Genomic DNA, 72,089 nt, shown 5'->3' on the forward strand with positions numbered 1-72,089 from the left:
AGAGAGTGCCTTACGGTTTTCACTCAAAGACCTATCTTTTTGATTTTGTACTTTTTCTTTTCTTTTTTCATTTTGATGACTGGAAGATGGAGTTGACTCCCCAAAATATGTTGTGGAATCCAGATCAATAGCAAATCCTACCTTATGATCACTTTGTGGTATGCCTTCCCGTAGTCCAAGGAATTCTGCAATTGCTTCGTCATTTTGAAAACAATCCAATGTGAGTGGTTCTTGTTGGTCATGTTGGATAAGCTGGGGATAGACGAGGGGCATGTCATCATCGGTTTTAAGGAGGGAGAGGACTAAGATGGTAAAGATGTAAACATCTATGGTATCACTATCTGAACTGCTTGTATCTGATGGGGAGCTTGGGTCCCAGAATGACTCTATCCAAGCATTAGGACATGTTTTAGGAGGGGGAGTTATTTCATGTTTTTCTTCCATAGGCAAATCATTAGGGTCAAGGAAAACATTGTCAAGGGCATAGGAGCTAGAAGAAAAAGAACTCCACTCCCATTCATTGGAATCAGTTTTGGGTCGGGTATCCTCAGGTGTTATTTCATCATCAGAGTCACACCCCTTTCCACACATGGTCACTTTGGTAGATGAGGATCCAATTCGCAATGGTACAAAACCTAACCCTAAAGTTGGAGGTCACATCTCAGGTATAATAGGTTCTAGCCTTCCATTCTTGTTTGGGCCTAAGCCACTGCAGCCATCATATCCTTTCTTTTGCAGCATAGTAAATCCTTTGCCATACCGTTCCACTGGCAACTTGACAGGTGGGGTCTCAGTTGGATCCTTATAAAGCCAATCTATGACATCATCATCTAAAGTTTCTTTGTCAAGTTCACCCCATCTTGTAAATGTAGTGGGAGGCTGATATTGAATAACTACCCTAGGTTCCTTTTGCAACAAATGTGGTTTGCCATACGATTTTAGAGATATTGGTAAATTCCCAATGAGGAATGTTTGATCCATTGAATATTCTCCACATCATTGGTCCTGTATCTTCAATTTTCCTTTGACAGCATCTAACAATTCATTAGGATCCACATAACTATGTGAGTGGGCCTCTCTATTGACTGGGACTTTCTACTGAGGGGAATCCTTTAGAGTAGCACAAAATTGAAATGGATTAGGATCTCCTGGAATTGTTATCTCAGTTCCATTGTAAGGATATTTTAAACATTGATGATAGGTGGATGGAATTGCTTTCATTGCATGGATCCATGGACGGCCAAGAATCATATTGTAAGGGAGATCGAGGTCTAAGACCTGCAAGAAAGTGTTTTCTGTCACTGGACCGACTCTAATAGGTAATGTAATTATCCCTTTAGATGGGCACTCAACATCATCATATGCTTTGATTGTTATTCTTCTGGAAGCATCATGTCATTTTCTATATAACCAAGGCCAATGACCACTCTCAAGGTACAAATATTAAGACCTGCTCCGCCATCTATCAAGACTCATCGGATTTTGCAATTATGGACAAAGACTTCAAGGTGTAAAGGATCATTATGAGGGAGCTTATCAGGTGAGATATCATTATCAGAAAATGCGACATTTTGGGCAATAGCTAGATGTCCAATTCGGGCTTGAAACTAGTCAACATCAATGTCTGTCGGGACAGTGGACTCAATTAAAGCTTTATCTAGGACTGCACGATGCATGGGGGACATTTTCAACAACTCAAGGATTGATATTTGTGCAGGTGTCTTTCCTAGATGATCCAAGAGATTATACTGACTTGCAGGAGTTGGTTTGGGAGGAACTACAGGAGCTCCTTTCTGGACTATTTTGGATCGACGAGTGGTGATTGCGCAAGAAGGATCTTGTCCCTTTATTCTTAGGGTGGAAACATACTCATTTGATGCTCGAAAATAATTGATGACATTGTTATAACCAGTATTTACATAATTTTCTATTTGGGTAGAGTTTGAAGAAGATGCTTTACCCTTGTCATGATCAAGCAAAGGAGTTTTGAAAATTGTATGATCAGTGTTAGAGGTCGCATTGGGCGGATCTACCTCAATTACTCCTTTCTCTAACAAGTCTTGAATCATATGTTTCAATTGAAAACATGACACAGTTTTATGTCCTTTTGACCGATGGTACTCACAATATGCATTATAATTCCACCAATGCGGTTTTACCACTGGTTCTGCCTTGATATCTGGTAACTTGATAAATTTGGCTTGTATTAATTGTTTCATTACTAACTCAATAGGCTCTCCCAATGGCATAAATTGTCGAGGAGGCCCATCCCTTGATCGGAAAGGTCTTCATTGCTGGTTTTGTTGCTGACCTTGTTGTTGATTATATTGTTGAGGATGCTGTTGGTATTGCGGCTGTTGAGTAACATTGCTCACTGGTGTTTGATTTTGTTCCATAGTTGACATATTAGGAGCACTCAATTTTTTTATTGTGAACGGGGGTTGATTTGCATTCACTGCTCTTGCATCAACAACTCCATCATTAGTGACATTCTTGTTTTTGTACCAAAATCTATTTCGGTCCCCAGAATTGTTTGTGTTGTCATTGTCTTTGTTGAGCTTAATGATTCCTTTAGCTACAAGGGCAATTTCAATGTTCATCCCTTTCTTAATGAGTTTCTCAATAGTACTGGGACTTTTCAATTTGAGTTCATACATCATTTCTGGGACCAAATTTTGGATAAACAAATTCACTTGTTGTTCTTCAGGTATATCTAGGGAAGAACGACTATACAAGCTTCGCCATCGTTGCAAGAAAGTCACTAATGGCTCACCTTGCTTTTGCTTGGTGTTGCATAAATCTGACATGGTCACATCACTGTCAATGTTGAATGTGAAGTGAGATATAAACTTTTGAGCCAATTCCGACCAAGTCTTTATATTCCCTGGCAGATGTGAGTACCAATCCATGGCTTGTCCCGTGAGACTTCATGCAAATAAGTGCATTAAATATGTTTCCTCATAACTCACTTCAGTACATGCCATGAAAAATGCTCGAATGTGATCTTTTGGATTGCCATTCCCTTTATATTTCTCAAAATTAGGTGCCTCAAAATGTTTAGGGAATGGAGGCATGTATAAGCTCTTGTCAAATGGATTAGGACATAAATCTTGATCTGTGTACAACTTCTTTGTTCCTTTAGTTTCTAATGCGTCAACTTGTCATTGCAACTTCTCAAGCTATTGCGCAATTGTATCAGATTTTGGAGGTCCATCATTAATCCTGGTGGGTACTCTTTGACGATACATCGTGTTTCTGATCAGTTGTTGATGCTCTGAAATTTCTGTCTTTGGTGTCTCCGGCATATAATGTTCTTCGTACACCTCTTGTTGTTGCGGTTGTGCCATGCCTTGATATTGACCTTGTTGCTATGCTTCTTGTGGTGGCATCATCGTATGTAGTCTAGGTTGATATTGCAATTGAGTGTGTTGTTGATATTGCACAGGCATGAATTGTGGTTGTGAAGTATGATGGCTTGTTTGTCTTGGCACATATTGAGACACATGTTGTTGTTGGTGCTGACAAATCGGAATTTGCTGACTTTGTGCCAATTGTTGTTGCGGTGTAAATCCCATCATTTGCAAAAAACTTCGTTTGGGTGGTTTTTGTTGTTTATCCTTAAGATGGGGTATGGCACTTGCATTAACTTGCTGTGTTGTTTGTCCAATCCATTGTGGTGGTTGCAAGTTTGCATTAACTTGTAATGGGGCAGAAGGCACTGCAACTTGTTGTCGAATGCGACATTGTTGTTGTTGTACATTGTTTGTTTGCGCATTCGATTGTACCTTTTGTGTATTACTCAATTGTTACAACATTTGTTGTTGGTGCAAACCACTATCTGTAGCTCTTTGTGTCACCATTATCGAAGGATCTGTCACAATAGTTTGCATAACAGGTACTTGAGTGTTTGGCAAATATATTGAGCTTAATGGGACATAGGAACTTTGCTGCATTGTGGAATTGTTTTGGACATTGGTGAGATCAGGCATTCCAGTCGTGAAGCTTTCTTGCATCTTAGATTTTGATCTAGTTTTATGCATGTGAGGAAACACTTCTTGTTGAGGGACAACTGTCAATATTTGTGTGGTCCTCATTTGATCTTGCGTTACAGGTGTTGTGTTAAATAATGGATTATTTATTGTCTCAAATGGAGACTTTTGAGGAATAGTCACTGTCAAAGCCTTTGAAGCACGTTTACTCATCAAGGTAGATTGAGTTTTTTGTTGCACATGTTCTTCATTTGGATGCGGAGAGAAACTTAACAGCTCACCGCCTTGTTGTTTTTGCACATTGATTTGCTCACTTGAGGAGGTCACATTACTCATCATGTCAAGATATTTTTGTGGGAACATCTTGAAGACTTTGTTCAAGAATTTATCCATCTTTTTTGTCAACTTTGGATCTTGAAGGAACATGTCAACATCATTAGAAGCATTGGAATCTGATGAAGAATCTGGTTGGACATTTGGATTTGCCTCCTATTGAATGCCTTGATTTGAACAAAATCCTTGTGAAAGAGTTTGTTCCTCATATAATGTTTGAATTTCATGTTGCAGGTTTGGTTGATTCCAATCGAAAGGTGCATTTCCTCTTGGTGTTGGTGGAACACTCCCATGTCTTAGTTTCATGGGTACAAATACTGGTTCATATAATGGAGGTGGTCCAAGTTTAACCATTCCATATGGTGGTAATGATGTGCTTGATAAACCTTCAATTTGTACTATTTGACTAGTTTGAAATTGTGAATTTGATACGTTGTCAATGGGTTGATACGTTGGTTCACCCATCTTTTTAGATTTTGGCCTTGTTTCAACAGGCATGTCACTTATGCAAATGCAATATGTTTGGAAATTTTCAAGGATAATATATGATATGCAACTAAATGCAAACTAAATAGATGTGTGAGATTTTGCCAAGATCAAGAGCTCAATGAAATGTACAAAATAGAGACACAATATAGGACAAGAATAAACTGTATTCTCATCAATAGAAAATGATCAATAATCATGATTACATACAATGTAGATGAGCTTGCTTATATAGGCAAGGCTAGGGATATGTGAGCACACAAACATGACATGTGGCTCAATAAGAAACAAGGGTAGGTAGGAAATAGGTGTGGGTAGGTAGGAGAAATAATATAATAGTCCACATGAGGTGGATCACCCACTGAATGTGGAGTGTAACAACAAGATCAACACCATAAAAGGTGGAATTTCTCCTACACACACTATCCCAATATGGCACAAACACCCAAGTGTCTCATACCCAAACTACTATGAAAATGCATTTCCTAAGTAAACTTAAGTAAAGTGTAATAATATCCAAGATGAATAATTATTTACACCAACACCCCCCCTTAAGTGCAACTTAGGGGAATGCACTTAAGTCTACAATGCAACTAAGCAATGCAAGATGGGTCCCGGCTACGAGGCCATGTTAGGTACCCATGTACAAATGCAAATGCATGCAAACCAATGCAATAAAAAACTCTCACAAAGTGGGGAAAGAGAGAAAAACCCAATGGGAAAAAACCCTCCCCCAAAAGAGAGATGAAGTCTATACAAGAGAACTCTCATAGAAGAATGTGAGGAACAAAACCCCATGTGAGGAAAAAGTCCCCCTCATATGAGAGAAGAAGAGAAGCTAGGAAGACCCCCCTCAATGTGGAATCTGCACCAATGATAGAAGCTCGATGTATGAAGAAACTGCTCCATGAACATCGGGCAACATTCCTCCCCTTAGGAAGAAACAAAACCAAAGGTGTATCCATGAAGTCTCCCCAATCATGAAGGGAAGATGTATGAAGAAAACTCATGATGAAAGGAATCTCTGAAAACTGCTCAAGTGTCCCCATGTCGATGCTAAAAGATACCCCCTCCAAAGGTGGTAAACTGTGCCACACTGCTAAAAAAGGCACTCCAAGATCTAGTGGAGATGGATGTAGAACATGTCCCAAAGACTCACATGTCTCCTCAAAACATAAAGAGACCTCCTCCAACTGCTGTACATAAGTATCCACAATCATGTCAACCTCGAAAGAATAATCATGTAGAGAATGAACAAAAGGGTCAGAGTGTTCCCTCGCAACAATCGAAGAAGGATCACCTTCATCAAAGAGAAGATGAATGTCATCAATGATGTCTCCCAAATCTGCAATGTAGGATTCCATAAACAAACCTGCAACGTCTATGAAGTAATCATCCCATGAATCTGAAGCTGGAAGACAATGAATATCCTGCTGCACTGAATCACATGAAGGCAAAACTGTTGCACTATCCGCATCATCAGGTGCAATAGGTGATGTGATATCAATATGGGGAGATGAAATACAAGACTCAAGAATGGGTTCACATGTGAGAATCCCCATGTTCAAGTGTCCAAAGTTCTCCTAAAAAACTGAACCATCACAAGAAGTGTGATCATCATGTGTAGAATCATCAAATGTGAAATCATCATCATCAACAAAATCTGAAAATGAGTATAACCAAGATGCATGATCAACCACCCCAGTCGCAATGATAGCTCTAGTCTCCAAGTCTCTAATGAAAACTAAGTCAGGTGTGAACTCCACAACTCTCTTAGTTGCGCCATGTGTGATTTGATAGATAGAAAGGAGATTGTTTGTCAAGTGGGGTACACACAAACCATCATTGAAGGAGTTATCCCCAATGTCAATAGATCATTTCCCAATCACATCCATGTATGTATCATTGCCCATCAAAATCTGTGGCATGGTGCAAGGCTCAAATGTAGAGAACATAGACTGTGAAGATGCCATATGACGAGAAGCCCCTGAATCTAGAAGCCATCTCTCTGAATCATGACTGATAGGAGCACATAGAGCTTTTCCTTTTCTTGTTCCAAAAGAGTGAGTCTTCCCACATGTAGAAGCCATGAATGCTTGCCCTTTTCCTTTTGAATGTGAGGAAGTGGAAGTTCATGAATCATCCTTCTTGTAGACTTTAGGCAAATCAATGTTATGCTTTTTGATGATATGTGTGAGCTCATCAATCTTCTTAGAATGGCAACGATGCTCCTCATGACCAATCTTGTTACAATAAGCACAAGTAGGTCTCTTCCTCTCTGGTGAATTATCTCTCTTGGAAGAGGATGAATCTCCTTGTTTTGGAGAAGATGGTGCTTTTTCTTTAGGCTTTGATTTCCATTTCTTCTTGTTTGAGTTGTCCTTTCCTTGATTTCCTTTGTTCCCTTGATTTGCCACTAATGCTTGAGACTTAGAAGGCTTAAGAATGCCCATGCTTATCAGCTTAGTTTGTTCCATCATCAACATTTCATTGAAAGCATCAAATGTAGGCATTTTGTAGCTTGAACCCATTGTCATCCTATGGGTTTGGAAACTAGAAACAAATGCTGCATATTCTTGTGGAAGCTTGCCTATCAAGTTGAATATCAATTGAGTATCCTTTTTATCAATGCCACAATCTTTGAGTTGTGCCCTCAACTCATTTGCCTTAGTGACATAATCTTGTATAGTATCAAAGTTCTTGGGATCTAACATGGTGAGATCACTATCAATTTGATATCCCCTAATCTAATCAACTTGACCATATAAGTCTTGAAACTTTTGCCAAGCATCCTTGATTAGAGTACATTTCTCAATATGAAAAATGAGATCCTTTGATACATACTTTCTTAAGGTACCAATTGCCATGATATTTTTAGTGAGCCAATCTAAGTGACCAACTGGATCAACCTTAGGATCAGTGGGAGCAACAATAGTTCCATCAATGTAATGAGTGAGTCCTTTTTCCATAAGTTTAATCCATGCATCAATTTTCCAAGTAGCAAAAAAGGAAGGAACACAAGAGCACAAAAGCACAAGAGACACCCCCCAAATTCAATCAATCAAAGTACCCCCCCAAAGTGATGATTTTGGCACTTTATACTTAGTGCGATTACAATGAGCCACTTGCAAAACAAGGCAAGGTGGACTTATGATGCAAATTTTACAACTTCTCAAATGAGATACAAGAGACTTCAATCAATAGTGCAATGAATCTAACTGAGATTCAGGCATATATAGAAGTACCAAGAGAGCCAAAAATGGTCAAAATCTGAAAGTACAATTTCTACTTACAATGGCATCAATCTGATAGCATCATGTGAAAGTAGATGAAAAAATACGCACTTTCAAAAAAAATGGCACCTGAAAAGGAGGTTGTATGACCCCAAACGAAGCCTCTGAAGTTGCAAAAACTGGGATTACCCAGGTACAGTCACCAAAAACTGCATTTTTTGAAAAATCCGTATATCAAAATCAAAAAATTTCTTCACCACTATGGAGAACATGAAATTCTAGCCCATTTAAAAAAAAATTGCATCCAAAAAGGAGCAAAAATGAGTAAGTTATGGCCATTTGAAGTTGAACTGCAAAATCAAAAATGCAAATGAGAGGGGCCTGCAAAATTTTTGAAAAATGCTGACGTGGCGCTGACATCAACAAGTCACTGTGTTAAATTTGAAGGTCGTATGATCATCGCAAAAACTTCGCCCCTGCTGACTAGGCGTCCATACTGTACAGACTGCTGATTGGGCAGATGACTGTGCAGGTCGTACCGTACGGATTGCTGACTGGGCAGCTCTATGTGGTAGATGACGTGGCAGATGACTATGTGTACGGGTTGTACAGTTTAGCCCGCAGGCCAGTGGCCGCCTGCCATGTGGCAGACACGGGTTCGCCTGTCTAGGTGGTCGCCGGCGAAGGATGGTGTAACCGGCGGCGTGGACAGGATGATCGCCGGAGAGGAGAAGACCGGCGGCTGGGTGCCGAGGGGGCCGGCAATGGACAGAGCTGCCGGCAGGAGATGCAGAGCGGCCGGCAGGGACCTGCAGGCGCACGGCACGGACGGCGGCGAGGAGATCAGCAAGTACGGGCGACGTCAGGGAGATCGGCGGGGACCTGTGGGAGTTCAGTGGCAGGTACAGGCATGTCGTCCAGAGCAGGAACAGAGCTGCAAGCGGCGCTATCAGGTGTTGCAGACCTGCAGACGTGGTACGGGGGTCATGAGGGGGTCTGCGGACCCCCCAAAAAATTGCTTTTGTGATTTTTTTATATTTTTTGATTTTTCGAAAAGTTTTTTTTTAATTTTTTTTATTTTTGATTTTTCAAAAAAAATTTCAAAAAATAATTTATTTTTTTTTCGAAAAATATAATAAAAAAATTTGGAAATCCGTACGATTATAGCAAAATTGGCGAAAAAAATTTTCTCACCAAAATAGGCCGACTTTATAACCAAAATTCATGGAAACGGCCTTCTGGACGCAATGGCGGGGTCGGATCTGGTCTAGGACGCCTCCAAAAGATGCTGCTCCTCAAATCTACCTCTTGACGTCGCAATAATGCCTCTTCAAGATGAATCAATGAAGCCCCAATGGCTCTGATACCATGTGAGATTTTGCCAAGATCAAGAGCTCAATGAAATGTACAAAATAGAGACACAATATAGGACAAGAATAAACTATATTCTCATCAATAGAAAATGATCAATAATCATGATTACATACAATGTAGATGAGCTTTCTTATATAGGCAAGGCTAGGGATATGTGAGCACACAAACATGACATGTGGCTCAATAAGAAACAAGGGTAGGTAGGAAATAGGTGTGGGTAGGTAGGAGAAATAATATAATAGTCCACATGAGGTGGATCACCCACTGAATATGGAGTGTAACAACAAGATCAACACCATAAAAGGTGGAATTTCTCCTACACACACTATCCCAATATGGCACAAACACCCAAGTGTCTCATACCCAAACTACTATGAAAATGCATTTCCTAAGTAAACTTAAGTAAAGTGTAATAATATCCAAGATGAATAATTATTTACACCAACAAGATGAAAATGCAATCTATGGCAAGAGTGCAACCTATGTTTTTGGTTATTTTTCAAGATTTTGACAAACTTTTGAAATGCAAATCTAAAAAGAGACCCTTAGGAAATTGAAATGATATCTAGACCTCAAAGGACAAAAGGACCAAGTGACAAAAGGACAAAATGACAATGTCTCCCCTATATGCTTGGATAGTAAGCTAGGTTTGACCAAATGACATTGATGACAAGAAGAGAAAAGGTTTGATAAGGTCTAGACCTCCTTACAATGACTTAGGGTTGATCAAAGATTTGGATTACTCAAGCATGACAAAAACCTAGTTTTGACACTATATGCAAAGGGACAATTACTATGCAAATGACCCTAATATGATATGATAATGACCTAAGCTTAATGAAGAAACCTAGAGTATGCAAATGCAAATGTATGACAATGTCAACCTAAGTTTGAATTATGAAATGGTATTACTCTAATGCAAGAGGACACATGCAACTGGATGACCCTTATTGATATGCAAAGGAGTATGATCTAGGTGAAACTTAACCTTGGTAGTTGACAATGACTTTTGCAAAATGCAAACCTAGGATGAACCTAAATCTAAGTGACATGAATGTTGAGACAAGATTTTGAAAAATGTTTGACAACCATGTTTGAAGGTGTTTTGAACTTTGTTGGATGAAATACTCTTGTGTTTAACCTTGTTTTGAATCCATTTGTCTTGTTTTTTGAAATGAGACACAATTCAACTTTTGACAAGCAAAGAAGACAAGATATTCAACTTAGACTCAAAACAATCATGCTCATTCACACATTTCTTATGTTAGGCAAGGGCAGTAGGTACTTGACAGGTAGACTCATTATGAGATTCAAGGAGAATACATAGATGCTTGACCCCACGGGCTCCCCTCCACGACACTCACTTCTCAGGGCAGCCAAGCATCAGTCCCCATGGAAATCTCCCCATGGTGAACTTAGTATCTCTTCCAAGTATCCGAACTTGTCCTTCTCAAGTAACTAGAAGGATTTTTGGCCTCTAAATACAAGGTGTTTAGTCAGGATTTCTGTTAAGCATTACTCCTTGGTGTCACGCAAGCATGATTGAGACATTAAGCCCACCAAGATACCAAACAAATGTAGTCGCGCAAGCATGATTTAGACCGTGAGGTCCTACTTAGATGTTGATATGAGAAAGAGTTCAAGCGTCATCACTTCCCAAGTAACTACAATTCCCACGTAACCCTTCCTTCAAAGCTTTCGCCCATCAGGTATTTATTTATAGTGAGTTAGAATGCCAAGGTATTCTAGCCGTACTCACTTTGGGTCGTTCCCTTCTCACGATTGTCACTTGCTTGCAAAAGCAAATGGTCGGGAAGGCAGGCCCTCTAAAGGTGACACACAATCAAAAACATGAGCATGGTATCGAAGATCTGGATTTCTGATCACCCTAAGAAGGATGAGAGCATACTCTCCTACTCCAATGTCAAACTCAACAATCAAAGAAAACATATGTTCATTCCATCCTATTTAGAAATCATACTAGGTGCCTAAATATTAATTACAAACACAAAGTTTAGTTGTAGTCCAAGGCAACCTACAAAACCACCAAGTTAGAAGTTTGATATGTTTGATCTTTGACTATCAAACCTGCATAAAATTCGTTAGTAGTTTCATCTTTGTCTTTGCCATGCGTAATGCCAGGATGTTGCACAAAGAATCAGTACCAAAAAACCAAAGAGCAGAAACAGAATGCAAAACAAAACAATTTGCAAGTAAGAAACACTGCTTTTTACCTCTGTTTCTGGCCTTACACAGGCGCAGAATGTCTCACACAGGCACAAAATGATGCAACATAGGCGCAGAATGATGCAACACAGGCATAGATCCCTTTGACACAGGCACATAAGTCTTTGACACAGGCGCATAAGTTCTTAGAAAGCCCTGCATTACCCTGTTTCTTAGGTTTTTGACCTCCAAATCATCTCAAAAGCACTCAAAACCATGGTTAGGGGGTAAGTTCACGTCGGGTTCACCAATTATGGTAGATAGGAAATCTAGAATCATCAAAGCAAATAGGAATTAGCCTAGCTCAATCACGAAAGCTCAAATGCAATGATCAATCCTAAAAACACTCAATAAAGACATGAAAATAAGACATCAATTCAAATGCAAACCATTGCAAACTTGGATGTCTCCTTCATGTGGCTCCATTGTCCTTCTTTCTCCTTCAAATAGATTTGTTTGTGGATCTCACCTACTAGTGCATAAGCATGATGTGAAAGCAAGTAGACAAGATTGTAGTGCAAGGATACTTGAAGCATGATTGATTCGACCAGGTAGGGGCCTTGATTGAAGAAATTCATCCAATTTATAGACAAATTGGAGAAAAGACAGGATTAGCATGAAGAGAATCGAATGGAAATTGCAAATCAAGAATGACAAACATGACAAATTATGACAAATTTGCACTTTCTATGCAAAATTGATTGATTGTCAATTATGACAAAATTATGACAAATTTCTATGTCAAAATTGATTGATTGTCAATTATGACAAATTATGACAAATTGAAATGTCATTCCCATGAAATTACTAGAAAAATAGGATAAATTTGGATTAGAAATTAGGAAAATTAGAAAATGAGGAAAATAGGAATTAAGTGAATTAATTAAAAAAATTTCATTTATTAATTAATTCACAAAGAGGGAAGAATTAATTAGCTAATTAAATAAACATTTAATTGTGACAAGAAGACTTAGGATAAATAAATAAATTATTTAACCTAGAGGGAGAAATGACAAACAAGGTTAAATGAATAAATCATGAAACCCTAGAAGATGAATTAGAAAATGCAAGAATGACAATTAGGTCTTGACAAAGGATAATTGATATCGATTCGATTTGATCATGATTCTGACTTGATAAAGGACCAATGCTGACAAATGATTTGATTGATAAATGTGCCAATTGACGAGGAACAATGACAAATTGATCCAAATAGACATGATTGAGAAGGACGACGATCGATGACAAATTGATCACAAAATGACAAAATTGACAAGAAGACAAGGATCGATGACAAAATAGATTCCAAAACGAAAAGATTGAAAATGACCACGATCGATGATAAATCGATCGCAAGACGACAAAATTGAAAATAACAACGATCGATGACAAATCGATCACAAGATGACAAGATTGAAAATGACAACAATCGATCTCAAATCAATCGCAAGATGACAACATTGAAAATGACAACGATCGATGTCAAATCGATCGCAAGATGACAAGATTGATAACAACAACGATCGGTGACAAATCGATCGCAAGATGACAAGATTGATAATAGGACAAAACCCTAATTAGGATTGACGATGTCCAAATGAAATCGAATTAACGATGTCAAAATTTGACAAACGAGCACGCACATTGATGCAACAAGATAAGATCGACCAAAATCATAACAAATATTGCTATCGACAAGACCAAATTCGAAAGTGAGACAAATGAAGAATGCAGAAGAATGACTCGATGCTCGCAAATGATAAAGACCAAGTGCGAATCATAGGAGAAATGTTAATGCGACACAAAAACCCTAAAATAAGGCAATGCGCAAATGTTAAAGTATGACTCCACAAGCGTTGACCTTTTTTAGACGTCTACATTTTGCCCCTCTTTGAGACAATGCGATTTGAAGCGTTGTTTCAAAGAATGATAATGAAAATGCCCCAGACAACTGACAATGACATACGCATGCCCCCTCGAGGAATTGGCTAGAAACATGCAGAAAAGAGGCCAATTGATTGATAAAAATGATAGGATCAAACGAACCGACAATCGGAGATTGGATACACAAAGGACAAGCAATTGATGATGCAAAAGACCATGACTAGCATAAGATGGAGAGGGTGCATGTCCATCTATGCACTGACAAAGATCTATAAATGAGACAAAGAGAGTGAAAATTGCTCATTTGCACTAGCCAAAGAGGAGAATTTGTTCTTCTGGAAAAGGACACTTGCAGAGAGATGGCGAACATTCCAATGGAAGATCACCTTGGAGAATGTGTACACACCTATAGATGACCGAATGACGTGGGAGTAGCGGTATGTATCTCAAAAATCCATATTGTCAATTTGAGGAATTTGACTTGCTTACGGGACATTACGAGGCCCACAGGGAATGCAAAAACTAACTTTTGCGCCTGTGTGAGTGCATCCTGTGCTTGTGTAGGGTCTTCTGTGCTTGTGTAGGGTACACAGGTGCAGTTTGTTGCTACACAGGTGCAGGAGTTAGCACACAGGCGCAGTTGTGCTTTGGCAACCCTAATTTGGTCAAAAATGGCATGTGAATGATCCGAAAAGGGGGGATAAGAATAGGATAGGCCAAAAGAGATTAGAAACACCCTGATTTGGACATGAAACAAGGAAATGCAGCCCGTAGGAGCAAACCCTAAAATTGACAAAATGTGCCCCAATTGTGATGCAGAGTCGACAGTATCCTTTGATCACACGGGAGAACCGACCTGACTGCTTCATGTTACGACATAGACTCAGAAGCACGGACAGAGATACATTAGCAGGACTTGGGATATACTATATCACATTCATGCCTGAGATTAGGGCAAACATAAGACTGCTTATCACATTGGCAGAGCGATGGCATTCGGAGACCTCCTCTTTCCATCTGGCGACTGGAGAGGCGACTGTGACACTAGAGGATGTATGGCATATCCTCCACATTCCAATTCATGGAGAGATGGTAGAGTATGACCTAGTGATAGGGAGAGACACTTTGTGCAGATTATTTGAGTGCGATGTAGATGATCTAGATATCATAGAGAGGGAGATTGGCTAGGAGACCATGGCATTAGAGTATGATCAGCGATATGTGGTGATAGCAGTGGTGATAGCATGCCTACTAGCAGGGGACAGACAAGGACATGGATTCCCTATTGGATGGGGAAGAGTGCTAGAGTAGATGGCGAGGGGATGGTGTACGCATGGGGACCTTGTGTACTAGCTATGCTATATTTTCAGTTGCATCAGATAGCATATCAGGGAGTTCAGACCTTGAGTTGTGGAGTCACATTGTTACAGGTATGGGCATTTGAGCACATAGCCATATGTCGACTGATTGCAGAGAGACAAGTATTACCACACCGACCATATGTGTATTGCTATGGAGGAACACTTAGATAGGGTCCTTTTTGATACATATTGTATTGGCGACATGAGCTAGATAGATTGAGAGAGTTCACATGGAGGCCATATCTTGATTGCCCTAGATGGTCATATGATAGGGATGAGCTACCGTATTGTAGACAGGAGAGGTACCTGATTGGGCAACCAGTGAATTGCCAGAGAGTGATTGAGATGTACCTGCCAAAGGAGTCAGACGACAGTTTGGAGAGAGGCAGGAGGTACCGAGAGGGACTGCACACTTTGCCCGATCTCACAGAGAGACGAGTCAGTGGGGGAGGATGATTCAGCCACACATTGCATATGCTAACTTCACATAGCTACAACAGAGATAGTGGGATAGGAGATCAGATGTGGTGGACGCTGGGATGATAGAGGAGTATGAGAGATGGTTTGCACGACGACGGCCAGTGCCATTGACAGATCCTGATATTCTGGTACCTAGGAGACAGGAGAAATTCCCACTCACAAGAGAGGAGGAGGGAGATGGTGAGGATGAGGAGGATGAGGGCGGTGATGAGGATGAGGAGGATGATGAGGACAGAGATGATGAGGGGGATGATGATTATGAGCCAGATTCAGCCGATCAGGAGTCATTGCAGGATATACCCATAGAGCCGGAGACAGCTAGGATAGAGGAGATGGAGATGTGCAGGGCTACCATAGCAAGTCAGCATGATCACATAGTGACAGTAGAGAGACAGAATGCCATCTTGAGGATAGAGCAGGATCAGTTCAGAGCGGAGATAGCTAGATTGACAGCGGCTCGAGATACAACAATAGCGCAGGCACAGCGAGAAGAACAAAGAGTCACTGAGTATATTGGGTTGATTAGGGATGCCAGTGCATAGGAGATGGCACAGATGTTGGTAGAGACCGGAGAGGAGATACACCATTGGAAGACACTATATGAGAGTTTAGTTCCACCAGAGCAGAGAGCATCGTCATATCGGGCATGATCGAGGACAGAGAGCAGGGCATGCTCTCGGAGGTTAGTGAGCAACATGGGGGTGAGTGGACCTATGAGACCACCACAGCCAGGACCAGGAGGGACATCATCCATGAGACATGGTAGGGATGAGGAGGGTAGAGGGAGCACCCAGTGACAGAGGCACGTACTCCTTATGACAGACAATTGACATTATGTAGTGTGACGTTATGCAGTCAGCCTGTGGGCCATACTTAGGACAGACAGTCCAATTTTGTACTCTGATATTATGTGGATATATGATATGATATGCATCGATATGATGGGATGCAATGTGTTATGACTTATGTTATTTTCCATGTATGGATGGCGTATGCACTATTTATGTATTATTGTGGAACATGTATGGATATATTTTTTTATGTGTTTTTGATGCATTTATAATATGAAATGGATAAAATGCTTGATGTGATGTTTGATATAATGCAAATGTACTAACCGCATGGATGCAGGATGCAGCATATGTGTTTTGGGAATTTGAGATGTCACTAATTGATGAGATAAAGTATTTTATAGGTTTACAAATATTGCAAATGAAAAATGAGATTTTAATTACTCAATCCAAGTACATAAAGGAAATCTTGAAGAAATTTGGAATGGAGGATTCAAAACCGGTAAGTACTCCTATGACTACCAACTGTAAATTATCTAAGAATGATGAATCTGCATCTGTTGATGAGACACTTTACCAATCCATGATTTTAAAACTACAATATGTTGTTCACAGCAGACCAGACATAACGCATGCAGTAGGTATAGTTGCAAGATTCTCTGCAGATCCTAAGGAAACACACATGATAGCAATCAAAAGAATTTTTAGATACTTGAAAGGCACTAAGGATTATGGTTTAGTATATCAAAAAGGACATGATTTTGATTTAAAAGTTTATACTGATGCTGATTGGGCAAGCAACATTGATGATAGAAAAAGCACAAGTGGAGGAGCTTTCTTTTTAGGAGAAAGACTAGTGAGTTGGCTTAGCAAGAAACAAGGATGTGTTTCATAGTCAACAACAAAAGCTGAATACGTTGTTGCAGCACTGAATTGTACCAACATTGCATGGATCAAACAATTGTTGGAAGGTATAAATGAGAAAGTTACCAAGCCAGTAACTATATTCTGTGACAATACTAGTGCATTAATATTTCAAAGAATCCTGTTATGCACTCTAAGACAAAGCACATATCTATCAAATATCATTATCTTAGAGAAGAAGCTCAAGAGAAGAAAGTGGTGTTGGAGTATTTTAGCACAAAGGAGCAAATAGTAGATATCTTCACCAAACCACTACCAAAGGACACTTTTGAATATCTCAGAAGTAAGGCTGGGGTCCTACACCTATCTTTTACTCACTGACCGAGTTCGGTAAAAGCATCAATCTGATGACTCTATTAAATATCTTTTGGGAGTTGATGTTGATTTATACACTTTAGGATGTTTTCTAAAGTTGTACAGGAATTATATAGGGAACGAGAATTGAAGACAAATGCTCTGACCGAGACTCAGTTAATACACAACAATAGAGAATCACTTCTTACAGAAAGAAATTATGTTTTAGTTCTTTACTTTTTGGCATTGTTGTCAAAGGGGGAGAAGACCTACAAAGGGGGAGAAGACTACTATAAAGGAGAGAAGACTAAGAGAAGACCTATCAGGGGAGAAGATTGAAGAAAAGAGGAGAAGTCTAATGTATGGGGGAGAGCATTTCAGCATTTCAGAATCATAGCAATCCAAATATTTTAAGGTCAAATCAATTGGTTTTGCCATCAATGCCAAAGGGGGAGATTGTTGGCAATATTGCATTATAACAGACAATGAAAGATTGTTGGCATTTCATAAGGATATTGAGAAGGTTTTTGATGATTATGGATATAACTGATTAAAGATGTTTTACTATCTTGATATTATTATTTTGTCATTGATGTCAAGAAATTAATTTTCTAATTCAGTATGATGTTGCCATATCTTGAGAAGTATGATATGAAGATTATAAAGATGTCGGTAAAAGAGACAAGAAAGAATATGATGAATAAGGGGAAGAATAAGGTATTCAATGGGAAACTAATACCAAGTCAGACAATGATGAGATCATGATGTTTTAGATTGTTTTAACATCATACATATGTTGTAAAATGTAAAGTTAATACTATACTATGTTATCAAGCAAAGAGCCTAGTCGGTAAACCCTAAGGTTATCGCTATCGGTTAATGAAGGCGGAATGTCTACCGAGTGAGGTTTAGTATTCACCGAGTTGTAACTGAGCTATAACAGAATGCATTAAATGTTTACATGCGGTATTTAATGAAGGAAGCTGATGAGCTGGAATGGATTAAATGATTGGTGAGCCATGGAAGAAGTTTGTTAATGAATCTAAGGCAATGAAAAGTTGGCATGAAGATCTACAGCTCAAATTGAACCGCAATACCCTGGCACAAGTTCCAAGACTATTTTGCAAGTTCCAAGGCGGGGTAAAACATTTTTAGATCGAAAGATGCATTGAACCTGGACAAGATTGAAGATCTGATGGCTATGTTGATCATGGGAAATGTGATCAAGGAGATTAAGCAGTTATCTAGTTGTTTATAAATAGGAAACTATTGATAAACAATGTATGCAGGCAAGTGTATGCACAGGGATGCTATATAGTGATTACCAAGCACAGAAGCTTGAAGACCTGTTAGAATAACAAAGTATAGAAGCCCAGCAGATAGACAAGATTAGTTCTATGTCTAGATTGTATTGAACAAATAGGAATCTAATTTAGCATTTTAGATGTGAAGTAGCAGATAGATTTTTATTATTGTTATTTTGTGAAAGTGATAGAAAATCTCTTAACCGAGTGGACTTAACAGTCTTATATGTAAACCCTCTAGCAAGGTAACATTCTGATTGAGTGTTTGAAATCCTTTAACAAGGTCACTTCTAACAAGTTGAAGATCCTAATAGATCTGAGGGAAATCTCTTAACCGGGTCACATCTAACAATGTGTTTGTAATCTTTAACAGGATTTGCTTTTAACCAAGCATACTCTAGAAGAGTATATTTCTTAGTGGCTCTGAAATCCCACAGTGGTTTTTCCCTATTTGGGTTTCCACGTTAAATCTGGTGTTATGAGGTTTATGTTGTTCATATGCTTTTGAGTTTGCATGTTTAACAGTTTTGGTTATATTACTAATATATATGTTACCGAGGTTGAATCTAATGTTTTTATGGATGATTAAGTTTGTATGATTCACCCCCCCCCCCTCATCTTGTTGGCTATTGGATCTATACTTATATTAAGTATTAGAACTATCACTAATCACATGCATATGTAGATGCAAAATTCTCAGTTCATTTCCTTTTTTTTAGTATTGAGCCTTCTTGACAATGAGTCGTTGTAATCTGGGCAATTTGCCCTCTAGCAGTGAGCCTCTTTATGTAATTCCATATAACTAGTTATATTATTTTGAGTGTTAACCCTCAGTGTGGTTTTTCCAATTTGGGTTTTCCACATATAAAAATATGGTACATTCCTCTTATGGTTGTGCATGTTGTGGATTTTAGTTCTATTGCATATTTCATCTTTTTCTAAGGACGTCTAAGATTAAGATAAGTTTTAGATTTTATCAGAGAATGTTCTGAATTAGAGAATATTGATTCACCCCCCCTCTCAGTATTCTAGTTTCTTAAACAATTGGTATCAGAGCCTAGTCCCTAGTTGTTAGCTTAACCGATTGAGGGAGATCTTGATTTAAACAAATGGCTCCTATGGACATGGATGGAGAATAATACTTGGATGAAGAATTGAAGATAGACCTTGAAGATCTAAAGAGTTTGGAATTTTAGAATGAATACTTAAAGGAAAATGTTAAGGTATCAATTGAATGTATGAAGAAGTTAAGAGATTAGATCTGGAAGTTCAAAGCAAGGCATCAAGATTTTAGTAAGGAATTGAAGCATGCAAATGAGACTATTGTGAATCTGAAGTTTTTGCAAGGTGTGTTCCATTTGTCTTTTTGTGTTGTGCAACACAACACTTGGGTTTGCAACATGGCTTAACCGCCTCTTGTGGATTGTATAAGTCTAGTGGTTGTATCAGGCATTAACAGGTCGATCTTTTGGTGCAATGACAACCACACTTGTAACAAGTGGTATCAGAGCTTGGTCACGGGTTCAAACTCCTCACTTACACTGGGGGGGATTTTTGCAAGGTGTGTTCCCTTGGTCTCCTTGTGTTATGTAGCGTAGCGCTTGGGTTTGTGACATGGCTTAACCGCCTCCTATAGATTCTATAACTCTAGTGGTTGTATCGAGCATTAACAGGTTGATCTTTTGGTGAAATGACAACCACACTTGTAATATAAGTTGTGGGTTGAAGAAAGTAGAAAGGTGGAAGAAATCTTGAAGGATATAATCAATCTAAAGATAGAAGAGAATGGGAAGCTAGAACAAGAGTTATTAAAGCTAAAAGCTAAAGCAAAAGTTAATGAATGTAGCACATTGTTGGACAAGTTATTATCCATGCAGAAATCCCACAAGGACAAGGAAAGATTAGGATTTTTTGATGAGTGCTCAAGTGACAAAATTAATGGAAAAGGAAAGATGAAAGATCGAAAGAAACCTCAAGATTGAAACAAAGTCCAGAATCCTGGACCTGCTATAAATAGACCCTGTTGGAAATTGACACTCATCCAATGATTTCTGATGCTTGATCTATGGTTTAGGGTTGTCATTGATGGCAACTCTTCTTGGAGATTTGATCTGGTGGTCATAATTCTTCTTATCCATAACCAAGTGTTAACCAGTAGCCAATTGACCGGTAAATCAGGATTATTTTAGTACAGTTTTGGTTCGGAAAGATTTCCAGTGATTGCGGAGATTTTGGTGACTAAGTCTGAGGTGAAAATATTGAGACTGACATTGGTGAAGCATTTTGGAAAATTGTTTTGGTCCAGTGATATGTTTTTTTAGAGATTGAAGTCGACTTGAACCTACCTATTACATTTTTTATAGCCGAATTGGACCTCGAGATTATTTTTTATATGACCGAATATATAAGATTGAATTGGTGATTGGTTTTTTGTATATTATTGTTGTGGTGATCCATTTTGGTGTGATTGAGAATAGTTTCACGTACGCATTTGATTCCCAGGTGATCTGATAACTGACTAAGACAGAAATAGAGCATATTGAAGAGTGAGTACAATCAAAGATCTTGTTCACACTAGAACTCATTCTTTCCTTATTAGATGATATTATAGAGTTCTTTAATTGTATTTCCTCATTGTAATTAAATTGTGAGTCAGTGAGACTTCCCTGAAGGTTGTAGCCTTCTGTTTCATTGTAATTGAGTAGTGAGCTCTAGGCAGTTAACCTGAATGCAAGTGCATTCCCCATCTATGAATATTTATGTACTCCTGGCCATAGTATATGATTATTGTGGGTTCCAGACCCACTATTGTTTTTCCCTTTCCGGTTTTCCATGTAAAAATTCTTGTGTTGTGGATCTCTAGTTTATTTATTGCTTGCTTATTTTCTTTACTATTATACATTGCTAACCGGTGGATAAAGAATAAGTTTTTGAGTGTAATCTCCAATAAAACACTAATTCACCCCCCCTCTCTCAGTGTTCCTTGATTCTATCAAATGGTATCAGAGCCTAGTTCCTCTGAGGAAGCTTAACTTCTTGAGGAAGGTCCAAGAGATTGGTTCAATGGATTCCTATTTTTAGAGACAACTCAGTATGGCACTTTAAGATCTTGATGCAGCTAGAAATGAGATCTGTACCTTTAAGAAGAACTTGGATTTTGTTGATGATTTCATTAATGACCTGAAGGATCAAGGTAACATCTCTAGAGAGAAGATGAAGGAATTGATGGACAAACTAAAGGAGAAAGAAGATCAGATCATGGAATACTAGGATAAAGTTGATGAAGTTAACAAGCTTGAGAGAGAATGTTGCTTTGAAGAATGAGATGCAATCCATTGTGATAAGGTTGACTAAGGAGATTGAGGACCGAAAGAAAAATGAAGAAAATTTGGCACAATCATTGAAGGAAAGATTTTATGAATGCTTCAAGCTTACCTATGAGAATGATCAGTTGAATCATGAGTTGACACAATCAAGGAATTGTTGGTCTTAAATTCTGATTGCTTTGTTTTCCTTACTCGAATCTTAAATATCTATCGCTTATGGAGAGAAACAATAGGAAATAGAAACAAAAGATAGCATATAACAAGGTTTATACCAAAACCTTCTACACTTCAAGCTTTCACTTAGCTTAGGTGGGTTTACCCTTTGTGATTACTTTTCACAACTATGATTGAAGACTTGCAGAAAAACAGAGTCAACTTCTACAAACCTTATCACCTTGAACATAATCTGAACATAAAAGAAAGGCTTGTAATCACTTTTATTGATCTCCAAGAAGGTTATAGAACCTAGCAAACTATACCACTACCTTATCCTAGGCTTCGGAGTCACCTAAGACTAAATAAGAATTATAAATAGGAAATCCAAATACATTTCATCATTCTGACTTCACCAAATTTATATATGCCTGACATATATAAATTTTACCTTTAGGCTAAACCCAGTTATCAGATTCAAGCAGAATTACTGATTTACTACCAGAAAGATCTTAAGTATATTTAATCCCCCTCCTTGAGAGAAAACCTAAAACATCTCTGTTAAATTGCCTTGCAACTCATTCAATCAAGCAATCCTAGATTATCTAACTGAACTAGTAAATCAATCATACATACAAGAAGACAACAGGAATCTAGCCTCAAAATGTTGTGATTAGTGTATTGATATCTTTCTTCAAAATCTTTACATAACTCAGAATGATCCTTCAAAACCAGAAAAAGGCCCTAAATATATTTTTCCAGAGTTTTCTTACAAAAATTTGTGATCTCTTCAAAATGAGAAGAATAGAGACTAAGAAGAAGAGGGAAAAGATTAGGTCTGCAACCAAAATTGCCAAGTGTCTTTTCTTCTAACTAAATTTCATTTTCCTTTCTCTTTCCCATGGAAACTACTCTCAAAATTAATCCCAAATATGTTAAAATTAATTGTATTATTTGATTCCTTATCCTGAGAGCTTTCCAGTGATATATAGTACTTGTCATTTCGGGCAAACATAACCCTCTAAGTGAATTAATTCTTCATGTGCACCACCATTTAAATTTTTTGAATTTCTTATATAGTCTCAACTATATATTAAATTTGATTTTAAGCTTGATTTTTCCCTGATTTTGGCCTGACGCCCTGCCACATGGCAGCTTGTGATTCGCTAATAGGTCTTCTAGGTGCCACCTGGGATGAAACCTCATCAATCCGCCACTTGTCAGCCACGTCGCTACCACTGGACTACCTGCTTGTATGCCACCTTGTTGCCACCTCAGCGCCACGTCATTGCCATGTCAGCGAGACTCGCGGGCTGGACCTCCACTTGGATGCCTCATCATCTTTCACTGCTTTGCAATGGGTAACGTGCATGAATGTTTCCTTCGCGAATTCGCGTGCACCGTCGGATCTTGCTGAACATGATCGATCTTTAACCTTCATTTTTCCGCCTGAGCTTTTTGTCATTTTGCAAACGGTAAGTTTTGATCATCTTCCCTTTGCAAATCAACGCACACCATCAATCTTCTCTGAACTTGCTCACCGGTTAAGTCTCCCTTTCTCTGCAAAACTCACCTCAGGATCCGTGCCTGCATGGGGTCCACCTGGTCACCTCGAGAAGTGTGCCCATGTGCATGGGGTCCACCTTGGGCCCAGCCAACACCATTCATATGCAAAGGAAAATGTGGGCATATGTTGTGGAATTGCACTGCATTTGCTTTAAATTTAATGATGCTCCTATACCTTATGAGCCACGCAGAGGGAGGAGAGCCACACATAGTTTGCTTGAAATTTTATAGAGGCTTTGTCTATAGACTTTAACGCCTCTATTCCAGCCACAATCTACTATTCTCATTTCTTCTTTTCACGGCAGGGAGGACTAGCTTGGCTGCCCATTTCATTTTCTAAAACTCTTTTTTGAATCTCTCCTCATCCACATAGGGAGGAGCTGGGCTCATGGCATGGAGTTTGGCATGCATCTGTTGTTGCATTTTCTTAAAATATTCTAATTGCCTTTTCATCGTTTCCCCCAGGAGGACTTTGGTTTCAATCTACAATTTGTATTTGTTTTAAGAGTTTTTAAATAGCCTTATCCACACCATACTCCACCTTCCAGCTTGCATGCAAGGAGGATGTTGTCGTTGCATTTTGATTTGGTTAAATTTCTGCATGCTACTCAAAAACCACGCAGAGGAGAGGATTTGCCAATAGCACCATTTTAACGTGGATTCTCATGCTCTGTTGCGTTAGATTTGGGGGGAGGAGTGACTGGCAGAGAGGAAAACACCTGCCATGAGACTTGCTTGGAGTTTCTACAGCCTCCCAAACATTATGCGTAGAGGAGAGGATTTGCCATTTGTTTCTTATTTACTTGAGGTTTCAATGCCCGAGTCAACCACATGAGAAGGGAAGCCTGCCAATGCACCTCACATAGGGGAGAGACCCTGGCTTTACAACTACAAATTGCTTCACTTGGAAGGAAGCATTAGCCTTTGATTTTCAATGTAGAGAGGATAATAGGGAACCATTTTCCAATAGCACTTGCTTCTTGTCTAGCACGCAGGGGAGGGTTTTGGCTTTTAGCCTGCCCACGATATTTGCTAGAAGGTATTTTGTTGCCTCTTCAATCACCACTCCACCATGCAGGACATTGGCCTCATGCCTAGGAGATTTCACATGGAGGGAGATAGAATTTTATATGGATAAAAGCTTAAAAGCTTCTACATCTCCTAAACTCCACTCCACGTAGGGGGTTGTTGGACAATGCGATTTGAATAAAAGTTTATGCACAATCTTATAACAGCCATCACGTGGAGGGGAAGGTACGTGAGAATGGCCCTTTTTCTCTTCCCTTTACTTTGAATTTTCTCAGGTTCCTCACCTCTTGCTTCCTTAGGTGCTTCTTTCTTCTTTCCTTGACTTGGTGTTTTCTCAGCCACATCAGGTTTTGCAATCTTGGTGACATTTTCTTTAAGCATCCTTTGCTAATTGAACAGAATGCATGTTAGATTTCATCTTTTTCTTGTTGTTAAATATTTGTACAAGACTAGTGACTGAAATCCACCTGATGTTAGGAGCACAAACATACTCATTTTATGATTTCTCTAAAGTGTCTGTAATCATCCCCTCCTGTAGTGCATGAGATGAAACTGTCATCCTATCAATACCAAAAATCTCAAATATTTCCTGCAATAAAATTACTGCAGAGTAAACTTTAATCATATCACTATTACTGTGATGAAAGGTACAAGAATTTGAAGAATGATGATGGCGATGTGAAGACCAAGGTATGGAAAGTTGCATTATCATGAAGTAAGAATAGTTCACCATAAAATTTAATGCACAAGCATGAGCCAGGTCGGGCCCCAAAGTGGGTCCGGCTAAAAAAAAAATTGTTTTCATGCAACTAACCTTTGAAATGCCTCATGAAACTTACACATACCTCTGGAATCGATTGGCACCATTTTCGGATCATCAAACTAAGTTTTGCAACTTTCAGGCACTTGTGCCACATTTTCGCATTTAATCGTGAAGACGTAATTTTCAAAATAATCAAAACACCTTTCTGAACCTTGCAAACTGACAGGTGTATACTCTGATATACAAACATGAACTCTCCCAAGCAGTTTCTCAAGATGAATCCTGAGTGAAGAGATATTAATGGTCAAAGATGACCAACTGGCTTTGTCGGCATAGTGGACCTAATGAAGTCAATGCTCAAGCAACTCATGATGCCTTTCTTTAAAATATCAAACGATCTCCATAGACCCTCAAATTTGAGGCATAGGTACCTTGAAGTACATATCAAATCTTTGAATGCTTAGTTCAACCAAAAGGTTGACTAGGTGCAAATGGTGTGCTCATGAAAATAGCCACTTTAACTAATGTAGCAATGAAAGTACGGATCACTAAAATAGATGGCTCAAGAAACCCTTTTGAAAACCGTCAAACAGATTGGCAGGAGCTTGAAATTTGAAACATAGCTCATCATTTATACCAAAAATAGCTCGGAACAAACATTCTAACATGACACTCACTGAGGCAACTTTTACACTTATGCAAAAAAGGGCTCTGACTAGCAGCTGAAACAAGGACTTGTCAAACAGCACAAACTGCAAACAAATTGAGCTTTGAAAACTGAGCAAATGAATTCATGAAGACTTGAAATTTTGCATGAATTCTCACATTTATGCATAGAATTCAGTGCACTTTGAAATTCTTCATGAAGATCAACAGAGAAAAAGATATAAGCGTTCAAAGTAGGCTACTTAATAAAATCTGCATTTACACATAAAATGAACTTTCAGTTCACCCCTTGAAATGGGTGAAGAGGGAAAAATAGATTTGAAGGTAAAATGATCAAAACATAACGAAATAAACATGCAGAATGCTAAAATATCATTAAAAGACCATTTCACCTTGCTATTTTACCTTCTCCTTCGGATTGAGCTTGATGAAGTGAAGGCGCCCCTTGGTAATGCTCAACTTGATGTGCTCCTTTGATTGATGGATGTGGATGGCTCTCCAATGTTGTGCACAAATGGAATGGATTTGAAAAATGATAAGGATGAGATGATCAAGTTGCCAAGATAATTTTCTCGGCTCAAAAGGGCAGCATAAACTTACTAGATTTCAAGATGTTTAGAATGAAGGGATGGAACCCTATTTTATAGGAAGAGGAGAGGAAAATGGATGGCTAGGATGAATTCGAGATGAAGGGCTAAGATTTACTTGTGAGCTCACACAAGCTCTAAGAGAGGGTGTGGAGACCAAGAAATATGCCTTAAAGGCATTTCGTATCTCCACACTCCACAAGATGCATTGGAGGAATTAAAAATTCTCCAAAAAAGGATATCATGGGGATTGGAGGAATAAAAAGGAATTAAAAATTCCTTGGGAGAGGGGATGCCTAGAGGAATGTGTGATTTCAAAAATCTTACATTCACCTAGGAAAAGAGCATTTAAAGCTAGTGGCTGGATGAAAAGGACAAAGAGTTGACTTCGTGACTAATCATAATGATTAACCATTAACGAGTCATTAGGAGGGGGATTAGAGGAAATGTTAGGTGGGATTAATATTTGTGGGAAAATTTGACTAGGAGAGAGAATGAGTGGAGGAAATAAAAAATTAGAAGAATAATGTTAAGTGAGTTTAGGGAGTTTCTAGAAGAATGAATTAAGAAGATGATTTGTAGGAATCATGTAGGTTAACTAATTAATTGAAATTAATTAGCTAAGAGGAAGATTTGTGAGGATTTTATTTTTTTAGAAGAATAAAGAAAGGGATTGATTTATTAAATAAATCAATCATATGCTATAGTGACAATATTAATTATATTTAATTAATATTGAGAGGAATTTGAATTAACATAATTAATTAATTAATTATGCGAGGAATTAAAAATAATTAAAATAATTATTTTTTAAGTGTCTACATTTTGCCCCTCTTTGAAGTGAGGTGTGATGACACATTGATTCAAAGAATAGTCTTGTTTTGATGTTGATATTGGTTTGATAGGATGCCCTGGCTGTTGATTGATAGATTATGGTATGGTAATGCCCCCTCGGGAGATCAATTGAGGTATTTGATCTTTGGAGTTTTGCAAAATTGATATCCTGATAGATTTGATTTGATTCGATTGATAAGATCTAGATTCAGTCTGGTTTCAAGAAGAATTCATCCTGTATAAGACAAAGATGATCAAAGTGTCTGGTTTCAGGAAGGATTCATCCTGTATAAGACATGATTGATCACAATATCTAGTTGTAGGAAGGATTCATCTTGTATAAGACATGATCAGAGTGTCTCGTTTCAGGAAGGATACATCCCGTATAAGACATGACTAATCACAACGTCTGGTTTCAAGAAGGATTCATCCTGTATAAGACATGATCAGAGTGTCTGGTTTCAGGAAGGATACATCCTGTATAAGACATGACTGATCACAACATCTGGTTTCAGGAAGGATTCATCCTATATAAGACATGGTTAGATCATAATGTCTGGTTTCAGGAAGGATTCATCCTGTATAAGACATGATTGATCACAATGTCTGGTTTCAGGAAGGATACATCCTGTATAAGACATGACTGATCACAATGTCTAGTTTCAGGAAGGATTCATCCTGTATAAGACATGATCAGATCACAACGTCTGGTTTCAAAAAGGATTCATCCTATATAAGACGTGATCAGAGCATCTAGTTTTGGGAAGGATACATCCTATATATGACATGAATCAGAATCAGAATTGATTATGTGAGGAAAAAAAAATAGAGGAAGAAAAATTAGGGTGGAAAGGATAAATGAGGAAGATATATGAAGTAGTCATGAGGTATTTGGAAAGAAGAATAAGAGATGCAAGACCACGGAGGAAAATGGGGGCAATTGAGAACTCCATGGGATTATTGAGTTTAGGATTTGATGGAATGATGGTGAGATTTTGTGCACAACAAATGTGGAGAGCCAACCTAGTTTGATGTTGCCCTGAGTGACTTGCACCATTGATTATAGAAATCAGGATGCGATGAGAAACGCAGGGCGTGGACTGACTCTGTAGATAAACAGGAATTTCTTGCACACAACAATGCAAGTGTTAAGAAACACTAATACAAAATTGTGGGTTCATGCAAGGAAACCCTCAAACACACCGATACCTCTTGTACACGAGAAGGTAAGTGTTGATAAACACTAGTACCAAGTCACCGATTTATACAAGAAGGATCCAAATCATGCCATACTATGAAATATGCCCCAGTATGCACCTATCATAATGTACCTAGATATGGAAGAACCCAGGAAGTCGTAGGGCAAAAGATGCAAGCCTATATGAAAAGATCTAACAAAATCTAACAAGTCTCTTCCTTGCGACCACATGATACCTCTTGCCAAGAGTAGAACTAGGATGGACTTGGGATTGTTTCTCAAGACTTCTTGAAGCTTATACACAGAGGCATAAAATCTCAGTTTCAATGGGACATTCCTTGTTCATGACTAGGGTGAAGACTCATCATCATTCACATGTTTTATTGGGAGGCGGAAAAGAAGGAATGTTGCGCATGGGTGGGCTAGATGGCAGATGATTTGTAGTATCGACATGATAGACAGTGGATCCAGTTATTTACCTTGGCATCTGCATAGAGGTTTTCACCAAGGTACTTGTCCATGGCGCCACCAAGTGGTTTTCACTAATGGACGAATTATTTTTCTTTCTTTTTCTAATTTTTTTTTTAATTTTTTTTGTATCATAAGGTGCCTGTTTGCCAGGTTTGCACCAAAGTGACAATTTTTTCAAGATCTTTTTTCTCATTTTTTTTATTTTTTTTGACAATTTAAGACTTTCTGAGGACTAAGCATAAAACCTTTTGAGGTGCATGATATTCATTGGACCATCCAAAGGATCTCCTTCAGGAGTAGCCAACTGATAAGCTCCTGATCCATATTTCACTGTGATTACATATGGTCCAAGCCAATTAGGCTCGAACTTGTCTTTCTTTTCTCCTTCTTGTAGATTTTTCTAATTCTCCATGAGGACAAGATCACCAACTTGGAATTCTCAGGTTCTGACTTTTTTATGATAACTCATGTGCAGATGGTTTTGATATACCCGGAGATGATTCAAGGCCTTGAGGTGCCTTTCATCTAACAATTCTAGCTCTTGTAAGTGGACAATTCTGTATTCTTCCTCTGGTAGGATGTTTTGCAGCGATACCCTTAGAGAGGGGATCTCGATCTCAAGGGGAAGGATAGCTTCGGAACCAAATACTAGGGAATAAGGAGTGGCACCTGTGGGGATGCAGATGGAGGTATGGTAGGCCCACAATGCAGGATGGATTTGGAGGTGCCAATCACGGCCCGCTTCATTGACTGTCTTTTTGAGGATTTTTATTAGGGTTTTATTAGAAGCCTCAGCTTGGCCATTGCCTTGGGGATAATATGGAGTGGAGAAGCGGTGTTGGATGTTGAATTTTTGGTCGAGTTCTTTGACATCCTGGTTTTTAAATTGTTTACCATTATCTGTGATGATAACTTTTGGGATGCCATATCGGCAGATCAGGTAGTTCAAGATGAATTTGGATATTTGTTTGCCGGTGGTGAAAGTAAGAGGGATAGCCTCTACCCACTTGGTGAAGTATTCGGTGGTGGTGATAATGAATTTACGTCCGTTGGAAGATGAAGGGTGGATTTTCCCAATGAGATCGATCCCCCACTGCGAGAAGGGCCATGGTGTAATGAATGGCTGCAATTCTTGTGATGGTGAATGAATCTTGTCGCCATGCTGCTGGCAAGGGATGCATTTATTCACATAGTTGTATGCATCTTCTTCCATTTTAGGCCAATAGTATCATGTTCTCAAAAAAATTTTAGCCAATGTGAGTCCACTTGAGTGTGCCCCACAGATGCCCTCGTGTACTTCACGTAATGCCCATTCGGCTTCTTGTTTATCTAAACACCTCAGGAGGGAACCATCAAAATGCCTTCTGAACAAGGTGTTTGCAAGGATGGTGTAACGAGCACAACGGCGGATGAAAGTTTGTTGTTGGGTTTTGGTGAGATGTGGGGGAATGGTGTTGTCTTTGAGGAAAGTGAAGGTTTCTTGGTACCAAGGAGACTCTGGACCAACGAGAACACACACCATTTTAGATTTTGGTAGGTCGTATGCTGGTATAAACAATTGCTCGACCAAGAACTCACACTTCTGACTGTGTGCTGGCATTTGAAGGAGGGAGCCAATGGTGGCCATTGCATCTGCAGCCCTGTTGTTTGTTCGTGGGATTTGATCAAACTTGATTGCCATGAAATGTTGTTTAAGATCTTCAACCATGGTACAGTAGGGAAGGAGTTTATCATCTTTTGTCTGGTATTCATCATTGACTTGTTTTATAATGAGCTGAGAATCACCATAAACTTGTAATTCCTTTATTTTTGAGTGGATAGCCAAGCATAAACCTATGATGAGGGCCTTGTATTCTGCTATGTTGTTGGTACATGCAAAGGCTATCTTGTATGATTTGGGGATTCCATCTCCTTGAGGTGTGACCAATAATATTCCTATCCCCGATCCATTTTGAGTGTAGGAGCCATCAAAATACAATTGCCATGTGAAGGATGTGGTAACAGTCATAATGAACTCATCTGGTAATTCTGTGAGAAGAGGGTGACCACCTAGAAGTGGAGCTTCAGCTAACTGATCTACAATAACTTTTCCCTTGATTGCCTTTCTGTCCACATATTCGATGTCAAAATCACTTAGGAGCAAGACCCATTTAGCCATTCTGCTAGTGAGAGTAGCTTTTGACATGAGATATTTAAGTGGATCAATTTTCGCAATTAATTTTGTCTTGTTGTTTAGCATATAGTGTCATAGTTTCTGTGTGCTGAACACTAATGCCAAACATGCTCTTTCAATGGGGGTTTAGTTGAGTTCATATCCTACCAACGTCCGACTAATGTAGTAAATGGCGTGTTCCTTCCCTTGATCATCTGTTTGCGCCAGTAATGCCCCCAATGCCACTGTAGTAGCACATATGTACAAAATGAGGGGTTTTCCAAGGGTAGGTGGCATCAAAACTAGAGGTGATGCTAGATATTCTTTTAATTTTTCAAAGGCCTTTTGACAGAGGCAATCCCATTTGAATTTTGTGTCTTTACGTAATAGGTGTGCAAATGGATGGCACTTGTCAGCTAGCTGTGAAATGAAACGCCTGATAGACTGGAGTTTTCCCTGGAGACTACGTAGTTTTCTGAGAGTTTTTGGCAGAGGCATTTCCATAATAGCTTTTACCTTTGTGGGATCAACCTCGATGTCTCTGCGGGAAACAATGAATCCTAGTAGTTTTCCCGATGTGACACCAAACACACACTTTTTGGGATTCAGGCGCAGCTTGTATTTTTCCAATCTTTCGAAGATCTATTTTAGAATAGGGATGTGCTCTTGCCTTGTCTTGGATTTCCCTAGCAGATCATCCATGTAGTCCTCCATAATTTTGTGCAAGAGGTCATGAAAAATTGTTATCATTGCCCGTTGATATGTAGCTCCAGCATTTTTAAGGCCAAAAGGCATGACCCGGTAACAGAAAGTACCCCATGGTGTTGTGAATGTGGTTTTATGCTGATCCTCATTTGCTATCCTAATTTGGTTGTATCCAGAAAACCCATCCATTAGCAATAGCATTTCATGTCCTTCTGTAAGATCCACAATCATATCTATGTTTGGGAGTGGGAAATCGTCTTTAGGACAAGCTATATTTAGATCTCAAAAATTTGTGCAGATGCGAATGCCCCAAGTAGGTTTTCCGATAGGTACAATGTTGGAGACCCATTCAGCGTAGTCTATGGGTTTGATAAATTCTATGTCTAACAACTTTTGAAGTTTTGCCTTGACCAAGAGAGTAATATGCGGGTGCATTTTGCAGAGTTTTTGTTTTACAGGTTTTGCATCTGGGCGGACGGCGAGATTGTGAACCACCAAGGCAGGATCCAACCCTAGCATATCGGAATAGGACCATGCAAAATTGATTTTAACCTCTATAAGGAAGTTGATGAAGTCTTGTTTTTCAATTTCGGTAAGGGATTTGGCAATGAGCACATTTTTCGGAATGACTTCAGTGCCCATGTTGATGCTGTCTGTTTCTTCTATCAACAAATTTGATTTGTCCTGTGGAAGGTAACCAATGGTAGGGAGGTCAAATCCCTCATCGTCAAGTGTCTTTTCTAGGTTTTCACTTTCAAATACGCCCTTTGTTTTTATTTCTTGTTCATCCAAAGGTGCCTCAGGGAGGTTTTCACCTAGGAAATCATATCTTTTTCTTTTATTATCTTTTTTGTGGATAAGGGCATTAACTTGACTACCAAAGTATCCCTTTTCATGTAGTTGAATACCCTCAATTCTATTACAATCTTCCATATTTTGCACTGTTAGGAGAGCAATGAGAGCATTATCGTCGGTGTAGATATCTAAAGTGGGTTTGTCTCATTGGACCCAGTCAATGAGTTCAGGATGGACAAGATGTAGCTCATGTGAAGTGGGAGGGGTTACGAGGGTGATGGTATTGATGTAAGCATCGAAGAAGGTATCTTTCTCATATTCATAAGGCATTTCATGGAATTCCTCTTTGTCAGCGCTTTTGATATCCGAAGAAGGACTAGAAGGGGCACCGGCAATAGTAATCTTAGGCACCGGGGTGTACCCCAAGCCTCTATTGTATCTGTAGGAGATAGGATTTATGGGTGATTTTCTTCCTTTCTCCTCTAGTCCCAGACCGTGTCCTTTGTAACCCATTTTTTCAACTATGGCAAATGCTTTTGGGTACATTTCTTTGGATATTCTTGTTGGATCATCATCCTCTTCCCGGTACAGCCATGAAGAGATATCTGCTTCGAGGCTCTCATTATCAAGTGGGTCCCATTGCTGGAAGGTGGTATTTTGGCATTGCATGATTGGTTTTGGGTCCTTTTTTAGCTCTTTTGGTTTGCCAAATGACTTAGGAGAGGGAGGGAGGTTGCCTATTAATATGACGTCCTCCAATTTGTATTCTCCACAGCCATTGTCCAAGATCTTGATTTGATTATTTGGTTGGGATGATGTGGAGGCAACATTTGATGTGTCAGATGGAGACGTTGGTGAGGGTCTATTTAGTGGGCAATGATATGGATGCTTCCCTTCTAATAGTTTGCAATATTGAAAAGGTTGGGGATCACCTTTGACAGTGATCACTCTTCCATTATAGAGGAATTTGATGCATTGGTGATAGGTGGAGGGTACGGCCAGCAAAGAATGAATCCATGGCCTCCCGAGGAGAATGTTGTAGGGGAAATCAAGATCGAGTACTTGGCAAGGGGTTTCAATTGTAATGGGGCCCACTTGAAGAGGTAATGTGATTACACCCTTTGAAATTCTTTCTGCATCATCATATGCCTTTATTGTGATCCTTCCTGATGTGTCTATCAGATCCTTAGAAAGTCCCAATTGTTTTATTAATTTGTATTTACATAGATTAAGCCTAGATCCACCATCTATCAGGATACATTTGACCTTGTTCTTGTGGATGAGAGCTTCGATGTGCAAAGGTTTGTTATGGTCTTCATCTGCAGGAGCATCTTTCTAGTTAAATACAATATGTTGTTGGGCGGCAAGGTTTCCAATGAGGGCTTGGAATTGGGTGGCATTGATGTTATCAGGAATGCGTGATTGGAGAAGGGCTTGTTCCAAAATTTCTTTATGGACTGGGGAAGTCTTGAGAAGTTCCAAAATGGAGATCTGTGCGGGTGTCTTCCCAAGTTGATCAAGGAGGTCATATTGACGGGTGGAAGACATGGGTGGGTTTGGTGGGGAGAAACTCCTTGGATGGTGACTCTTCCTCAACGTGTAGTTGCATTGCAGTCATTCTGGAAATGGGAGTTTGAAGGCGTGGCGCCTTGAATGACTATCCTAGCAAGATTTGGTCTACTTTGGGAAGAAGGAGGATTAACTCCTTGGATGGTTGTGACATTGACATGATTGTCTGCAGGTTCAATGCGACCTACTAAAAAATCAAAACCGGTTACGTGATTAGCGTAGTCATAACCCATTGCATTAGATGATGAGCCTTTGCCTTTATCATGCTTTGGGAAGGGTTCCTAGTACATTTTGAGTTTGTCATTATTATTACCAGGTTTTGCATTTGCCACTTCAATCTCACCTCTATCAATGAGATCTTGTATGTAGATCTTTAGTTTCATACACTTTCGTGTATCATGTCCCTTGATACGATGATATTCACAATACTCATTTTCATTATACCATCTTGGTTTAGGTTGATTGGGGTCAAACGGGCGAGTGATTGGAAAAACCACTACACCTGCTTGGACAAGTTTTTGAAACACCACTTCAATAAGTTCAGCAAGAGGAGTGAAGTCTCTTGGAGTCTTGTTATTCAATCGAGGTGGTCATCCCTAGATTGAAACATTGTTGTGAGGTTTTTGAGATTGATTTTGGTTGTTGAATTGATGACTATTGGTGGTGGACTTTGGGAGAGCGGCCACAATTTGGGCCCACTTTGCATCAGTTACACCATCATTGACCACATTTTTATTCTTAGCCCAGAATTTTGGCTTGTCGTTATGATAAGAGGAAGAACTTTGTGATGACTTCTGGTAATGTTTCAAGGTTCCTTCCTCCAACAAGACACGTTCGAGGGCGAGGCCCTTATCGATCAATTTTTGGAAGGATTTGATACATTGAGAGATATTAAAGGTCTTGAAAGTTCAGGCACCAAGTTCTTTTGAAATAGTTCAATTTGATGTTGTTCTGCCATGTCCCACTGAAATTTCTTGATAAGATGTCGCCATCTTTGTAGGAAATTGGTGAAGGTTTCTCCGGTCCTTTGTTTGTATTACATAGGTCCATCATAGAAACGTCATTACCCATGTTGTATGCATAGTGGGCCACAAATTGTTCTGCCAAGTCTGGAAAGGAGGCAATGGAACCTCGCGGTAGAGATGAGAACCATGCCAGGGCATCTCCCATGAGACTCTTGGGAAAGAGTCTACAAAGATAAAGGTCACTATAGGATACTTCTTGGCATAAGATGTGGAATTCTCGGACATGGTCGTGGGGGTCTCCTTTTCCTTCATACTTGGTGAATTTGGGGATCTCAAATCCTGGGGGATAAGGTGCAACGGATATAGACAGGTCGTAAGGACAAGGGAAAAACTCTTCGAATGAGTAAGCTTTTCTTTTATTAGTCTTTCCTTTCATGTCCTTGATGATATTCTTCATGTCTTGAATTTCCTTGATGAGGTCTTGTTGTGGACTTTGATATTGATGAATTGTATTCGCCCCAAGAATTGGATGAACCAAAGAAGGTGCACCACCACCAATATATTGATATGATGAGGAGGTGGGAACATGGGATGTGATGACCGATGTCGTTGGGATTTGAGTGATAGTTGGTTGTGGTCCGCAAGCTGTTGTGACGGGATTGAATACGGCCCAGATAAAATTTGCAACATTGTTGGGAGGAAGGGAAGTTTGTGGAATAGAAATGTGTGGTTGAATGGAAGGAGGTGGTATAGAAGTTTGTTGGAGAATAGATCAGATCGGATTTGATAGTGGTATGGATGGTAAGGAGAAAGAAGGTGGGATGGAGACCACGGTGGGAGGTACCGTGGGTGGCATTGATTGAGCTTGGATGATTGATGGGGCTGCAATTGATTGAGTTTGAATGGTAGGTGCAGCACTTTGTGTGGGAGCGAGGTCTCCTTGTGATTGTTAGGTGAGAGCGGATCTATTAAATTCAGGCGGAAGTTGAGCTCCATGTTCAATAAGAGTTTTTAAAAGTGCAGTAGGATTATGTTTAATAAACTTTTCCATCATCTGTTGGTTATAAGAATCCGCTAGAAAAGTTTGCACTTCCGGACAAAGTTCATCTTGGTTAACCATGTCAAGATTTTGGCTTTGATCTTGATCGCTTGGTTGCCCACTTTGTATATGATCTTGTGTGGGATCTTCATATAGGAAACCAATGTCTGGCATGCCATATTATTGATCAGTCATCTTTTTTTTGGGATTGAGTTGTGACCATACACGATATTTGTGATGAAAAGACTTAGAAATTTGTGATGAAAGGATTTAAGAAATTTGAGGATGAAAGGACTTAAGAAATTTGAGGATGAAAAGACTTAAAAGAAATTTGTGATGAAAGGACTTAAGAAATTTGAGGATGAAAAGATTTAAGAAATTTGAGGATGAAAAGACTTAAGAAATTTGTGATAAAGGGACTTGAGAAATTTGTGATGAAAGGACTTAAGAAATTTGAGGATGAAAGGATTTAAGAAATTTGTGTGATGAAAGTATTTAAGAAATTTGAGGATGAAAGGACTTGAGAAATTTGTGATGAAAGAAAGGATTTAAGAAATTTGTGATGAAAGGATTTAAGAAATTTGAGGATGAAAGGACTTAAGAAATTTGAGGATGATTGATGAAGAAGGTATGGTAGTGATGGTTTAGAAGAAGACTTGATGACTAGGTTGTCTTTGGCATGAATATGAAGGATCTATTTAAATGGCAAGTTGTATGAAGGGATATGACCACCTTGATTTGGACAATAGTAGGTGTTTCAAAGGACAAACTTGAAAGTTGACGTAGAGGATAAACTCTTAGCTTCTCTCTTAGGCTTATGAAAAATGGGACGGATGGAGTTTTGACGCAATTTTGGACTTGGTGTGGGTAATGACTTGGACAATTTGTTTGTGTCTTGACAAATATTTTTGCAAAGTGTTTGGGGATAGTGATATGTTTTTAGTCTACTCTTGGCAAGTATGTATCAAACAAAGAAAACACAATGATAAAATGCATATTATCTCAAAGACACTCATGCTCATATACAACATTCTTAAGGCTGGCAAGGACAATAGTCATTGGATCCCAATTGGTTTCCCATCTACGCTTACCCAGAGTAGACACTTAGATGCTTGACCCCACTAGCTCCCCTCCACGGCACTCACTTCTTGGGGAAACCAAGTATCAATTCCCATGAAAACTCCTCATGGAGAACTTTGTGTCTCTACTAAGGGCCGTAAGAATATGGGCCGCTTCAGAGGTCCAACCTCTTGCACCAATGACTAGAAGATTTTTGGCCACTATGAACAAGGTGTTTAGTAAGTCTTCCCGTTAGGAGCTACCCTTCGAAGTTTTGCAAGCGCAATTGAGGCCTATAGCCCAGCAAAGCACCAAGAACTTAGTAGTCACACAAGCATGATTGAGATCTCTAGGATCCTACAAAGCACCCAATGTGAGAGTGAACTCTCATATAGCCCCAACCATTAACCCTTTCGTAGTCAATGGCCTATTTATTATAGTGAGTTGGGAACCCCAGGTCTGGGTGTACTCACTTGGGTCGTTCCCCTCTTACCTTCTCAAAGATCAAGTTGGGAGGGCAGGCCCGCTAGAAGTAAACACACAATCAAACAAGAAAAGGTTGGAGGGTCTAGATTTCTGATTGTCTAGTAAGATGAGAGCATACTTTCCTACCTTTATGCTTTTCTTAAAGACACATAAGACAATGATTCATTCCATTTTAATTAATATCTAGGTGCCTAATTTAAATAAATGCACAATATTTGGTTGAATCAGCTAGGCAACCTGCAAAACCACTTGATTAGTAGTTTGAAAAATAGAGTCTTCAAAAAATGTCCTCCAAAACAACTTGATTAGTAGTTTGAAAAATAGAGTCTTCAAAAAGCATCCTACAAAACAACTTGATTAGTAGTTTGAAAAATAGAGTCTTCAACAAGCGTCCTGCAAAAAGGCAACAAAATGACAAAAATATTAATTTTTTTAATTTTTTGGGAATGAATAGAAAAACATGAATAAAAACTTTTTTACTAATGATAAATGTGGATTTGAAGGAAGTTTTGATGGGTAAATGGAGTTTGACTAGGTTTTTGTCACTTTCCAAGGGATAGGCAAGCGTAAAATGAGGATTTTGAAGGAAAGATGAAGGAATGGGAAAATTTGTCCAAGAGGGACAAAGAAGCAAAAGTTGGAGATGGATAATATGGAAAAAATTTGGAGGTGATTGGATAAAAGGGGAAAAAGTTATGGCAAACCCTAAAAATAGAGGAATATGGGATTTTGGGCTTCAAAAAGTGGATTTTTGAGATAAGGCCCCCAAGGAAGAAAATGTGGAAAATAGCAATGCGGAGAATCTGGTGAAGTTTGGAGGAAAATGGAGTCAAGACAAAGAAGATATGGCGAAAAAAAAGAAAAAAAATTACTTAGATTTAACGGAAAAGAAACCCTAAATTTAACAGAACAGAAACCCTAAATTTAACAAAACAGAAACCCTAGATTTAACAGAGCAAACAGTCGCACTAAACATAATAAAATAAAAATGTCAAAGGTTTGGATTTATGATTGTCTAGATACATAAGAGCATACTCTCCTACTTTCACACTTTCCTGCAAGCAGACAAATTATATTTAAACAGAGCAGATAACAAGAAATAAATAAATTAAATGCAGACTACAGTTAGCACCTAAAATTTTCAGACAGATTAACAGAGCAGACAATAGCACTACATAGATAGAAAAGTGTCAAAGGTCTGGATTTCTAATTGTCTAGATAGACAAAAGCATACTCTCCTATTTTCACACTTTCCTACGGTCAGAGCATACAGTCGTGCTAAACAGAATAGAAAAGTGAAAGGTCTGGATTTCTGATTGTCTATATAGACAAGAGCATACTCTCCTACTTTTACACAGATTATACTAAAACAGAGCAGACAACAAATCAAATAACAAATCAGATAACAGAGCTGTCGTGCTGCAATAGAAATAGAAACATAAAAAAAAAATAGAAATAGAACAGAATAAGGAGTAGCTGTCGCGCAGAAATGCAGAGCCACGATTCTAGAACCTGCAAAAAAGATATATATATATATATATTTTTCTGTAGTCACACTATTTTGGAACCTGCGTCTCACAACTCACAAAAACCTAAAAACACAACAACATTAGTTCCTAGGGACGTGGGTCCCATCGGGCGTGCCAAAATGAAGAGGGGAAAACAGATTTGAAAGGTAAACTGATCAAAACATAACGAAATAAACATGCAGAATGCTAAAATATCATTAAAAGACCATTTCACCTTGCTATTTTACCTTCTCCTTCGGATTGAGCTTGATGAAGTGAAGGTGCCCCTTGATAATGCTCCACTTGATGTGCTCCTTTGATTGCTGGATGTGGATGGCTCTCCAATGTTGTGCAAAAATGGAATGGATTTGAAAAATGATAAGGATGAGATGATCAAGTTGCCAAGATGATTTTCTGGGCTCAAAAGGACAACATAAACTTACTGGATTTCAAGATGTCTAGAATGAAGGGATGGAGCCCTATTTTATAGGAAGAGGAGAGGAAAATGAATGGCTAGGATGAATTCGAGATGAAGGGCTAAGATTTACTTGTAAGCTCACACAAGCTCCAAGAGAGGGTGTGGAGACCAAGAAATATGCCTTAAAGGCATTTCGTATCTCCACACTCCACAAGATGCATTGGAGGAATTAAAAATTTTCCAAAAAAGGATATCATGGAGATTGGAGGAATAAAAAGGAATTAAAAATTCCTTGGGAGAGGGGATGCCTAGAGGAATGTGTGATTTCAAAAATCTTACATTCACCTAGGAAAAGAGCATTTAAAGCTAGTGGCTGGATGAAAAGGACAAAGAGTTGACTTCGTGACTAATCATAATGATTAACCATTAACGAGTCATTAGGAGGGGGATTAGAGGAAATGTTAGGTGGGATTAATATTTGTGAGAGAATTTGACTAGGAGAGAGAATGAGTGGAGGAAATAAAAAATTAGAAGAATAATGTTAAGTGAGTTTAGGGAGTTTCTAGAAGAATGAATTAAGAAGATGATTTGTAGGAATCATATAGGTTAACTAATTAATTGAAATTAATTAGCTTAGAGGAAGATTTGTGAGGATTTTATTTTTTTAGAAGAATAAAGAAAGGGATTGATTTATTATATGCTATAGTGACAATATTAATTATATTTAATTAATATTGAGAGGAATTTGAATTAACATAATTAATTAATTAATTATGCGAGGAATTAAAAATAATTAAAATAATTATTTTTAAGTGTCTACAATGGGTACTTGATAATCTGATCCAAACTAAAATATGAAAGTTGCAGAACACTTCATTAGCTAAATGAAAGGTGTAGGACACACTTCCCAAGTCTTACCCTTTGAAAATCAACTTGCTCCATTTTACCCCCTATCTAACTAGGCCATCTGAATGAGATTAGGTGCCTTTCTAAAAGTGCAATAGAAATTTTTTGAAATGGGGCTCAAAACTTGACTCAAATTTAATGAGTCCCAAAAGGAATAACAATCAAGAACTTGAAAGATAGGTTGCTACTTTAAAGGATGAACTTGCTACTGCCAATGAATACAAAGACAAATTCAAAGCTATCTTAGCAAGACTTGATGAGATGCTGGAAAGTTAGAGACATGGAAAGGACATGTGAGGTCTAGGATATGAGAAAGGTGAATCTGGACAAGGCAATGAAAAACTTTATCAAAAGAAGAGAAAGAATCCTCTATTAAGACAACCTAATGATCACAAATTCAATGGTAGATTCTTTACTTGCAATAAATTTGGTCATATGGTGAATCAATGCAAAAGTAGGATGAATAATTTAATCAACAACATGAATAATGTTCCTACCTTTACCGGTCAGTGTTTCATATCCAATAATTTTGGACACAAGTCAAATATGTGTAGAGCAGTAATGAATAATATCCAAAATAAAAGATGTTATGCTTGTGGGATGTTTGGACATGTCTCTAATCAGTGCAGGACAAGACAAAAACAAATGAACTTCAGACCTATGCAGAATAATGGTGTTTGTTGTGCATGTAACTAAACTGATCATATTGTAAAGTATTGCAGAAGAAAGAACAATTCTTTGGTCGACAAGAACAAATCAGATGAAAAAGGAAAGGCTAAAATGGAAGAGATCAGAGCCAAACATGAGAAGATGTGAGTGAGAAAAGATGAATCTAAAGCAGATGGTGGATCTGTACTTGTATCCGGTGCAAAACTCTTATTCGGTAACTAGGGATTTTAGCCTTAGGGGGAGGCAAATTCATGAAAATTTTGCAGTATCCCCAGGAAAGATCTGTAGTCGATGGATTACAGATGGCAGAAATTGAATTTCACTTGACACCCAGAACTCTAATGGCAAATTTTGGACTTCGGTAGCTAAAAAAGGCATCTAGTTGGATATCTGATGTGCATTTAATTCAAAATAAAATTAGGGTTTGTGAGGTTAAAAGGGCAAATACGAGAGTCATTTTTCACTTTGTGAATAGTGTTTTTGAGCTGAAGAGCAAGGAGATCAATATTTTCAAGTGATCAGAGAGCTAGAAGCATTTCAAAAAGAAAGTTAGGGCATCCAACAGAAAGTTAAGGTATTTCTTGAGTGCATATCTAAGTTTAAATTTCAAAAAATTTGAAATAGAATACTCTTCTTCTATTGCTACGCCGTTAGTTGTTGAATTAAAAGATAGGACTCGTCTTGTATTAAAAAAAAATCCATATAAATCTATGGTGGACAACCCCATTGGTGCATTTTCTTCCATTCCACATGGAGTTCTGCATATTGATGATGTACGACCATATATCCATTGTGAAATCAAGGAAACTGGCATAGAAGAAATTTTGGATCTATATATCGATAGTATTTGAATGAAATCGGTAACCCGAAGCCCGAATTCATGCATCTACAGAGAAAGGTTTTCACCTAGTTCATGAATTTTGCATCATTCGAAGAGAAGGAATTGATGAGATATGTGTTGAGCAGAATTCATCTTGAGTTTATCTAGTTGGATCAACCTTACAAGATCACACTTGGGGTGATTAAGGTAGTTACATTCTTGAATCAAACCGATGTGAAGCCAAGACTGAAAGGTTACAAACCCTATAGTTAATGAGTAAAACGGTGCAGAATTTGATGGGAGATCTATGAAGATTAACACAATTAAAGATGATGATTCGAAGTTTGTTGCAATGGTCATTGGGTATAAAGTATATCAATCTAACCAACTAAATGCAGTGTCAAGGATAGCCATTCATGCAACTTACCAAATGATAAAGGATGGTGCACACTATGATCTCTGCAATGTTCTTTTCGAGGAGCTCATGATTAATCTGAAGAAAATCAAGCATGACAAAAGAGCATTTTCAAATATGGCTCTTTGGTTATCTATTTGGCTCTTTACTTTTTGAATCAAATTCCTGGAACCGGTAAAGTGCAGTGGGCATTTGACAGACCGATAGCCCAGTAGATCAAACAAGGTCTTGATTGACTTGGAAACAGAGATAATTAGAATGCTTCTTTATGGGCATTTTTCAAAACATTCCAAGATAAGATGAAGTAGAGGGTAAGAATCCCTAAGGAGATTGTCAGCAAATATGAAGGGACAATCATTTTATGGTTAACAAGGATGAATGCCTTATGGAGGCAATTGAAACCCAAATGGTATAGATTTTGCCAATGGTTTATGAGGTTGATGCAAGAACACTTGATGCAGATGCACAACACCTAATGAATGTTGTGGTTGATACAAAGGAAGAGAGGTTCGGTACATGCAAAGAGAAGTCTATGGAACTTCACACCAATTTCACCAAACTTGAGAGAAAAAGGAAAGTTACTAAGATGGTGGAAGAAATCCTTGTGGATGAAGGTCACCCGAGAGAAATAATTAGGGATCCAAGAGATCCAAGGGATTCTAAGGAGAAATCAAAGAAGTAGAGGAAAGATCCAAAACCTTCATAGGCTAAATCCAAGGTGATAAGGTCTTCTCTCGTTCCAGTGAAGACACCTCTAGCTCATCAACTAAGGGAAAATGTTTTTTGAGGCAGAGGTAGAAACCTCAAAGGGAGTATGTAGCAGTATCTCTGGTGGCATCTAAAAAAGAATCAGATGCAAAAATCCAAAAGTCCCCCAAGAAACAAGAATCTGCAAGGGTAATCTGGAAGCCTCAATCTGGTGAAGAAAAGAAAGGGCAGAAAGAGAAGAATGTGAAATATGAACCTGTTCCATCCAATAGACCTAAGAGAGGACGAAGACTTAAATCTGACTTGGATGAAGTGATTGAATCCGATAAGATGGAAATTTCTCAAACCAAGTATCATATTATTCCTCCTTTATCTGATCAAGAATTAATTGATGAAATTATCAAGGATGGAGACTTGAAGAATGTTAGAGTATTCGGGTATTTAGTTGATTAATTAAACATTCTTTGTTTAATTATTTAAGTTCCCTTTATCTCTTTTACACTTAAGCTAACTTTAGGTGCATATAATTAATTATTATGTGCAAACCTAGGTTTTCCCTTTTTAGGGTTTCTTGACCTATTAAAGGTTGAGTTCTTTCTTTTCATTGTAAGAATCACATTACATATTTTTGTGAATATTGAGCTCTCTCTTTTTGAGCATATTCACTGTGTTTTGTATGTTCTTCAGATTTTGCTTCATTGCTTCTCCTTGTAACAGGTTATTCGGCTTGCAAAAGATCTTCAGGCTCCTGTGGTGTTGTATTTTCTCAACTCCTATATGGTATCAGAGCTTGGATCTGCAACTACCTGTTCTTGTTTTGAGAATTTTTTGCTTTGGAAACAGATCTGGGGTTTCAGGAATTTTTTATGTACCTAGGGTTTGAGATTTTTTTTTCTAAGAACTTTGGGCCTAAACAGACCTCACCATCATGCTTAGAAGGCCCAAAAACCCCTATGGTCATATAAAATTTGACCTATTTTGGTTCCTGAGCCTCTGGGTGAAATTTTTTCTCAAATCCAAGTCGTATGACACTGGCACGCAGATTGAGAAAAAAAAAAATTTTAAATATTTTTTGCCTTTTTACGGCATGCAGGCCGAAATTTGCTTTTAAAATTTTTTTTGAAAAAAAAGTGAAAAAAAAAAGGAGGTTTGTTTCTTTTTAAGAAAAAAAAAATTTGGGGAAAATTTTTTTTGGGGTTTGGGGGTACTGCAGGGTACCAGACTGACAGGCCTGTCAGACCTGTCAGTCCAACCTCTGCGGCCCCCGCTAGCAGCCCCTCCGGCCCCCACCGGCTATCCTTTCCGGCCCCCACAACAGGTTCTTCCCGGCCTCCTGCCGGCTCCCGGGCCCCGCCTGCTCTTCCTTGCGGCTGCCGCTTCCCCGCTGCCCCTCCGCCCGCCGCCGCGCTCAGCCGCTGGCTTCCCTGGCCACCACTTCCCGACAGCACCGCCTCCTCGGGTGCAACTACTCCCTGCGCCCGCCGCCTTTCGCCACCGCCTACCTGTTGCCCCCAGCTCGCCGCTCAGTCTGCGGCCTCCGCCTTGGCCCCCGCCGCTCCGTCCCCGGTCGCCGCTCAGTTCCCGGCCGCCGCTCCGTCTCCCCGGCCCTTTTTTCCGGCCGGCCACTGCTCCGCCACTAGGCCACCACCCATCCGCTGCTCAGCCACCGGATCTCCACTAGGCCGCCACCGGTGTGCCACCCACTGGCCACCGGACCACCAACAAGCAACCCGACCCCCTTTTTTGGCTTTTTCAGGGGGGGGTTTGGTTTTTTGGCCCTATCTTGGGCATATGGAGTCATTTTTTTGAGAACGAATAGGCGTCGGAAAGCTGGTTCCGAGGCCGACCTCATGGTATTGGTAATTTTTTCCAATTTTTCTATTTGACTATATTTTTTTACAGTCAAAGTGAGGTCTCTTTTTTGCACTCCGGGAGACGTAGAATGAGCATCTGACCTCCGTTTTTCGAAAACTTTATATTTTTGGAAAGCGTGTTCTATGTACTTTCCAGAAATATGAGTTTTTTTTTCATATTGTTCTTCCTACATATTTTATTCAGTTTTTTGCTTTTCAGCACTCTGGTGGATATCGTGGTTGTTTCAGATCCTGGGATCTCTTTTCTGAGTAGTTTTTTTTTTTTTTTTTGAAATTTTAGCACTCTGGTGGATATCGTGGTTGTTTCAAGTCCTGGGATCTCTTTTCTGAGTAGGGTGTCTCTGTTTTGATTCTCATTTCTATTTCTAGTCTTCTTATCATTGTAGCTTGTCATTATGCAAACGCACTGAGATAAAGTGCCATCATGCATTGTTTACTTGGAATCTTGCATATCTTGTGTCTTGTTGTACATGCACTGTTGATCAGGTGCCATGAGGGGGTTGATGTTTGCCTTTGTTTGCCATCTTCCTTTGTCAAGTGAGTGTTCCTTCCACGACATTCACCTCATGATGATGTGTCTCAGCACCTTTAATGTTCTTGGTTCTTCGTCATGCAGTTGTTTTTGGCTGTCCTTTTTAGTGTTCCTATCCCTCTCCCACTTCTGCATTATGGGGAGGTTTATCATGTTGGTTCTAATGCTTCCGTGGTTCGATTGATCAGCTCTTCAGGCTTTGGTTTCTCATGCCATCTGTATCTTTGATTTCAGTTGTTTTGCCTTGTTTGCCTCCTGATTCGAGTAGTGTCATTTGAGGGCACTCATGCAGATTACAGTCTTCTCTACCTGGTCATGTTCTAGTTCAGTGGATGTTCTTCAGATCAGCAGTTATTCTTCGACAGAGTTTGCATGTTCTTCATGCTTTAGTGGTGTTCTTTTATCTTTTTTTGGAGAGGAGTTTTTTCCCACTGGGTTTTCTCCTTTGTCTCCGTTTCATAGAGATTTCATTGTATTTGGGTACCTGATCAGGCCTTGTTGTCGGGACCCATCTTTATTGCTTTCAATAGCTATTCTAGGTTTTAGCTTCTCCCTAAGTCTAGCTTAAGGGGGGGTGTTAGAGTATTCGGGTATTTACTTGATTAATTAAACATTCTTTGTTTAATTATTTAAGTTCCCTTTATCTCTTTTACACTTAAGCTAACTTTAGGTGCATATAATTTATTATTTGTATTAATTATTATGTGCAAACCTAGGTTTTCCCTTTTTAGGGTTTCTTGACCTATTAAAGGTTGAGTTCTTTCTTTTCATTGTAAGAATCACATTACATATTTTTGTGAATATTGAGCTCTCTCTTTTTGAGCATATTCTCTATGTTTTGTATGTTCTTTAGATTTTGCTTCATTGCTTCTCCTTGGAATAGGTTATTCGGCTTGCAGAAGATCTTCAGGCTCCTATGGTGTTGTATTTCTCAACTCCTATAAAGAATATTTCTATATATTATGAAAACCTAGATGATAGCAATAAAAGACAGATTCAGGAAGCTATAGTGTTACATTTGTATGTATTTAGCAAAACCTTAATTGAATTAGAATGTTATCTTCCAAAATATCTGTATAGTCTTCTTGATGCAAGAAGAAAATCATCAAGTCAGATGGACAAGGAAATGAAGGAAAGTGAACTAGTCAATCAATGCACTAGTATCACTATTGAATAAATTGACAAGCTGATTTTGCAAGCAAACAAAAAGGAATTTAAGAGAAAACATAGAGTAAATAGCCTTATGGTGGGGAGAGTGGAGGAAATCATAAAAGAAACAATTGAGATATGGAATAAATTTTGCACTGAGAACCGGCTACAAATGACTTCCCCTCCGAAAGTAGATTCATAAGATACAGTCACTCAGATAGAAATCCCTCTGGTGCTAGATGAAGAAAAGATGGAGGATACACAGGATGTTGCAGAGCAACAAGTTTTGGATAAAAAAAAGGCTGAGCCTTATAAGGCAAAAGATAGATCAGTTGAGATAGAGGTTGGTGCACCAAGTGGTGACACTGGTGCACATAACGCACCCATAGAGGATAAAGGCAAAGTAGAGCAAGATGAGGCAGAGAAAAAGGAAGAGGAGAAGCAAGAAAAATTGGACAAGGGGAAAAGAAAAGCGTCAAAAACTCCAATCCTTATGGCAATTAAAACTTCCAAAATTCAAAGCCAAGGAACTTTTCCTCAATTGACCATTAGTTTTGACAAGCCATTTGATTAAATGTCTCCAGCTGAAAGAATGATTGCAGCTGTTTCTCTTCAAGCTCAAGCTAGTCAGGAGTTGGCTCAATCTGAGTCAGAAGAAAAGAAGCTTATTGAGAAAACAGTTAAAGTCTTAGAGCAGGTGGTATCAAAATTGCAACTTGATGTTGATGCTAGTTCATCCAGTAAGCTCTAGCACTTGGTAGATCATATATCAATGCAGTTTGATTCTTTAACCAAGGCATCAACCCGACAGGCTATAGATAAATTCAAAGATGCCAAAATACAAACATTTTTGTAAATGATTAAAAGTGATAAGGTCCAGCTAGACGAAGAATTGAAATTAATTGATCAGGCCTTACAAGAAGGTGGTAAGATCTATAAGTCTTGTCTAATTTTAAAAAATTTTACTGCTGAATTAGGAAAGTAGATAGATACTTGCATAATTCAATTAATCTAGATCTTGCAGGCATATGATCCCACAGTAAACTTAACCAGAAATATTGAAGGTCAAATTTTGACTCTTATGGGACAGATTGGTAATCTGGAGAAGGAGAAGGACAAGATGCAGAGAAGGGAAGGTGAAATCTAAAACCTAGTGTGTCCCCAGTTAGACACCTTGGTGTGCCATAAGATGGAATGTCTTCAGAATATGACTCAGGAGACACCAATTGAGTTGCATGCAATAGAATTCTATGCTTATGTTATGAACTGTTTTGTCTCAATTTTGGAAAAATTGCAGGCAGGTTGGAATACCTATTTTGGATTTCTTAAGTCTACACAGATGTACTCAAGTATGTACAGATTTATTCATTCAGTGTGTATATATATGTATAGGGAATTTTGCTTCACACCCTATCTTTGACATTGCTATCAAAGGGGGAGAGATAAGGTAAAAAATGTACAATGTGAATGGAGAGTACAAATTTCTATAGATTTTTTGTTTTTTGATCTAAGGAGTAGCCTTAGATTCTTTCATTCTTCATATAGTGTATAGGGTTCACAGGTTTCAACACTTAGCCATTTTTCACAGGTGTTGCAATCAATGCAAAAGGGGGAGATTGTGCTGGCATATGGACACTCCAATGAGACATTGTGTGTGATTGAAGGTTTTGTCATTGATGGCAACGTTGCAATCCTATGGCACCGGCAAAGCATTACTCAGGCAACCTTGCAATCCTATGGCACCGGCACCGGCAAAGCATTACTCAGGCAACCTTGCAATCCTATGGCACCGGCAAAGCATTACTCAGGCAACCTTGCAATCCTATGGCACTGGCAAGACATTATACCGGCAAAGAATTACTCAAACAAAACAGTGCTCCGACATCAACAAAATCAATCTACATCGGCATCGGCACAGAAGATGTACACTGGCACAGAAGGAAATATGTATACCGGCACAGAGGCCGACAGGATTTTTGATATGTAATATTTTGTTTATCATTGTAAGCTGACTTGGCAAATTGTAAAATGACTCTTGTATATAAAAGAGATCATTGTAGGCATTTGTAGGATATGGATAGAAAGCAATAAATAAATTATAAGGCAGACCTAATGTGCGAATTGTAGGTCAAGGGTATATGTAAAGAATAGAGCAAGAACCAGTACTGAATCTAGCATTGAAGATGCTATTGTAGAGCAGTACAGAATATTGGATTTGTGTAAATCCTCATTGTAAGTCAATGTGACTTCTTATTGAGCAGTGAGCTCTAGGCAGTTGGCCTTCCTGCATGTGCAGGCCCCTATTGTAAGTAATATTCTCTTATTGGCCAGTAAGTGAATATTGTGGGTCACAAATCCCACCGAGGTTTTTCCCACACCGGGTTTCCTCATTAAACATCTTGTGTTATGGTGTTCTTTTCATGTGGATGCTTTTGATTCTGTTATTTGCATTAATTCTTGCATACCGGTATACTGTTACTTTATATTCTACATATTCAGTTTTAAGAAAATTTCATTACCGGTCAGATATTGATTCACCCCCCCCCCTCTCAGTATCTGTGGGAACCCTAACAATTGGTATCAGAGCCTGGTCCTCTATTTTTAGAAGCCTAACAACTTGAAGAAGATCTTGACATCGGTAAAGATGAAAATCTAATGAAGCAACTTGAAGGAGCTCTTACTAACTATGATGCAGAGAAGTTGAAAAATATCAAACTAGAAGATGATTTAAAAGTACCTCAGGACATTATTCAGGCACTTCAAGAAAATCTTACTGTTACAAGAAACAAGAGAAGAGAACTTTGTGAAAAATTGCAAAATGAAAATGATGAAAAGGAATCACTAAATAATATGATAAGCAAATTGAAACAAGAGATCCTGACAACAAAAAATGAAATGCAGGATATGACTATGAGATTCTGCAAAGAGATTGAGGATAGAAAGAAGAATGAAGAAGAATTGACCAGAAGACTAAGTGATGCAGCAAATGAGAACACAAGACTTAGCTATGAAAATGACATGTTGAAGACAGATCTGATGCATACTCAAAATGACTCAAATGAACTAATGAGACAAAAAGAGATCTTGGAAAGGGAATTGGAAACTACAAATCAACACAAAGAAAAATTCAAGAAAAGCTCAGAAGAATTTGGTACCTTATTGAAGAATCAAAAACCCAAAGGTGACACTTCTGGAGTTGGATTTGAAGTTGGAGAAAGCTTCGATACTGCAAATACCCAGGATCAAAGCAAACCGGTAAGACCCTCTAATACTTACAAATTCAATGGAAAATGCTTTAACTATAATAAATATGGTCATAGGGCAAATGAATGTAGATCTAGGAATTATCAGAACATCAATCCTCCCACCGGTCAATGCACCAAATGTAACAAAATTGGTCATAACTCTGAAAATTGCAGAATGAATGTAAGATGTTATGTTTGTGGAAGATTTGGTCATTTATCAAATAAATGCAGAACACAAACCGGCATAGGTTATGGGAAAGCTATTCAGAAAAATAATGTAACTTGTTATGCATGTAAAAAGATTGGTCATATTGCTAAATTATGTAGAAGTAAAGGTACACTGGTAGATAACAAAAGTACTAGCTTGAAAGGTAAAGAAAAGGTTGAAGAGGTTAAGCAAGAATTTTCAAAGCAATGGATTAGAAAAGGTGATCTAAATATTGGGGTTACTCCTCCACCGGTAGAACCAACAAATGCTTCACCGGCAGGACAATATGATGCTCCACTGGCAGGACAGAGCAATGCTCCACTGGCAGGATGTTCTTCATCAAATTGAAGAAAATTATCTTGAGGGTTTGGCAATTTAATGACACATGTGCTATTATTCCCTCGCTTAGAGAAAAGAAGTTGAAAATCCTTCATTATCGGCAAATAAAGTTGAGTTAATACATTGCCGGCAAACAATTAATGTGGTAGGTAGCAAAAAAGACTTTATAAAATAAGGTTTTTGGCTCCATTTCATTTCACCGTGAATTCAAACTTTCAGAGAGCGCAAATATTTCTGAGCTAAGGCATTCCAAGCAAAGAGGCAAAGCACTTCAGCAATCAATCCATCCAAAGGCAGAAAAAGGTATTTATCATCATGGCATCCTCCTCTGCACTTGAATTCATAGCAAACCCTATAGTAGTCGAGGTTATAAAATGACCTAGGCCCAAGTTTCAACTAGTTCCCGAGGTAGCTAAGAAAGATGACAACACGGGTGCTTTTTCCCAAGTTCCAAAGGGTGTTGTTTATGCAGAAGACCCTAGAATGTATATTCATTGCAACATAGAGGAATTAGGTGATGAAGAAATAAAAAACATGTATAAATCTGTTATATGTGACAATGCTGGAAATGCGAAACCTGAACATAAAATTGTTGAAACCCTAGGATTCACTAAAATCCTCTGCATTCCTAAATTTCCCAAGGAAGTGGTTAGGATAGTTCTTAGCAGGGTACATGGCTCACTCTTTTGGCTTGACTCAATGCATAAAATTACAAAGGTAGCTATGAAAGCAGTAACAGGGTTACCTTCCATCGGTACCAGACCCGACAAAACCAAGAAGGTCTCCAATGACTTAGTAATGAAATTAACTGGTGCAACATCCGACAAAAGATCATTGAGGGTTAATGATGTGACCGATACAAATGTGAGATTCATTAGCATTTTTCTAGGTTACAAAGCAACTCATGCAAATAGGCTTAACTCTGTTTCCAGTTTATGCATAAAAAGTGCTTATGACATGGTTAAAGATAATGTAAAAATTGATATCTGTGAATGGTTAAAAGATGAGTTAATTGACAATTTGGCAAAAATCAAGAAGGATAAGAAAGGAACCTTTAGATTTGGAAATTTGCTTGTATGCTTAATGTTACATATAACCAAACAGGCTCCCGATATAGGCTATTAGGATTTAGGATTCGACATACCGGTAGGAAAACAATTGTCTAACTTACTCAACAACATGGGTGAAAACAGAGAAAAGAATATCAATGAGTATTTTCAAGCACTAAAGGTCAGAATGAACAAAAGAATCAGACTATCACAAGAAATTGTCAACAAATACAAGGATGATATATGCTTTGTAATAAAAAAGGATGAGATCTGGATGGTAGCAGTCATCCCAAGAACAATCTGGGTTACAGAGATGGGGTATGAAACAGATGACCACATAGTGGAAACTTATGCCAAAGCACTTCTGGAAGCCCCCAATGAACCAAAGGAAGAAGTATTTGGTAGTGCTGAAACCATCAAAAGTCAAATTCAATCTAAAAAGAGAGTAAAGAAAGTTGAGGCATCTGTGAGGAAAGGAACCAGGCAAGCAAAAGCCATAAAAGATGTTGTATTAAAGAAAACCAGCATAACAGAAGAAGAGTTGGCAGCCCAACAGCCTGAAACTCATCTATCACCGGTAGATACCTCCTCAGAAGGAGATATGCTAGCAACTTTCAAAAGAGTTGTTAGGAAAAGAGACCCCTCACTGGTATCCACTCCTTCACCTAGAAGGACAAGACAGAAGCAACAAGCTCGGAGGTCTCCAGTCAAGAAAGCCACACCTAAGAAAAAGATGAACCCCCAAAAGAAGAAGAAGACAAACACTGACTTGGCCCCTTTTGACATATTACTGAATGAGATCACAGAGGAAGGTAAATTGAAAAACATAGGGAAAATCTATGACACCCTATCAGATGATGAGAAAGGACAAGTCGAGGAAAGTGTTATATTACACATGGACATGTATAAAAAGTTTTTGATGCAAATTCTAAATGAAATTTCAGATGAATTATATAAAAGACTTGAGGCCAGAAGGCAAGGAATAGTTGAGTTGGATAAGAAAATTAAAATAGAAAAATTACTTGCAGCATACCCGGTCAACTCACCTAAGGAAATTGATGATTTGATAGCTCAGGCCAACCGGACAGTTTTTTCCACTGCACATCGGCAAATTTCACTGATGGCAGGTAGAGTTACAGAGGTTTCAGAGGAAACAGAAAATGGTTGGGACATATTTTTGGTTGAAAAAGAAAAACAAGAAGAATATAGGAATCCCAAGCCCATTCTGGTATATCAAAAGGACAAAGGGAAAGGTAAAGTTGGTGGACCACCAAGTATCAAGATTAGAGACAACTTACCCCCACCTCCTTTAAATACTCCACTGGTAAAAACAACAACTGCAGAAGATCAACTGGCAGCTGAGAGCATGGACACAGAGGATAATAATCCTAATCCTGAAGTCCTATATACTGTGAATGTTGATACTCAAAAAATCAACATAGTGGTAGATAAGGATACCACAGATAAATCTGATAACAAAGAACAACCAGCAACAAGAAACAAAGAGCAACCGACAGCAAATTTAGAGAAAAAGATTGAATCTGGAACACAAACAGAGCAACCAACAGAGCTAAAGGCTCCAGAACAGATGCCACCAGTAAGAAATGATGCAGGAAAAACTGTGTTTAAAGAGATGGAGACACAAACAGACCTACCAGAGGTCAATACTAGCATGGTCACTTCCACCGACACTTAGTTTATTGGGTCACCATCAAATGTAATAGAGGTATTGCTCAAATCTATCAAGAAAATAACTAATTATAGCTCACAAGCCTATAAAGCGATAGATGATTCAATTCCAGTTTTGAAATCAATAGCTCCCAATTGTAATATAGCCAACAAAGATTCTTTAGGCTAGTTGGATACACTTTGTAAATATATTTCTGGAAATTTTGAGCAAACAAAGGTAGAAACTATAAAGGAAAGTGTAGAAAAAGAGAAACAAAAATTCTTTGAGGAAGGAATAAAGAAGTGTAACAAGGAATTTGACACACTTCTACCGGAACTATGCAATTTATTGAAAGAGTACAAAACTCTATACAAAGACACCTGTAAGATAAACTTTTTGACCACGAATGTAGACAAAAAGATGAGCAAGGTATAGGAAGAGATCAATAAACTTGCTAATAATTTTGTTAACTCACCTAATACATTATTAGTTTTTGAGGAAAAGATAACAAATTTTGAGGAAGAATTGCTCAAATTAGAAAGAGAAAAAGAGAAAATAATAAACAAGGCAAAATTTTTGAGATCTAAACTAAGTCCAAGATTGGACTATTTAGCATCTCTGCGTAAGGAAATCTCAGAGGCACTAACATAGGGTAGCAAAACACCAGCAGAACACTTGCAGCATCTCATCGGTACAATATACATAACTGAGATAGCAATAAAGGAGAGCAAGAAGTTTATGGATGGCATAAACTTAATTTTGGGAGATATTCTTCAGATAATAACTACCCAACTACAAGGTTGAGGTTATGAATTGGTACAACTACAAAATCTACTAACCTTTGTCATTGATGCCAAAGGGGGAGTAGTAGATGAGAAAATTCAAAACACAGGGATCACATGCTCAGGGGGAGCTCTCACATTTTTGGTAACATTTTTTGGTCTACACATTTTTGGATATCTTTTTTAAATTTCTCATGAGTGTTACCATCAATGCCAAAGGGGGAGATTGTTGGCATATGGACACTCCAGTGAGACATTGTGTGTGATTGAAGGTTTTGTCATTGATGGCAACCTTGCAATCCTATGGCACCGGCAAAGCATTACTTAGGCAACCTTGCAATCCTATGGCACCAGCAAGACATTATACTAGCAAAGCATTACTCAGGCAACCTTGCAATCCTATGGCACCAACAAAGCATTACTCAGGCAACCTTGCAATCCTATGGCACTGGCAAGACATTATATCGACAAAGCATTACTTAGGCAACCTTGCAATCCTATGGCACTGCCAAGACATTATACCAACAAAGCATTACTCAAACAAAACAGTGCTCCGGCATCAACAAAATCAATCTACACCGGCACCAGCACAGAAGATGTACACCAACACAGAAGGAAATATGTATACCGGCATAGAGGCCGACAGGATTTTTGATATGTAATATTTTGTTTATCATTGTAAGCCGACTTGGCAAATTGTAAAATGACTCTTGTATATAAAAGAGATCATTGTAGGCATTTGTAGGATATGGATAGAAAGCAATAAATAAATTATAAGGCAGACCTAATGTGCAAATTGTAGGTCAAGGGTATATGTAAAGAACAGAGCAAGAACCAGTACTAAATCTGGCATTGAAGATGCTATTGTAAAGCAGTACAGAATATTGGATTTGTGTAAATCCTCATTGTAAGTCAATGTGACTTCTTATTGAGCAGTGAGCTCTAGGCAGTTGGCCTTCCTACATGTGCAGGCCCCTATTGTAAGTAATATTCTCTTATTGGCTAGTAAGTGAATATTGTGGGTTACAAATCCCACCGAGGTTTCTCCCACACCGGGTTTCCTCGTTAAACATCTTGTGTTATGGTGTTCTTTTCATGTGGATGCTTTTGATTATGTTATTTGCATTAATTCTTGCATACTGGTATACTGTTACTTTATATTCTGCATATTCAGTTTTAAGAAAATTTCATTACCGGTCAGATACTGATTCACCCCCCCCTCTCAGTATCTGTGGGAACCCTAACAGATTGTTGGCAATTGGTACTCATCTAGTGATTTTAGATGCTTGATCTATGGTTTAGGGTTGTCATTGATTCCAACTCTTCTTGGAGATTTGATCTAGTGGTTGTAATTCTTCTTATCTGGAAGCAAGTGTTAACTGGTAGCCAGTTACCTAGTAAATCAGGATTATTCAAGTACTATTTTAGTCCGAAAATATTTATGGTGATTGTGGTGATTTTTGTGACTACATTCGAGGTAAAAATATTCAGGGTGATATTGGTGAAGCATTTTGGAAAATTGTTTTGGTCTGGTGATATGTTTTGTTAGAGATTGAAGTTGACTTGAAGCTACACATTACATTTTTTATAGCCGACTTGGAGGAGATTATTTTTTATATGACCGGATATATAAGATTGAATTGGTGATTGGTTTTTGGTGTATTACTATTGCGGTGATCCGTTTTGGTGCGATTGAGCTCAATTTCACGTGCGCATTTGATTGCCAGGTGATCTAGTAGCTGACTGAGATAGAAACAGAGCATATTAAAGAGAGAGTACAGTCAGAGATCTTGTGCTTAATTGAAACTCATTATTTCATTATTAGATGCTATTCCATAGTTATTTAATTGTATTTCCTCATTGTAATTAAATTTTAAGTCTGTGAGACTTCCTTGAAGGTTGTAGCCTTCTGGGTCATTGTAATTAAGCATTGAGCTCTAGGCAGTGAGCCTGAATGCAAGTGCATTCCCCATCTATGTAATATTTATGTACTCCTGGCCATAGTATATGAATATTGTGGGTTCCAGCCCCATCATGGTTTTTCCCTTTCTAGGTTTCCATGTAAAAGTTTTGGTGTTGTGGATCTCTGGTTTATTTATTGCTTGCTTATGTTCTTTACTGTTATACATTGCTAACTGGTGGATAAAGTAGAAGTTTTTGAGTGTGATCTATAGTAGAACACTGATTCACCCCCTCTCTCAGTGTTCCTTGATTCTATCACACCTTCAGTTCAGCAACCTAATGCTCAGAGGTACTCATCATTCAATGGCTATTGTTTTCAATGCAATTATTTTGGACACAAAATTATAGATTGTAGGAAGAATGTGAATTAGAATATTCAATTCTTTACATGTGGAAGTTTTGGACACAAGCCTAACAATTTCAATAATCAAGTTATGAGTAGAAGCTATAAATAGTTTGTGAATGGAGTAAATGGATCATTTATGAATGCCCTTTCAAGGTTATTATCACATATGCTATAAATTTGGTCACCAAGCTAATCAGTGCAGATCTAAAGAAAATTCAGGATAGAGGAATGTAAAATGTTATAATTGCAACTAGTTTGGACATTTTGCTAACAAATGCAGGAATGTGAATGCTTCGGTGAAATATAATGAATTTAAGAAGAAGAATTCTATGGTTTGGAAAAAAAGAAACAACTAACTTTGTTGCACCTGAGTTTGATGTTGGTACTTCTTTCTTCAGAAATTGATCTGGTAGCTTTTCCTTAGGGGGAGTTTCAAAAGAAAAATATATTTATACCCCCACAAATGAAAGAGATGCATGTGGTGGATTATGGTTACAGTGTTGATATTGTTATTTTCTCTGGTGGATTGTGTATGCTGAATTGTAAAGATTAGATGACATCACTTTGATAAGACATTTTCTTGCGATGAAACCCTAGGCACACCTAACAAGGTAAATATCTAACTTTTGGGTTAGTTTATGAATTGTGCATTCAATAAATTAAGAAGAAGAGCATTTAAGAAGCAGAAGGAAACTCAAAAAGAAGCTTTGCATTAAAGATATTTATCACATATTTTCTCTATGGACTCAAAGAAATCAATTGCTTGTGAATCTAGTAGTAAGAACATTTGAAATGTGCAATTTGAAGAAAATAATCAAAAGAAAATTAGGAATTTGGGAAACTCTTTGTCAAATAAAAATTTTCAACAAATCAAAGAGTTAGAGAATAAGGGTTTGGATGTTTGGAGTAAACTTTCATGGGTTGCAGATGAAGATTTGATTAAGTTTCTTTTGAACCATATTGAGGATGACTACATGATGTTGGAAAATCCATTATTGGCATATATGATGAAGACAATGATGGAGATATTGTTGTCATATGGAGATGATGATGAGATTAGAAGATGACCGGTAAAGTTATTATTGGCATAACTAGTAAAGTTGATGGAGATTGTTGGATAGATGATGATGATATAGTTGTAAGTTGTTTGATGACTTTATTTGTGTTGTCATTAATGGAAACCATGTTTTTTGAGTCATCTAGGTCATCTAGACCTACTGGTATAGCCTAACTAGTAGAGGAATGTGTTAGACAACAAAACTGCTAAGTTGTTGTAAACTGATAAACAGGAACAAAGAAATGATCAAGATACTAGTATGGACGATCAGTGAAGAGTTAGGTGTTGCATTTTGGAAAATATGTTTATGACACTGGCATGAGTCTGTGATTTTAACCGCATCAACAGATTCAGTATATTGAGTGAGTTATGATTGACTGTCATAAACTCTGTGAAGAAGAATGTATACCGATAACAAATCTTTAATAGGTAATGATTTATGGTTTGGCGGTGGATCTTATCATGTTCATAACTTAATGATGATGTGTCAGATTCCACGTGTAATGATAAGATGGTGTTTGAGTACGTACAAGGATCGGATTTATTGGGAAACAACAAAAGTGCTTGGTAGAATGTGACAAGGGTTTGATTGCTTATCAAATTGTGTGTGGTGATGTGCAGTGATCATTCAATGGTGGAAATTGTCTAGAAATTTGTTGTAATGATCTGTAATGTATTTTGGTAGATTCTTTTTCCATGCTAAATGTAAATTCATTGTATTTTGAATGTAGTTAGGGTTATGTAACCGACCTAGTTGAAAAGTGTATTTAGGTCGAGTTGGAGAAGAGTTTTGTGTCGATGGTTTGAGAAGAAGAGTGTGTCAAACCAGATTGAAGTTTCTACATGTGTGTAGCAGAGTTGAGCTGAAAAGGATCTATACTAGCAAGCAAGGAAGTGATGTGATCAGATCATTTGCCTTCTTGTTCCCTAACAGTTACAGTAGTTTGAAATCTCTTAACTGGGTAGATACTAACAAGTATTTGTAAATCCCTTCACCGGGTGTCTCATTAGCTTGAGTTTAAAATCCTCTAACAAGGTTACTCCTAACAAGGTAGAGCTCCTAATAGGGCTAAGGTAAAATCCCTTCATTGGGTGACTCCTAACAGGGTCTTCTCACAACCGGGCATATTGTAAGCTCCTAACCAGGCTAGGCCTTTAATCGAGCGCATTTCAAAAGAGTGCAAATATTTTGTGGGTGCTAATTCCCACCGTGGTTTTTCCCATTTAGGTTTCCACATGAAAAAAAATTGTGTTCATATGGTGGTTGGATTGTTGATTTGTGCATTTGATATCTTTACATTGTTTGCATAATGACAAACAGTAGAATGAATGGTTTGGTAAATTTGCTAACCAGATTGTTTGAGTAGTTACCGGTATTGCTTTTTTGAAGAGTTGCAGAATTGTTTTACTACTGATTTACCCACACCCCTCTTAGTAGTAACTGGATCCTCATAATAACAGTCGTATCATATTTTGAAGGAAGCAATTCATGTATTTTTTGGTTTATGTGATAACGGACCCCTTCCAAAAAATAAATCGGTCAAGTTCAAAGAAGTTGAAACCCTAAATGGAGTCACGGGTGATCAAAGGGAACTAATAATTAACACCATCATTGACCCTATCATAAGGTATGTGGCATATGGAATATCTTATAAAATCTATTCTATAAATAGAGAAGGATCTACTTCAGCAATTGCAGTATATATTGCTCATAAAATGGCTAAAGAAGGCAAAAAATATGATTTTTGTGAGTTGTTAAGAATAAATTTAGTAGAAAATATCAAGATAACAAAAGATCAAGGTTATTCATTCTAGGTTGGTTCATCGATTGTGTGTTTAATGCTTTATTTCACAAGATCTTTACTCTTGAAGGAGAATATAGTATGGAAATAAAATGTTTGTGTTGGAAAGAAATATTTTAGATATCTAGCTTATTTGGATAATAAAGAGCACGCATGTGAAAATGACTTCATAAATCTTTAGAAGAAGGTGCTCTCTAGTCTGGTTCCTATTATTATCAATACTCCTAAGAAGATTCCCTCCTCTGGTAATAGAAGTACGAAGAGAAGAATTGGTGTATCTTCTCTTGAACAGATGAAGAAGTTAAAAGGTGAAGATGAAGGAAAGCAGATTATTTCCCTTTATGATTCGGAACCATCTTTAGTAGATAAGGAAAAATTATCTTTGGTTGAAAGCAGTAAAGAGGAAGATGGCTCCTCTTGTGCTGAGAATATTTTGAGTATACTTAAAGAAGTTGATGGGATGAAAAGGATTGGAGATTTTTGGCTCGAGCGACCCTCTTATGATCAGGATCAGATTGAAGAAGTTTTGGTTGACCATTTGGTCTAGAACAGTATTGCTCCTAGTGATCTTGTAGACATCTTACCTGATGTTCTTTGTGAAGTGCTTACAGATTGATTGAAAAATCCTCTTGAAGCAACACCTATTGCAGAAGGTGATGTTCAGGATGATATGCAGAACAAATGTGCATATGCTCAAAAGAGATAGTCTAAACACATTAAGAATATGAGAAATTGTGTTGCAAAAGCGAGTATTCAAATATTTCCTCCAGTGGCTGGCATCGATTGAAAATTTTTAAAGCTAAGATTGACTCTATTGAATTTGAGTTAATTTTCATGGGCAAGTCATTTGACATTTTAAGTGATGCGGGTGGTGAACAAAGAAATAAAATTAGCTATCTATAGTCAAAGCTTACATTTTATCAAAGTCAAAAAGAAGATGTGGTGTTCAATGTGTTCTTGAAGGTGAAAGAAATTGGTAAGGCTGCGATGGAACACCTTTTTGGTCTCCTTAGTGAAGTTGAAAAGTGCATGTAGAACCCTATTGTTATCGATTCATTATGAAAAGAAGTTGATGAAATAATCAAGAACATTACCTTGAGCTTGAGTTTTCATTTAGCTATAAACTCATGGAAGACATTCCTCCCAGAATTCAAGGAGAAGTATTAAAGAATATTTCAGAAGTGTAAGTAAAGCATTATCTCTTTTATGGTGTAGATTTTGTTTTTGGTAACCCATTTATGCTGGTACCATTTGTCCTTCATGTCAAAGAGGGAAAATAAATAAAAAATATACATTAGGAGTATCAAGGAGAAAAAATTGTGTTTTGTGTTTCTTGGAGAAATAAGGAAGCTTTATCTAAGGGGGAGTTTTGGCAAGTTTTGATGTAACTGTTTTGTCATCATTGACAAAGGGGGAGATCACTACAAATACCTATCTTACATGTCATTGATATCAAACCTAGTACTCTGTACTAGTCCAAATGTGGTGCAGAATAGTACAAGATAGGTATGTACATTGCATTTATTGCAGTTTTCAATTATTGATATGTTTATTGCTTAGGAAATATCTTCTGCTAGTATAAAGACACTTTTATCTTGATGAGAGATTTGGTGTTAGTTGTGTTGAACACAAGATGCCACTGAGAGGGGAGGGTGAATTAGTTATTTCCAAACTTAACCATTTTCTATGTTAAGTGTGTATACCGGTTAACTGACCTAACATAAAGAAAACATACCGGTTAAATAGGAGGATAGCACAAATGCAACCACACATAAAAGGGACATCACATAACACCAGATGTATGATGAAAACCCAAGATAGGAAAAACCTTGGTGAGAAGTGTTGCTAGATTCTACTACTCCAATCCAGCCTCACAATGAAAACCTCAATTACAATATTTAGGGCACCAACCCAAGGAGTACCACTCCTGCTTTAGGGCACCAACCCAAGGAGCACAAACCCCTATACTGAGATCCAAATCAATGATCTGCGATAAATATATATCAGATACAAAAGTAATATCTTTGTTACAAAAGAACTTTGTAACTCTTATGAAAATCTCTCCACCGGTTCTCCTCTCTTTAATCCACTAAATGTTCTCTTCTCACCTTCTCACTATTGCAATCTTATCTCCTTTCGCAACTCACTCTCTGCTGCAACCTTACCAATTTAGCCTCTTCTTCTTCTTTGTCAGTTTTTCTCTCTATTAGATCTCCTTCCTCACCGTCATAATGCTCCTAGTCACCACCGGTCTTCTTCACTTAGTTTGATGTCTACTATCTAATTACTATCAATTCTCAGCTTACTCGATCTTCACTACAATCTTTTGTGAATCTTCTCTGCCAGTTCAGTCACCACCAGTGTACTCCTCTGTCAGACTCAATGGCAGGCTACTGGTTGCCTCACTCTTGTTGGTTGAACTCTTCAACCCAATTCTCTCTCACATATTTAGTCTCTTCTCTAATTGTTGTTGAGCACTTGACTGGTTGGCTATCTATTTTTCTCACTCATACAACAACAACAACTATATCTTTGGCTCACACTCTTATAGCCATATTTTCCTACCTGAACATTGGTTTGAACATTGGCACGCTAGGGTTTCTGCCATGCACTGAATCTACATCTGATCTGATCTTTGATCATCATGGCACATCATATCTGATCAGATCTTGTGTCCTTTATTGATGACTTAGAGCTCATCAATCAACATCACCATGCACTTTTCCTTTCAACACACGTCTTCTATCTTTAGCTGTATGTAGCATGATTTTCAACCTTGTGTCTAGTCAATCATGTGCATGATGTGGTTTCCTTCATCCTCTTCAATCTGCTAGATCAGTCTGTCCTAGATCTCTAATGTTTCCTTGATCTTGAGCCACAATCTCCTATCATCCTTCCTCGAGCTTCGTAGTAACCATTTAATGTTGGACTAGTTGCCAACAACCTCACCGACACACCACACAGACTTGTGCATGCATGTCACTTCACCTTCACATGGCATCTTTTGTTGACATCCACCTTGTCTCACTATGTTAGTTCAACTTGGTCATCGACCAATAACACACAACTGGGTTCATCTACCGATTCAAAAACCCTATCGTTTATACCCTAATCGGCCTGTCTTCACCCTTGCACTTTGCTTCTCTTTCAGTGGAGGACCTAAACTTTTTAGCACTCTTTCCAACCTACCTCATGCACATCTTCAATCAATGGGAGCCTTTTGTGTTAGGTCCCAGAGACAACTGAGAGGGGAGGGGGGGGGTGAATTAGTTGTCTAATAAATTCAAACCAAAAACTTATTAACCAACTTAATGCTTAATACCGGTGAATCAGTTAAGTATACTGGTAGACAGTGTTAGTGGTAAATTTCTATACTGGTAGGAATTAATGCATGAAACATAAACACAAAATCCACAACACATGACACCAATATTTGTACATGGAAACCCTGTAAGGGGAAAAACCATGGTGAGAAACCTTACCCACAATCAGATGATACTACTATAGATAGTAAGTGTACAAAAAGGGGTCTTCACATGCAGAAAGGCCAACAACCTAGAGCTCACTGCTCAATCACAATTGGGAGTCACACTGACTACAATTGGATGGTTAAATCCAATAATAATGTACTGCATAAAATAGCATCTTTATATGTTGGATTCAGTACCGGTGTAATGCTAATATGCTTCTACAAAAACCTAACTTCACCTTCAAATGATGTCTTTGTGTATGCCTCTACTTTATCTCACATATACCTTCACTTAAATCTTTTTCGCATTCCACACTTGATCTTACAAATAAGATCTTACATTTATACCATACCCTAAGACCAATTTTAGTAGGTCGGCTCTACAAAATATTACAATAAAACATTTTACAAATAATATAATATTTGATGCAATAACTGATTAAACATGTTGGCTTAATGCATTTACAACAATAATAAATCATCTCCATAGCATGCCATGCTGATCTGGAAAAGATAAACCTGCCGGTGTAACCCTAGATAACCTGGACCTATTTGCCGGTAAAAGCAAATATGCAAATATGAATATACCAATGATTATTACTTCAAAAATAAAGTGTCCACATGATTTCTTCAACATTACCAAGTGTCTTCCATGTCATTCCAGGTACCGGTGAACATTATATCCTGCCGGTTAACCATATACCAGTAACTGTTGTACAGATTACTGCTTGCCGGTGAATGTTGCTGGATCTCCAAAGTAGGTGTATTCGGTAGGTGTTGACATCAATGACAAAACCATACCAAAATACCAACAATCTCCCCCTTTGGCATTGATGGCAACACAAGATGGAAAAACCATCACAGTGCCAGAACAGAAGTGCGAAATACTATCTCCATTTCTCCCCCTGGGAGTAACAATACCAATTTCTCTTTAGATGTTTTTAAAATTTCTTCCTTAAAAATTTATTTTACTAAAAGAAAATGTGTTTTTCCATAGATATCTCTCCCCCTTTGACATCAAATGCCAAGTTCACAAAAGGTCAAGTTCATACAAAATACCAACCAATTCAATATACCAACTACTCCCCCTTTGAAATAGCTTCTTCACCAAATACCAGAATAAAGATTTGTCCATTTAATTCCGCTAGTTGATGACAATCATCAATTGTCCAAGTCTCTACCGGTGGTGGTATGACTCTGAGCTAATCTCTGAGATACTCAAAAGTTTTTGTAGGCAAAGGTTTTGTGAAAATATCTGCAAGTTGTTCTTTAGTATTCACATAAACCAGTTTTATCTCTTTTTCTTCAGCTTTTTCCCTTAGAAAATTCAATTTGATAGAAACATGTTTTGTTTTAGAATGTAATACCAGATTTTTAGATATATCAATTGCTTTAGTGTTATCACAGTATATAGTAGTAGGTTCCTTGCATTTTACTTTTATGTCTTTCAACATTTTCTTAAGCCAAAGTACCTATGTACAATTTGTTGTTGCTGCAACATATTCTGATTCTGCTATTGATAAAGATGTACAACTCTGTTTCTTACTCAACCAAGAGACTAATATTTTTCAAAGAAAGAATGCTCCTCTAGTGGTGCTTTTTCTATCATCTACATCTCCTACCCAATTTGCATCTGTATATGCACATAGATCAAAATTTTCATCTTTACGATACCATAATCCAAGATTTGTTGTGCCTTGTAAGTACCGAAAAATCCTTTTCACTACTGATTCATGATTTTCCCTAGGATTACTCTGAAATCTAGAAACTATACATACTGCATTCATAATATCAGGTCTGGTTTGTGTCAAATACAGTAAACCTCCTATCATAGATTTGTATCTAGTTGGATTAACAGGTGTAGATTCATCCCTTTGAGATAATTTGTCATTTGTAGTCATAGGTGTGCTTACTGGTTTAGAGTTCTCCATCCCAAATTTCTTTAGTAGTTCTTTCAAGTACTTGGATTGACTAAAAAATATACCTTTATCAGTCTATAAAATCTGCAATCCTAAAAAGAATTTTATTTCTCCAATCATAGACATTTCAAATTCTTGCTGCATTTCAAGAGAAAATTCTTTGCATAATCCATCATCTCCTCCAAAGATTATATCATCAACAAATACTTCAATAATCAAGATGTCATCATTAGTTACTTTGTAATATAAATTGCTATCTGCATTTCCTTTAGTAAAACCAATCTTTGAAAGATACATATCCAATCTTGCCTACCAAGCTCTTGGGGCTTGTTTCAATCCATACAGAGCTTTTCTTAATCTACAAACCATATTATTGTCATCTGTCAAAGAAAATATGTCAGGTTGTTCAATATAAACTTCCTCTTCAAGATCTCCATTCAGAAATGCACATTTAATATCCATTTGATAAACTTTGTAATCCTTGTGAGCTGCAAAAGCCAAGAATAATCTAACTGCCTCAATTCTGGCTACCGGTGCAAACGTTTCATTGTAATCAACTCCTTCTTTCTAAGAATATCCCTTACACACTGGTCTTGCTTTATTTCTGACAACCTTACCATCTTCATTAAGTTTGTTTCTAAATACCCATTTGGTTCCAATTACATTTTTATCTTTAGGCCGGGGAACTAATGTCCAAGTATTGTTTTTCTCAATTTGTCCTAATTCTTCTTCCATAGCTTTAATCCAAAATTTATCTTCACATGCGTCATTGATAGATAATGGTTCAATTTGAGAAATAAGACATACCTCTTCATTTGCCAATCTTCCTCTTCTCATAACTCCTTTAAATTTGTTTCCAATTATCTGATCTTCAAAATGATTCAGTCTTACATACCTGGGTGTCTTAGTTTGTTGTTGTTCTTCAATTACTATGGAATCCTCTGATGATACCGGAGTAACTAGATCATCATTCTATACTGGTGGATTCATTGTAGGTTCATTTTTCATAATTTCTAATTCCGGTTCAGAGTCTATATATCTTGAAGTTCCTCTAAATTGTTCATCAATCTTTACATTTGTACTCTCAACAATTTTCTGTAATCTTTTATTAAAACATCTATATGCCTTGGATTTAGACGAATAGCCAAGAAATATTCCTTCATCACTTCTAGGATCAAATTTGCCAATATACTCATCTCTTCTAATATAACATTTACTTCCAAAAATTCTGAAATACTTAAGAGTAGGAATATTACCAAACCATAGTTCATGAGGGGTCTTACCGGTTTCACCTTTGATGTGAACTTTGTTGAATGTATAGACAACAGTGCTTACTACCTCTCTCCAATACACATGTGGTAGATTTGCTTCTGATAACATACTTCTTGCTGCATCCAAGATAGTTATGGTTTTCCTTTCAACAACTCCATTCTGCTGTGGTGTCCGAGGTGCTGATAATTGTCTTTTGATTCCATTCACTTCATAGAATGTATTAAAATCTTTAGATGTGAATTCTCCTCCTTGATCTGATCTTAAACATATGATTTTTTTACCGGTTTCATTTTTAACCATTGCTTTGAATAGTTTGAACTTCCCAAGTGCTTCTGATTTTTCTCTGAGAAAAGTAACCCAACACATTCTAGAGTAATCATCAATAATTAGCATGAAATATCTATCACCTTGTAAGCTTTTAGTTCTAGTTGGACCACATAAATCAATGTGAATTAAATCAAGAGCATTATTGGATTTTTCTGGAATACTTTTGAAACTAGCTCTAACTTGTTTTCCAAATTGACATTCCTTGCAAATTGTATTCTGAGGTTTCACAATTTTAGGTAGATCTCTAATTGCCTTAGAAGTACTAATTTTTACCATGCAATCAAAATTTACATGACATAGTCTTTTATGCCATAACCAGCTTTCATCTATATGTGCAATTAAGCATGCCTTTTCACTATTATTCAAATGAAAGATATTACCTCTAGTCTGATTACCGGTTGCAATTTCCAAACCAGTTCTATTCATGATTTTGCATTTTCCATTTTTAAATTGTAACTGAAAACCTTTCTCAACTAATTGACCAACACTTAAAAGATTATGCTTTAATCCTTCAACATAGTAGAAATTGTCAGTGTTATGTTTACCATCTAGAGATATTGAACCCTTACCTTTGATTGAACAGGCTTTGTCATCTCCAAATCTTACTAAACCTCCATTATATTCTTGAAAGTTCAAGAATTTACCTTTGTCTCCAGTCATATGATGTGAGCATCTCGAGTCAATAATCCATTCATCCTTTGATTCAACTTTAGCTGCTAGGGCTTGTTCTACCGGTTGAGCAGTAGGTGCCGGTTGATCTTCTGTTATAGCAACAAAAACCCATCCATTGTCTTCTGGATCCTCATTAGAATCATCAGTCACACCTTCATCAGCAATGTAACAAGATTTATCTTTGTTTTTCTTAAGTCCATATCTCTAATATTTAGGATTAGGCTTGTATGTTCTTCTAGCTTCTTAGTCTATCATGTCTATCAGGGCATCTTGAAGCCATATGACCAATCTTGTTATAGTTAAAACATTTAAAGGGTGCTTTACCTTCATACTTACTTCCAATTAGACCTTTTGGCATTTTTCTTGCAAATAGTGCTTCAAGTTCTTCAAGCTCTTCATTCTCCTTCCTGGTTTCTTCGAGTTCTCTTGCATAAAAGGCTCTCCAGTCTGATTTGTCAAAAGATGGAGCAGATGATGTTGATGCTTTGAAGGCCAAATCAGCCTTAATAGTAGTAACATGACCAAATTCCTCAATTTCAAAAGCTGAAAGTTTTCCAATCAATGTATCCCTGGTTACTGATGTATTAGGCATTGTTCTCAACTCATTTATAGCAGTAACCTTCATTTTATATGCCCGTGGCAAACCTCTTAAGATTTTTGAAACAATCACATCCTCAGTCAAGGTTCCTCCACAACATTTGATACCCAAAACAATTTCATTTACTCTTTCCATAAAAGCAGAAATCCTTTCATCTTCTTCCATTTTCAGATGTTCATACCTTACTCAGAAGCTTTCAAGTTTTGTAATTTTGACTGTGGAATCTCCTTCATTCAGTGTTTCCAAATGATCCCAAATAGCCTTAGCAGTAGACCTATCTGATAATCCCATGATTTGTTGATCTAATAATGCGCTTAGGAGTGCTTCTCTTGCTTTGCAATCATTTTCTTCATCTTTGGCTCGGGTAGTTGGAGCAGTCTGACCAACTACAATAGCAGTATAACCATTCTTAGTAACTTCCCAAATGTCTTTACCAATGCAATTCAGATGTGTCTCCATTTTGATCTTCCATATCCCATAGTTGGTTCCATCAAGTTTAGGACTGTCCTTCCTGAAATAATTAATAGACATTGGATCTCCTCAAGTTGTTAAACTTCTGCAAAAAGAGGACTGGGCTATGATACCAATTGTTAGGTCCCGGAGACAACTCAGAGGGGGGGGTTGAATTAGTTGTCTAATAAATTCAAACCAAAAACTTATTAACCAACTTAATCTTAATACTGGTGAATCTGTTAAGTATACCAGTAGACAGTGGTAGCGGTAAATTACTATACCGATAGGAATTAATGCATGAAACATAAACACAAAGTCATCCACAACACATGACACCAATATTTGTACGTGGAAACCTTGTAAGGGGAAAAACCACGGTGGGAAACCTTACCCACAATCAGATGATACTACTATAGATAGTAAGTGTACAAAAAGGGGTCTGCACATGCAAAAAAGCCAACAGCCTAGAGCTCACTGCTCAATCACAAATGGGAGTCACACTGACTACAGTTGGATGGTTAAATCCAATAAGAATGTACTACACAAAATAGCATCTTTATATGCTAGATTCAGTACTGGTGTAATGCTGATATGCTTCTACAAAAACCTAACTTCACCTTCAAATGATGTCTTCGTGTATGCCTTTGCTTTATCTTGCATATACCTTCACTTAAATCTTTTTCACATTCCACACTTGATCTTACAAATAAGATCTTACATTTATACCATACCCTAAGACCAATTTTAATAGGTCGGCTCTACAAAATATTACAATAAAACATTTTACAAATAATATAATATCTGATGCAATAACTGATTAAACATGTCGACTTAACGCATTTACAACAATAATAAATCATCTCCATAGTGTGGCATGCTGATCTGGAAAAGATAAACTTGCTAGTGTAACCCTAGATAACCTGGACCTATTTGCCGATAAAAGCAAATATGCAAATATGAATATACCAATGATTATTACTTCAAAAATAAAGTGTCCACATGATGTCTTCGACATTACCAAGTGTCTTCCATGTCATTCTAGGTACCAGTGAACATTATATCCTTCCAATTAACCATATACCAGTAACTGTTGCACAGATTATTGCTTGCCGGTGAATGTTGCTGGATCTCCAAAGTAGGTGTATTCGGTAGGTGTTGACATCAATGACAAACCATACCAAAATACCAAAATTTTGTATCTACACTTTGCCAACATTACCGGTGGACATACTTACCGATAAAACACCTTGATGATACCATGTCTTCAGCCTTCACCAATCTCCATCTGTCTACAACTGCTCAAACTAGCCTTCTTCATCAATAAACGGTTATCCTATCATTTGGTTTGTCAAAGTGACAAATATATCCTTCCTTCTCTGTATCGGCAACTCATCATGTCTATCCAATGGATCCGATGCATATCTCTGATCTCATACACCTATGACAACTTAGTGTTTCACCAGTTGATCTTGTGTGAACCTTCAAACACCTACCTTTAACTTATTTGTCTTATCTTGAAGAACTATGATGTAGTCCATGCATAATAGGAGATAAGCTCCACTTATCGGTGGGAGTGGATCCTTGTCATATGCTTCTGGCATTGCACCAATATTCCTTGGTTGACATTGAGCAGATACATATTTAATCAGACATATATGATCCGGTTGGGCACACTCACTATCAGTCATATCTTCAATCCTTTGATATCATCTTCATCTGGTGGGAGCCCTATTGATTGACATCCACATAGCATACAGGTGGCCTGCACATACTTCACCTCTAGTGTTGATGTGATTTTTCTAACATTCCACCTCTTCATCACAATCAACAACCTAACATCTTGCTCTCTTGTCGGCTGGCAACAATGCACTGCCAACATGTCACTTACTGGTCTGCAGTCCTTATGTCTTCAACACAAGTCAACACTAACTTGTGTACCGGTGACTCCAATGGCCATTATGCTAGATGACCTTCTCTTCCTTACCAGTGACCTGCTATGCTAGATGACTTCAAAGAAATCACATCGTGTATGTATCAATGACAACACTATAGATACATCTCCTATACTGGTTGCCATCCTATACCGGTTGACATCAATGACAACACAATGCCAACAATCTCCCCCTTTGGCATTGATGTCAACACATGTAGTATCCAGCATACTACAAGTTCTATCTCTCCCTCTTTGTGTGTTCCATGGATTCTCACACATGTAGTATACGACATACTACAAAATATCTCTCCCCTTTGACAACAATGGCAAAAAGCACTGACAAGGTTTCTCTCATCCTTGTGTCTATCGGGCACTGACAAATTTTTCTCTTTCCCTCTTTATTTACCGGATGCTTCTCCTCCATTTACCTTCAAACTTCACATCTTCTCAATTCACAGCACTTGTGATGAAGGGCTCAACCACCAACTGACACCAATTTCTCAGCAACCAAGTGTATATGTAAGCCGAAAACACATGCATATACAAGTCTGAAACCAATTGAAGGCACATATGTCAGTGAATACAACATACCTATCAGTCAGACTGTATCATCTCCCCTTGATATATGCAGAAGCCATTCTGACCCCAAAATACTGATACAAAGTGTTGAAGCTAACACTGATACCAATTGTATCTTCTTCGATACCAACTATATGTTCTCCTGTGCAAGTAACTCTCACTTTTTATAGACAACACTCCTAGTGGTCCAGTTGTGATTTCAATTGGATAGACATTAAAATATCTCACAACCTGGGATACTTTCAAAGACACAATCATACTGGTACAGCCATAGACATTCTCACTGCCCCTATGTCTAGAAGGTTTGATACAAATCGAAAAACATGGTTGTTAACTCCCCCTGAGTCATACATCCTAGACCCTCATTAGCTGTCAGGTTCAAAACTGAGCTTAAATCTACCCCTTATACTAGTTGAGATGTGCATATGTGATCAATCTGATGATCTATCAGATCCACAAATTTCACCATAGAATATAACATGATCCTAGGTGTACACAATGTCATACAATATCATTATCATGTCATATATAAAACTAGTTAGCCCAAAAAGATGCATGTATACATGATGAATAACCGGGCCATCATATGTCATTCAGGTCATTTCTAGTACCACCTGAGACATAACCACCTCTTCATATCACACCATCGGAGTTACTGCAATGATCTCAGACCTTGTTGACTTACATAACCTACAATACCGGTTAGTATACATACTAGTAACCTACTGCACATACCGGTTTCCTGCACCAGTCCATCATCTCTACCAGAGCACCTGCCCCTAACTACTATCTTCTTGTATCAATTTGCTTCTAATCCCAAATACAAATTTTCCATCCATTGACACATGTAGTAGTGATCAATCTCTCATTTGTACGTGTGTAACCAAGGCGGACACTGCACACTCTTACCATCTCATTTCATTCCTTCATACCAACAGCAAATGATCCTTTTGTCTTCCTAAGGGGGTGAATAATGTGATCAATGAGTAGCTCCCCCTAAGGTCCTGCATCTCCTTTAAGCCTTAGGAGATATTACCTGCGCATTTAATGCACATTATCGATCCATGGTTGCATCTTCTTGCTTCTTCCTCCAAACCTACTTGGTCTCATTCTTCTTCCCATTTTTAGTCTTGAGAGTAGGTCTTACCTTTTTTGGCTAACTAGTCCATTCTCTACTAGATTTTACATTACTACAGGAATAATTGATGAAGAAGCAAACAATTTTCATGCCAATCGCATGATTGGAGGACCTTATGTTAAACCGGTTAGACCATCTTCTTCTGGTCATGCTATTGTAACCTGCTACCGGAAATGGTGGACCACTTGATCTTGTAGGAACAAAACCTCTTCTCCTTTTGTTCCATGCA

At 38.0% G+C, this 72,089-nt stretch overlaps 1 protein-coding gene across 1 annotated transcript; it reads left to right on the forward strand.

Moving 5' to 3' along the window:
* Positions 1 to 8,682: 8,682 nt before the first annotated feature.
* Positions 8,683 to 45,167, forward strand: LOC131858310 (uncharacterized). Its single transcript, XM_059211510.1, has 2 exons — positions 8,683 to 8,994; positions 44,700 to 45,167. Exons 1-2 carry the CDS (start codon positions 8,683 to 8,685, stop codon positions 45,165 to 45,167), a joined length of 780 nt encoding a protein of 259 aa, XP_059067493.1.
* Positions 45,168 to 72,089: the final 26,922 nt, after the last annotated feature.

The sequence above is a fragment of the Cryptomeria japonica genome, chromosome 9 (genome assembly GCF_030272615.1).
Source record: "Cryptomeria japonica chromosome 9, Sugi_1.0, whole genome shotgun sequence".
Classification (NCBI taxonomy): domain Eukaryota; kingdom Viridiplantae; phylum Streptophyta; class Pinopsida; order Cupressales; family Cupressaceae; genus Cryptomeria; species Cryptomeria japonica.

Coding starts and splice junctions, on each gene's coding strand:
- LOC131858310 (XM_059211510.1), top strand. CDS start 8,683: ATGTGGCAGACACGGGTTCGCCTGTCTAGGTGGTCGCCGGCGAAGGAT. Junction 8,995..44,699: donor GCTGCAAGCGGCGCTATCAG/GTGTTGCAGACC, acceptor GGGGTACTGCAG/GGTACCAGACTGACAGGCCT.